Source organism: Miscanthus floridulus, chromosome 4, assembly GCF_019320115.1.
Source record: "Miscanthus floridulus cultivar M001 chromosome 4, ASM1932011v1, whole genome shotgun sequence".
Taxonomy (NCBI): Eukaryota; Viridiplantae; Streptophyta; class Magnoliopsida; order Poales; family Poaceae; genus Miscanthus; species Miscanthus floridulus.
Window position 1 is genome coordinate 42,494,307 of NC_089583.1, and position 71,590 is coordinate 42,565,896.

Genomic DNA, 71,590 nt, shown 5'->3' on the forward strand with positions numbered 1-71,590 from the left:
TTGGTCAAACTTGAAATGCTTTGACTCATCAAAATTCTTATAGCGACTTATAATTTGGAATAGAGAGAGTCAGTTGTCAGCGACTAACAATTAGCTGAGGATCCAAACAGAACTAGCCTAAATTTTAGCTAGCTAATTACTAGTCCTAGCTAATCGTTAGTTCTAGTCCATAAAAAAGGGGCTAACTACCTGATAAAAAGAACCGGTCCAGTTCTTGTGAGAAGATATTCGAATAGAGCTAATTTAGGCTAATTTTATTTTATCATCCGGCCATTCTAAGGCTCTATTTAGTTCTCAAAAATTTTCATCCCAAAGTGTCACATCGAATCTTACGGCATATGCATGAAGTACTAAATATAGATAAAAAAACTAATTACACAGTTGGGTGAGAAATCGCGAGACGAAACTTTCAAACATAATTAATCCATAATTAGACACTAATTGCCAAATACAAACAAAAGTGGTACCGTAGCCCAAGAAACGTGCCCTAAGATCTTTCCAAATTGGCATGCCACCTAGCTGTTGAGCTGTAGTACCGCCTGATGTTCGTTGTTGGGGAGCGGAGAATTTCAAACGGGAAAGCAAGGAGAGCATGCGAAGCACGCAAGGACTGCCCATCCGCGATCTGTGGAACGGATAGCCGCTCTTCGGCTGCGCGTGCAACACAACTGCCTGCCTGTTCCTTCGCCTCCTCTCCGCCTCCCATCGGCGCATCAGATATCCCGCACAAACCAAGCCATCAGCGCCATGGCGATCTCCACCTGGAGCGCGCGCCTTCTCCTCATCCCTGCTTCCTCCCGCGCCACCCTATGTCCCCCTCGCCCTCCTGCCGCAAACCCCCTCTCGTCGTCCTTCCCTCGCAACCGTCTCCACCTCGCGCGGCCGCGCCTGCGCCCGCCGCGCGCCTACATCTCCGCGCCGGCGCCGGGCCCCGAGGCCGCCTACGCGCCGCCCTCCCTCGACGCCGCGGCGGCAGCAGCCGATGTCGCCGCCGCGATCTCATCCTCCGACGCCGTCACCTGGGCCGGCGTCTGGGCGCTGCTCTCGCGCCACAGGGCCCGCATCGCGGTCTGCCTCGCCGCGCTCGTCGCCTGCACCGCCTGCACCCTCTCCATGCCGCTCTTCTCAGGTGAGGTACTGGGGGGACGTTGGTTGCGGCCTCTCTCGGGTGCGCCGCTGATGCTGCTTGTTTGGTTGTCTGAAATGTGCTGGCCGCGCCTTGTGTTTGTGTTGCACAGGGAGGTTCTTCGAGACCCTGATTGGGAGGGGGAATGAGCCACTGTGGAGGCTCTTGTACAAGATCGCGGTGCTGTACACGCTGGAGCCCATCTTCACCATCATATTCGTGATCAATATGACCATCATCTGGGAGCAGGTTATGGCAAGGCTGCGGAGCCAGATATTTCGAAGGATTCTGATCCAAAAGGTACTTTCAGCCGACATCTCCTGTTTTACAAATGGAATTTTTTTGATAATTCTGCATTCTGACAACATTGGATGTGCTTGTATGAATGATGAAATGACATTTGCTGATTACTTGCATGGCTTTGTTGCCTTGACCGCAGAGCTGTTTTAGATTCTCCAACACTTCTGCCAAATGTAGCTCAAACAAAGTTATCATCAATTAACTTTTTAATACACCTTCAGAGATTGAATTAGTCTTCGCGCCATGATGAAATGATTCACTTGTTTTGCCTCCTAGGTTGCAGAAGCACTTAATACAGTTCTACTAGGTAAATATACTAAGTACCTGGATGATACTAGCAGCAAGTTATGTAAATATTCATGTAGTATCAACACTCCAGTGCAGTAGGCATTGTATGCATCGGTGATGAAATCTTTAAAACAGGTTGTGCTTTAATGTTGCCTGTTTATGCACTAGTAATCCTTTAATGCATAGCCTATTAAAGCTCAATGTACTATGGGTCTATGGCTATTGCTTTCACAGTCATAGCGCATACGTTTCTTTATCTATAGAATATATTAGAGGCTGCATTTTCTCATTACATTTTCAATTTGGCACTCAGCAAAAGAGTGCATTTACTTCTTGTTAATAGCTCCTTGCTTGGAACTCCCTCTAAACTTTCTTATTTTTGCCTTTTACAGATGTTATTTTTCGATCGTCACAAGGTAATATATTTTCTAGCAATTACAGCACCATCTTCATACTTAATCATGATAGTTACCAAGAAGGAAGAAAACCTCATTCACAAAATACACATCCCCACTTGTGACTTAAAATGTATGTACTTTTTGAAATATCATCAATAGTACTGTAGATTGGAAATAAAGTATATGGTTCTTGTTTCCATTGTTACTGGTAACATGTGATACGTCTTCCATAATGGCATACATACCATTAACATTGGTCTGATCTGTATGATTATGAAGAATTTTACATGATTTATTCAAGATTAGATGAAAAACCAGCTTTCAGTAAAACAAAATGGTAGATGGTTTTAATCATCGTTGCAGTTTATGAAATTGTCATGTTTCCTTGTATTGACCAGTTCTAGTACAGTATCTATTTAGCTTACTTTGTCTACAATGCAATGAATAAGATGCATTTTATTATAAAAAAACATGTTTTAAAAAAAATAATTTGTAAATACAAAATTTGTTGATTAGAGCCTGATTGGTTGGCTTCCGAAATTTGCCAAATCAAAGATTTGGCAAGCCATGATTTTGGCTATTATTTGGTTGCCTATCAAAACTTACCAAGCTCTCACATTTGGCTTACCAAATCCATGGCAATTTTTTTTACCTAGCTTTGGCTTGCCAAATCTTTGGCACAACAAATTTTGGTCACAAACCAATTAGACCCTTAGTATGCCAAAATTCCATGTGTTCTAACAAAGTAGTATATGGCAATAGGCTATTTCAATTTGTGTGAAGTTATTACGACAAGAACAAAGCCATTTGGTTGCAAACAAGTTGGGCTAGGCTAGAGTTGTCCCAACATGGGCTACCAACAAAAAAGGAAAAGAAAGAGAAAAATAAAATAAATATATCTAAGGCATCCATAATAGTGATATTATTAGGGGATCTAAAGCCTGCTGATAGCTTGGGCACGTGAATAGCTGCTTTCTATGCACTCCTATCCAAGGGCAATTCTCTAAGTATGATTTTGTTTTTGTCTATGTCTGTCTCAAGTATGAATTCTTAGCTGTACGTATCATCCATGAAAACATATGAAAATGGTGCCCTCTAGACTCGATAAATTGGGAAGAAATTGTCTCTTCATATCTTGAGATAAATATCTTACTGTTTGATGGCAGGTTGGTGAGTTGACTGGTTTGTTGACATCTGATTTGGGTTCCTTGAAGAGTATTGTAAGTGATAACATATCCAGAGATCGTGGACTGAGGGCACTCTCTGAGGCAAGAAACTTTACACTATGAGAATGTAAGGTTGATACTGCTAAATGCTAAGAGTTTGATTAGTACAATCACAACATTTCAGAGGTGTACTAGTATGATATTAAAATGTTCACTTCAACCATATTTGACCTTCTGTTCTCTTGATCATAATACTGAATTAACTTAGTGGTTCATTTACTTACACCTTATTTCAGGTGAGGGTCTGCTAAAACATTTTTCTCATACTTTTACTTTTCAGATCATTGGTACACTTTGTATACTTTTCACACTATCAACTGAGCTAGCTCCAGTTCTTGGGCTCCTTATGGTCTCCGTCTCCGTGCTAGTTGGTAATCTTCTGAAAACTGGCTGCCATCAGCATGTCTCACTTACTGTTGGGACATAATGATATATGTGATGAATGTAAAATATGTAGCTATTTTAGGATATAATGATAGAATTAGATAGATAATGATGGAGTTAGATCAGATCCATCAAAACCTATACTTCTGTAATTTCTTGTATATACTATGAACTTAAAATGCAATATTTTCTGTGCCGGATTTCTGATTTTGCTTGAGAATGTATTGGATATGTTGACGAACACTAGAGGAAAAGCCCGAATTGAGATAATACAGACAGTTGTGCTGTTTGAGTTGTCTAAACACATCCCCACAAATCATGTTCATTTGTGAGTTTTAATTATGTAAATGTTCATAATGCAATCACTCTGTATAAAAAGTAACTCCCTCTTTCTGCTGATGTTTTTTTGGTTTTGTTTTAGGTTCTCAGTTTTTTTTTTTTTGGTACAAATTGATCTACTTGCTTCTTGTCTAGTGCTTGCCAAATTTACAAATATTTAATACCATTTCTAGGATAGCATAGGATTTATTTTTCATATTTAGCAATGTTATATCATTTGTAGGATAGCATAGGACTTATTCTGAAGTTTCCCTGTCCAACCCACCCGAATATACCTTTTAAGTTATTATGTATTTCATGAATGATTTTTCTTACATTTTGGTGACTGAGATTACTACATTCTTCTAAAGAAATATTTTGCTAAAGTACTATTGATAGTTTTAGTTGCATATCCTTTAACATGCTAGTTTTTGTTTTTTTAATCAGCTATTTTCAAGAGGTCAACTGTTCCCACTTTTAAATCTTATGGAATCTTGCAAGCACGCATATCAGATTGTGCATCAGAGACATTTTCAGCTATTCGTACTGTGAGTGCCATTGTTTCGTCTGAAACATGCACATTTAAACATTAATTCAATTTCAAGGTTCATTCTTTTGTGTTACTGATGAAATGGTTTGTCAGTGTTAACTCCTGTGGTTTATGTTATCCTTGATTCAAAAATTCATTTGCAGGTTCGGTCGTTTGGTGGTGAAAAACGACAAATTTCTTTGTTTGACAATTTGGTAAGGCATGAGATGCTTATTATTATTTTCTTATATTTGGCATTCATTGTGGTTTTAAGAAAATTCTTGTGACTAAGGACGATGCAGGTTGAAACAGAGTTGGGCTTAGGTACTTAGCCAATGAGCAAGTTAAAACAGACCCAATTCCCTTGTGAAGTGTGCTTCCATGGGCTTTTGGGCCTAGAAGGCTGGAGCACAGTAGCCCATGCCCTGTCTCTCCCACACACATATTAAAGTAGCGCAGTAGCCCATGTCCCTGTCTCTCCCACACACATATTAAAGTACATACTGTCTATCTATGTTCACAATAGAAACCCGAAACTTGAAGATTTTGCTTCTAAACTTTCACGAAATTCCACATTCCCTGTACCATAGTTTCAGGTCATCTACCATTATACTTAAAGTACTAGTAATCTCTAGTTATTTCAGAAGAGGTTTCCCTACGTGAAGTCGTAGAATCAAGTACCAGACTGATCAGAGTTGTCTTATCTCCCAAACATTTCAGAGTCTCCATGCATAACTTAGCATGTTTGGCCATGTGGCACCTCTGTAAAGATGAAATCTTGACCATGCCATGCATCATGCATGCCTTTGGGACTACCCCTAGGCAATTTAGTGCTCTAGTACATGAAGTTCATGACAGATAAGTTTAGTGCTCGGCCGCACTTGTATCTTACTTTTCTGCATTTTACTTTCTTTGGCTTCCAAGCCTTTGTAATAGGAATATGCTCAGCATTCACTTTAGTGGTTAGGAAATATGTTAGAGCAGGTAGAAAGTAGATGCTGCCCTCTGCCCATTAAAGTAGGGGCACACCCTTGTATCAGGACAAGCCATTGCGTTTCCATTCAATCCAAACAGCCAAGGGCCAAGTTGCCCTCTGGTAGTTCCCAAATATGAATCTGAGATTTATTTTGGGCCAACAACTGGTATCGGAGCCTTAGGTTCTTGAGCGAGCAGAGAGCTATGTCCACCGCTAGTCAGATCGCCAGAGCCCGCGCCGCTGCTGGCACCAGGGCCGGAGCAGGAGCCGACGACCGCGCGACCCGCCTTGCTGCCACAGAGTGGAGCCTGTTGATGAAGGTCAAGCTGTAGGCCCGGCGGCTATGGGAGGCGGTACATGTCAGCGACGTCAGCTACGATGATGATCGCCGGGCGCTGGAGGCCCTGTGCGTCGCCGTCCCCACCGAGCTCGGCGCCTCCCTCGCCAACAAGGCCACGGTGAAGCTGGTATGGGAATTGATCTCCGCGGCGCGCGTCGGCGGAGATCGTGTGCGCCGGTCGACGTTGCAGCGCCTCTGAGGGCAGCGGGAAGGCCACGCCTTTCAGCCAGGTGAGCAAGTCGAGGACTTTGCTCCTCGCCTGACCAACCTGATGGAGCAGATGGCACGCAACGGCGACACCGACCTCACGGAGCGCGCGGTGGAGAAATTCCTCCGCTGCATACCAAAGAAGTATGCGCAGATCGTCATGTCGATCGAGACGCTCCTCGACTTCGAGCAGCTCACCGTCGAGGACGTGACCGGGAGGCTCAAGGCGGTGCAGGACCGCGAAGAGGGGCCTCACGCCGAGCCGGGCGCCGTCGGAGGCAAGTTGCTGTACACGATGGAGCAGTGGCACGCCTTCGAAAAGAAAAAGAAGGGGAAGGATCCGGACCATCTGGTTCCTCCAAGGAGCGTCGCCGGCGACCACGCGGCGGCAAGAAGGAGCAGGTCGGGCCTCGAGGCCAGGCAGGCGCTGATGGCGGCGCCGCCGGCGAGCGCAAGGTGACCCGGGATGACACCTGCAACAACTGCGGCTGGTCGGGCCACTGGGCCAAGGACTGCCGCCTTCCTCCACGCCGCGGTGGGCAGGCTCATGTCGCGCAAGCAGGGGAGGAGGATGCTCTGTTCCTGGTGCACGGGTGTGTCGAGCCACAGCAAATAGCAGGGGAGGGGGTGAAAGGTCCAAGATTTCCCCTTTCTGCGTCGGCCGGCTCCGCACATCTCCACCTTGACGAACCGCGCGCCCACGCCTTCCTCGGCAAAGGCGCTGACGATGACAAGATCGACGCCGGTACCTCGACACCGGTGCCACGCACCACATGACTGGTCGGCGCGAGTTCTTCTCCGACCTGGACTCCGGCCTGAAGGGCTCCGTCAAGTTCGGTGACGCCTCCGCCGTCGAGCTCAAGGGAGTCGGCTCGATCATCTTCAAGGCCAAGACGGGGGAGCACCGCCTCCTCACCGGCGTGTACTCCATCCCAGCCTTGAGGAACTCCATCATCAGCGTCGGGCAGCTGGATGAGAACGGCTCGCGGGTGGTGATCGAGGACGGCGTGCTGCGCATCTGAGATAGAAGCCGCCGCCTTCTCGCCAAGGTGAACAGGGGAAGCAACCGCCTTTACGTGCTTCATGCGCAGGTGGCGCACCCCCTTTGCCTTGCCGCGCGCCAGGACGATGAGGCTTGGCGCTAGCGCGAGCGTTTCGGGCATCTTCACTTCGAGGCCCTGAAACAGCTCGGCAAGGAGGAGATGGTCCGCGGCATGCCCTATGTCGACCACGTCGAGCAGCTCTGCGACACCTGTGTGGTGACCAAGCTGAAGTGTCGGCCCTTCGCGCGTCAAGCCTCCTACCGCGCCACCGAGCAGCTCGAGCTGGTGCACGGCGACCTCTACGGTCCAATGTCACCGGCCACTCCTGGAGGTCGGCGCTACTTCCTACTGCTCGTCGACGATGCCACCCGCTACATGTGGGCCGTGCTGCTCGATTCCAAGGCAGCAGCTGCAGACGCCATCAAGCGCCATCAGGTAGCCGTGGAGGAGTGCGGCCACAAACTCCGGGTGCTCCGCACGGACAACGGCGGCGAGTTCACGGTGGCCGAGTTCGTGGCGTACTGCGCCGATGAGGGGATTCAACGCCACTACGCGTCCTACTCACCGCAGCAGAACGACGTGGTCCAACACCGCAATCAGACAGTGGTGGCAGCGGCACGTGCCCTCCTCAAGTAGCGCAGTATGCTGGCGGTCTATTGTGGGGATGCCATGATGACCGCCGTACACCTACTCAACCGCTCGCCGACCAGTGCTCTCGACGGCAAAGACGCCATATGAGGCCTGGCACGAGCGCAAGCCAGCTGTCAGCTACCTGCGCGTCTTCGGCTGCCTCGCCTTTGTCAAGGAGCGGAACCACATAGGCAAGCTTGACGATCGCAGCTCGCCAGGGGTCTTCATCGGCTACGCAGAGGGGGCTAAGGCCTACCGCGTGCTCGACCCAGTGACACGGCGCGTGCGCGTGGCGCGCGACGTCATGTTCGATGAAGGACGCGACTGGGCATGGGACAAGGCGGTGGACGACAGGTCGACGGCCGTGCTCCGCGACTTCACCGTTGAGTATGCGTGGGTGGGCGGTGCTGAGGGAGCACAAGGTGCATCCTCATCGACGTCTGGGTCTTCATCACCAGCGCCGACCACTTCATCAGCTCCGCCGCGCTCGCCATCACCACATCTGGGGGAGCTCGGCAGCCCATCAGCGGTGGTCGGCAACCCATCAGCGGTGGTCGGCAGCCCATCGGCGGCGATCGGGAGCTCATCGGCAGCAGCGCCTACCTCTCCAGCACCGCAGCCGACCTCTTCGGCGCACCAGACGACCACTCCGATATCTTCTACTTCGCCCGCTGCGACACCAATGCACGCAGGGCAGCCGGGGGTCGAGTACGTGACGCCATTGGAAGATGATGAAGATCGCCTGGATGCCTACTACGACCATGAGCCCCTTCGGTACCGCACGGTGGCAAACATCCTCGGAGAGCAGTCTCCACCAGCCCAGCCCGAGAGGCTCTTCGCTCAGCTACATTTGACACACGCCGGTGAGCCGACCACTTATGTTGAGGCGCAGGGTGATCCGGCGTGGCGGGCGACGATGGAGCAGAAGCTCAAGTCCGTCGAGCAAAACCGCACCTGGGAGTTGGTGCCACTGCCGGACGGCCACCGCCTCATCACCCTGAAGTGGGTGTTCAAGCTCAAGAAGGACGAGCTGGGAGCGGTGACCAAGCACAAGGCGCGGCTGGTAGCACGCGGCTTCGTCCAGTAGGAGGGGATCGACTACGATGACACCTTCGCCCCCGTGGCGCGCATGGAATCAGTCCGTGTCCTCCTCACGCTGGCGGCTCAAGAGGGGTGGCAAGTCCACCACATCGACGTGAAGTCTGCCTTCCTTAACGGTGACCTCAAGGAGGAGGTCTATGTGCGCCAGCCACCTGGCTACGCCGTCGCCGGAAAAGAGGGAAAGGTGTACCGCCTGCGCCAGGCACTCTATGGCCTGCGCCAGGCACCGCGCGCCTGGAACGCGAAGCTCGACGCCACACTCAAGAAGATGGGCTTCAAGCAGAGCGCTCATGAGGCGGCGGCGTACCAGCGGGGCAGCGGACGCAATGTTCTACTGGTCGGCGTCTACGTCGACGACCTCATCATCACCGGCGCTGAAGAGCAGAAGGTGGAGGTGTTCAAGGTGCAGATGAAGAAGGCGTTCGACATGAGTGACCTCGGCCTCCTCTGCTTCTACCTCGGCGTCAAAGTGCGCCAGGACGCCGTCGGGTACATGAGCCGGTTCATGGAGCGACCGATGATGGAGCATCTGCAGGCCGTCAAGCGAATCCTACGCTACGTGGCGGGCACCCTCGACTACGGTCTCCACTACGGAAGAGCCCCCAACATGCGCGGTTCGTCGGCTACTGCAACAGCGACCTTGCCGGCGATGTGGATACCAGCAAGGGCACGACCGGGATGATGTTCTTCCTCGGCGATTGCTTGTTCAGCTGGCAGTCCCTCAAACAGAAGGTGGTGGCCCTCTCAAGCTGTGAAGCGAAGTACATCGCCACCACCACTGTAGCAACTTAGGCCTATGGCTGTCAAGGATGCTGGCAGAGCTCCTTGGCAGGAAGGTGGATGTGGTTGAGCTGAAGGTGGACAATAAGTCTGCTCTAGCTCTGGCCAAGAACCCTGTCTTTCATGAGAGAAACAAGCACATCCGCATCAAATACCACTTCATCAGAGATTGCTTGGAGGACGGGAGCATCAAGGCTAGCCACATTGCCACTACTGATCAGCTGGAAGATATTCTCACCAAGTTGCTGGGGAAGTCTAAGTTCCAAGGGATGAGGGAGAGGATTGGGCTACAGCAGATCGCTTCCAGTGCTCGGCACAAGGCTTAGGAGGAGAATGACAGATAAGCCTAGTACTCGGCAACACTTGTATCTTACTTTTCTGTATTTTACTTTTCTTGGCTTCCAAGCCTTTGTAATAGGAATATGCTCAGCATCCACTTTAGTGGTTAGGAAATATGCTGGAGTAGGTAGAAAGTAGATGCTGCCCTCTGCCCATAAAAGCTAGGGCACACCCTTGTATCAGGACAAGCCATTGCATTTCCTTTCAATACAAGCGGCCAAGGGACAAGCTGTCCTCTGCTAGTTCCCAAATCTGAATCGGAGATCTATTTTGGGCCAACAGTTCAGGGAATTAGGTGGACCTTTTGTGAAAGCATGGAGTCAAATGTACTTATTCCCTTAGAAACAGTATGTAGGTTTGAGCATTTATTTTAATAAATTAGTTAAGAAAAGGAGCCAAATGTTATCCCATATATTTGATGCACCCATTTGGTTTGTAAGAGGCAGTACACCGGTACTACAGTCATACTTCATCTACTCACCAGTTCATTTTTTGGTTTTACAGGCACGTGCTTACCAAATTAGTGGCACAAAACTTGGAGTGCTGAAATCTGCTAATGAATCATTAACTCGAGTAGTCGTCTATGTATCCCTAATGGCGCTTTACATTCTTGGTGGCAGAAAAGTCAATGCGGTAAGCCACAGAATCGCTTGCATATATGTATTACTCTTTTTTTTACATTAATTTCTCTTTGGTAAAAGCGGTGCACTTGTTGCCTCTTTTAGCATATAAGCTGGTGGTGCAAAACGTTAAAACAAGTTGACAAGCACAGAAACCCTTCAGAAAGAGGTTCAACTCCTTGGTCATTCTAGTTGCCTGGGAAATTTGGAAAAACCTGCAACAATTGTCTTCAATGGAGCCAACTCGAATGTGGCTTCAGTGGTGAGGGCAGTGTCAGTTCAAGGCTCTTTCTGCTGTGCTACTCCAAAATGGAGCTCAGCTGTTTGGATGTTTGTGCTATGTGTCTAGTGAATTCCTAGTGTTTTAGATAACATCTGGCATATATGGTGATAAACATATTATCTTGCTAGACTCTGAAAATGCTTGAATCTTTGTTATAGATTACCATTAGTTTATATCTTTGTTTTCTGTGAGAACATCAATTTGCAACAATTGCATCATCAAAATGCTGATCTACTGTAGCAAATTCATTCGCTTGAGCGTGCTTGCAGCTTGTAGTGGAATGTACCTCTAGAAACAAAAAAAACTATATGTTTAAAGTGATTTGTTTGTCTTTTTTTATGGAGCACAATTTGTACCTATGTTAGGATTGTATGCATGGAGAAACTTTGTTGTAATAGTTATATAGTCATTTAGTACTCTATTTGTGTTTTGAAATTTCATTTGATTCTGTCAAGCTTGGATTGACTGGTCATGGAATAAAAAAGAATATGATGATTCACCATTTCAGGGCAAATTATCTGTTGGGACCATGGTGTCTTTTATTGGTTACACCTTCACATTAACCTTTGCTGTAAGTAGCAATTTTCAAGAACCTTTTGTAGTTTCATGTTATTTTATTGCATATTTAATTATGCTGATCATACATTTTAGGTTCAAGGAGCTGTTAATACCCTTAGTGATCTGCGTTCCACATTGGCTTCCGTAGAGAGAATAAATTCTGTTCTTTCAGCGAAGGACATTGATGATTCACTTGCGTATGGTTTAGCCAAAGAACTTGATGGCAAAGAGCTTGATGATTCCAATGGAATGTATGAAAATGGCTCTGTTAACAAACATTTCATGTCAGAGCTGAAATCATCCAGTAGCTGTAGTAATCTAGCCTGGTCTGGTGACATTCATCTGAAAGGTCTGTTTGTATTTATATCTAGGGCGCCCTTATATCTAAGCTTATACTATATTTCACCTTTCATCTCCCTTATATGTTATTATTATTATTATTATTATATAGCATATTGTTCCTTAGCTTATGTGTCATGATTGAATATCCTCGTAACTTAAAACTGTATCATTAGCTCATTTTTTTTAATTTGTTTTCACCTTTATTTTGTCTAAAAAACATACTTAAGATGAAATATGTTAACAGATCAAATTTGTGAATAGTCAGGGTAACTTAAAATTGTGAATAGTCAGGGTAACTTAAATTTGTGAATAGTCCTGGTAACTTAACATTGTGTCATTAGCTCATCTTTATTAAATTTGATGAGAGCGATTCAATTTATTATTTTTTATGATTGTTTCTTTAATGTCAATAGTACGTGCAGCATGCAACCTCTAATGCAACATAACATTCTTGGATGACTTCAGTTCTACTCGCTCATGTAGTCATGTGTTTCTAGCAGAAGTCCATTTCTCTTATCCACTGAGATCGGATGTGGAGATTTTAAATGGCCTTGACCTTACAATTGAGTGTGGAAAAGTCACAGCACTTGTCGGGCCTAGTGGTGCTGGGAAAAGCACAGTGGTGCAACTTCTAGCACGGTATTATGAGGTACTGTATCCTATATATAGTTATACTAATATTTTTTTCATTGTAGCAACATTTTGAGTGTTCTCCATTTTTGCAGCCAACTCAAGGTTCCATCACTGTCGCAGGAGAAGACATCCGTGTATTTGACAAAAGAGAATGGTCTCGAGTAGTATCTCTAGTGAATCAGGTATATCATTGCAATTTCCACACCATGTATTTTGTTGCTGTAACTATACATATTTCGAGGATATAAACTTCTTTGTCACTTGCTGTTATAAGATCGGCATAGGGTTGAACATGTTAGTCCATATCCATATGTAAAAGAATCTGAGTAACTAAAGCAATCAGACATTCGGCAGATTGACATAGGGCCTTCGAAGGTAGTTGCCACTCAAACTGGGTTGATTATGGCCTGATGGGCCCTTTTTTAGCTGACCTGATTGCCGCACATATATACCAGGCATTACGCCCCCCTCCCCCCCTGGGTCCTAGAGCCCCTGTGAGTTGCGTTTTCTGTACACATTGCCACTGGCTTTTAGGTGGTTTCTGGGAAACGGATAGGTTCAGCTGCTCTTTGTTCAGTTTGAAGTTTCATAGAGTGAAGAGTCCCAATACTTCAACTACAGTTCAGTCATGCTTGCGTTTAGGTTATTTCTAGAAAATTTTGCCAATAGAAGCCACTTTTTATTTTGTTCAAGGAGATTCTGGCATGGAGCATCCCACACCAGACAAAGGGGCCAGTTTCTTTTGTCCTGTTGATCCACTAGGTTTGGCTTTGGCTACTATGATTTGAGCAATTGTTTTTTGTCTGCAAGGATTCAAATATTGAGAATGAGAGCACAGAAAAAGTTTCAATGTACCATCAGTGTATGCAAAGGATCGTTCTTATCAATGTTTTTTTTACTAATGATATGTGCAAATATATCCTGATTGACTGTGAAACTGTTATGAGTTTGGGGTCAGTTCTTGACATTTCATGTCAACCTGGAACTGTGTGGAGAGGAGGGAACTCAAGACAACATAATAAAATAACTGCAGTTAGGATTTAACTTTCTTTTGCTAGCTACACTGTGGCTCCATGTGGTTAATTGTTCATATCCACCCTGACCCTACTGTTTTAGTGAGGACCCACCATAACAAAAAATAAAACCAATTGGTTTGTTATGAACTGCGCTCTCGTTGTATCATATTTTCACTATTTCAACCTACATCTATCATAGAAATTAGTAGGCATAGTTGTGTCTCATTGGCCATGCCATGTTTGAAACATGTTTTAATATGTAGAAGTAGCTATTTATTTTAAGTAGCTAGTGTTATGAGAAATTTATATTTTTCTTTCATGAAGGATCCGGTCCTATTCTCCGTGTCTGTTGGAGAAAATATTGCTTATGGTCTCCCAGATGATGTTGTCTCTAAGGATGAGATAATAAAAGCTGCTAAAGCTGCCAATGCTCATGAATTCATCATCTCTCTTCCACAGGTACGGAAATCTTTATCATTGGCTTTAGCCCAGCATTGATTGGCACTAGTTATCTTCAAGTCATATGCTAATATCATTGTTTGGTATTTTAGGGGTATGACACTCTTGTTGGAGAGCGAGGTGGTCTCCTAAGTGGGGGACAAAGGCAGGTAATCTGCTACAGTCACGTTTAAAGGAAGTTCATAATTATTCTGTAGCAAGGTTCATAATTCTGTTGTGAATGTACACTCTTATTTGTTGCTTTGCAGAGGATTGCAATTGCACGAGCCCTCTTGAAAAATGCTCCTATTCTAATACTTGATGAGGTATGCCATTCTTACATTTCAACTAGCTTTGTTATTCTTTATATTTTCCAAATATTGTATTAAGGATGCTAACTTAATTTTTTGTGGAGAAAAAAAAGTAAACTTAGGAAGGGAATTACGTGTGATTATCCACTTCTGTATTGTTCAGTTCATAAAATCGGTCATTCAGTTCATAAAATCGATCCATTGATGTGGCATAGGAGATAATAAAGATAAATTATAATTATGACCTGCCATTACCCATGCTTGGGTGGAATGTAGTCATTCAATGGGTAGAGCTTTAACAAATTGATCTTGAGGGAGATCAGTGTCGAAGGTCAGTAGTGGTGGAGCTTCAGCACAAATAACATAAATAAAGGAGGGGGCAGTAATGTGTAATCACTAGAATTAATGGTAGAAATGTATAATTAGCGACCAATAATTACTGTAACTCAGGGAGTCTGCAAATGGAGGGATTAATGGTAGAAATGTATAATTAGCTACCAATAATTACTGCACAAGCTAGATGGTTTGAGCTGACTGTATCAAATCATTGTTAAGTTGGGTCAAACATGTCTGCTGCAGTGGGTTTATTATGCAAATAGACGAGAAAAGGTAAGTAAATATGTCAAGAATGTTAAAGTGTCGGCACATGGATTCAGGTAACTCAAAACTATGAATACATTGATCCAGGGCAAAAAAGGACAAAAACTTGAGTACATACTCAAAGTTTTGCAGGTCAAGGTTGCCGGTTATCAAGTGTCAACTTGAGAGTTTCTTTGGATGCTAAAACCAAGTTATCAAAGTGTCGCGTTTTTAACCTTTTGCAGTACTATAGATGGATGTCTGCCAATACTCTATGCTAATTACATGATAGATAAGCTTTCAATAGACAAATGTGGTGTAGATCAGCCTTAATCTTTTAAAAAGTTTGAAAATAATGAATCTTTAATAAAATGGCACATATTGGTGGTAGTTCATGATGCTCCATTCCAAAATCTGAAACCTAGTTTTATCCTAAGCCAAACTTTTCAAACCTTAACCAGTAAATTTGTAGGAAAAATATTTGACAGTGGAGTAAATGCACTCTCAGGACATTTCATAGTGAATTTAATGAAACTGATCTGTGTAATATATGTTAGTATTTTTTTATAAACCATTTTATAAACTTGGTTAAAGTTAGAAAGCTTTAGCTTGTAACAAAACTAAAACGACATATATTTCAGAACGTGGTATTTCTCCTTCACTGCGAATACACCGAGCCTACCTATGAACTTATGTTATTTGCAGGCTACTAGTGCACTGGACGCGACAAGTGAGCGGTTTGTGCAGGAAGCTCTCAATCACTTGATGAAGGGAAGGACTTCTCTGGTCATTGCTCACAGGCTGAGTACCGTACAGAATGCACATCGAATTGCTGTTTGCTCGGAGGGCAGGATAACTGAGCTGGGGACGCACGGAGAACTGGTTGCTAAGGGAGGCAGTTACGCATCACTTGTCGGGACACAAAGACTTGCTTTCGAGTAATGACACGTCAACCACCGAGGCACGGTTCGACTGCACTGTAGGGGATTCTATATTACTCTATTTTTCTTCAAGGCCCTTTGGAGCATAGGAATTCTCATGGAAATCATAATGCATTTCACATGAATCAATTCATTTTCATAGGTAAAATAGAGAAAACAGAAAAATCCACATTCTGAATGTGGCCTTTGTTATAGTTGTATCTATAAAAAAATGGGGTTATAGTTTGTTTTTTATCCACAGAAACAATACGGGCCTGTTTGCTTTCCTGCGTTAGTTGAAGTCTGATTGGAGTCTGGTTAGACTAAGCCTGTCCCAGCAAACTAACATGGGTTTGTTTGGTTGGACTGCCCCTAACCTGGTTTCCATAAGAGTTTGTTTGCTCGCTTGCTTCATCTTGGAATCACTAGGTCTTGTGCCAGGTAAGGTTATCCTTTGAAGCATTCTATCAAAGGTTGGTAATCTCCGTCACGGTGACAAGAAGCAGCAGCAGGAAGATGAGGTGCCTTGCATCAGGAGGCCGCGACAGCAGCGCCGGCGGCGGCGTTCCCGGCGGCCTAGGCGCAGTCGAAGCCACACTGGCAGCGCGGGCTCTCGGCGAAGTTCTCCCATGGGAACGACGCGGCGAGCGGGCCAACGAGGAAGCTGAGCTGGTCCCCGGCGCGGTCCACCTTGGTGATGCCGAGCCACACGAACAGCCCACCTTCACGCTCATGCCCAGCAGCGCCTGGATGGAGCCTTCCCGCGCCGTCCCGGAGATGCGGCGGTCGTACCGGAGCAGGTACTGGTTGCCGACGCGGCACTTGCAGGTGCGGCCCAAGAGGAACACCTCGAAGGAGCCGTCGTCGGGGCGGAGCCTCCCGGAGGATGCCGCGCGGGAAATCCCGAGGCCAAGGCGCGGGCGAGGAGCAGGCCGCGGCTCGCATGGTGTCTGGCCGGTGGAGTGGTGGCCGGCGGGAGCTTCAGTGGAGTGGCGGCCAGTCGGAGTTCTGGTGGAGTGGCGGCGCCGTCAACGTCGACCTCCTCATGTCGTCACACACTCACGCACCGCACCAAGCGGAGGTGACTGCAACGCCATCCGGATGCTTGGCGGAGCCACGTTTTTTGGGATCCAGGCTAAGGGGGTACTTTGGCTAGCGGGAGCCAGGCTAATGTCCATCTACAGCCAACCAAACAAGCCCATCTTGGCTTCGGGGAACCAGGCCAGGAGTTAGCCACCCAACCAAACACACCTTACATGAATGAGAAAACACATGTATCGAAGTTGATAATAATAACCTAAATAAAGGACAACAAACTTCTTATCCTCCCTTGCATTTCTGATTTATTACTTTTCTATATCATGACAAGATATATCAACAATAATTGACAATACTCAACTCAATGTTTGAAGTTAAGGAGATGGAAGGTACTGTGAAAACATCACGTGTGGTTGGAGCCTTTCCTTATCACATTCTTCACAAATCACAAGCATAAGAACATAGTAGACAAAACATGTAGGTGGGGCTTTTATCTATTCCTCAAATTGATGTGTTACAACGGGTACTCCTCGTCTATAGTCCTGAACTAGGGATAAGGGATAAGTTTGGTAAGAGCCCACATCAACCAGATATGTGGTAAGAGCCCGCTATCCTGTTTCCTCAGTTGTAAGCACATCACTGAGTACCAGTAGATATGTCTTGTTCATTCCCGAAAATCCATACATAAATCCCGTTTGGTAATGGCTTCATTTCCACTTCCAAGTATTTTGGTTCATCTTTGATCTAAATCCTCAATAGGTTTGATGTAATTTTCATTTTCTAGATATTCTTCTGGAGGTTCTAATTCCTCTAATGTAGTGATAATATCCTCTTGAAGAACACCATCTTTAATCTACTCTTCAAATACCCGTTGTGGAGGATCCCTGCATGATTTAACAACAAAAAGCACTCTACTTATTACTAGGAGTGAGTGCTAAAGGTTGTCTTGAAGAGTGACTTTATGCTATGTTTGCATGAATAAAGGTTGTCTTATGAATTAATGATGATTATAAAGCTTAAATACTAATATTCTCTTGTGGTTAGCACTGCTACCTATATTAGATCTAACTTCAAGCTCTACGGGCTTCTCCAGTGGTCATCTGAAACCGACCCATCATCCTTGCTGGATCTTCGTGGGTCGACTCAAACGACTGGAGAAAGCCGAGTCAAGCAGGAGAGAGAAAGAATCGACTCAACATATAGAGTCGACTCGTCGCTGTTAAAATATCCATAGGTCCACTTCGTAGGAGAGAAAACAACTTGGGTTGTGAGTCCTACAATTGCATGCATGACGGATTAGAGGCTGCATTAACTGTGCGTTCGTTTTTTTCTATATTTTATGCGGGCCTGCAGTACAATTTTGCAAGAAATTGACTTAGTCTCTGTGATGAGGTGGCACTCTTTCTCCACGACCAGTCAGACCCACCACTGCGGGTGCCCTACCACCGATCTTGAGGGATATGGGTGTAGGGTTTAAATGACCATTTATGTTATCATAATACTTGAGGGAGCTGTCTACGATCTAAAATCCTCACTTTTAATAAAATACAAAATGAGAATTAATAAAAGTTACAATGAACACAAGACATTCAACTTGAAGATATTTTTTTTGTAGCAACTAATGAGATGAAAAAAAAATCTAGACCAACATCATCACAAGGCATGAGCTGAAACAACAATCACGATAAGTTTTTTTTTTTTGTTGAACTATCACTACTGAAAACCGGCACTTTGTCGAGTGCCGGAAGCTTTGCCGAGTATATTTTATCGGGCACTCGGCAAAGACGGCTTTGCCGAGTGTTTTTTTCGGCACTCGGCAAAGATGGCCTTGCCGAGTGTTTTTTTTCGGCACTCGACAAAGATGTATTTTGCCGAGTGCCTTTTTTCTAGCACTCGGTAAAGATGTATTTTGCTTAGTGCCATTTTTTGGCACTCGGCAAAATGCGTCTTTGCCGAGTGTCTTTTTTGGCACTCGGTAAAGAGGCATTTTGCCGTGTGCATTTTTTTTTGGCCCTTGGCAAATCATTTTTTCAAAGCAATTTTTGAGGCCCTAAATGAATTCAAATGAAAAACTTTTCAACTACAAAGTTGTATAACTTCTCAAGATCTACAAAGTTTATTTTGGTCATTTCTTTATTTGACAAAGCGACAATAACGTTGTTCATAAAATCTACATCTCTCGTATCTCTCATATTAGTTTCATGAAAGTCGAAGATATATAAGATTTGTGAATAATGTTACTACCACTATGTCGGATGATCAAATGACCAAAATAAACTTTGTAGATCTTGAGATGTTATGAAATTTTGTAGTTGGCAACATTTTGATTTGAAATCATCTTGTCATGTAAAAATGACGTTTGAATTTGAAAATTTGAAAATTTGAATTTTTCAAAATACCTCAGATGGAAAAACTTCCTAAATGAAAATTGTAGATCTCCAAAAGTTATGAAACTATGTAGTTGACAACTTTTTTATTTGAAATCATCTTGTCATGCAAAACTACGTTTGAATCTCTCAAATTTGAAATTCGATTTTTTCAAACGACCTCGGATGGAAAAACTTCCTAAATAAAAATTATAGATCTCCAAAAGTTATGAAACTATGTAGTTGACAACTTTTTGATTTGAAATCATCTTATAATCCAAAACTACGTTTGAATCTCTCAAATTTGAAATTCGAATTTTTCGAACGACCTCGGATGGAAAAACTTCCTAAATAAAATTGTAGATCTCAAAAAGTTATGAAACTTTGTAGTTGACCACTTTTTAATTTGAATTCGTTTAGTGCCTCAAACAAGCAATTTACTCTCGATTTAGTATAATATATGAGGATAGATAACGAAATCTAGACACAAGTGACAGTATAGTGGAGTGGTAGAGCAGCAAACACACGAGGGAGAGGTCGTGAGTTCGAATTCCGCCGGCCGCATTAGCTGTGAATTTTGCTAAAAAAATACAGCGACTTCGATGGCCAATGGCGCCCTTCCCTGAAAAAAAAAATTTGCTATTATTTTTGGGTTTTTTCGCATTTTCATTTTGCCGACTATAAATCTTTGCCGAGTGCATTTCTGGCACTCGGCAAAGGCTTCGCCGAGTGCCCAACAAAAAGCACTCGGCAAAGGCTTCTTTGCCGATTAATTCTTTATCGAGTGCGGCACTCGGCAAAGGCCGCAGGCACTCGGCAAAGTGCGGGTTTCAAGTAGTGTATGTGTGTGTTATTTCATTAAGATAGAAAAAGATACAAATGAGTCTAGTTTAGAAAGAACCCAGACTCGAGGTCCCAGCAAACACTTATGGCAGACTATGCCGGTGACTAAGAAAATGGAAAACACGACCACTCAACCGCATTGGTAATTAAAACCAGGGTCGGTGACCTTGCTAAGAGGTCATCGAGCTTTGAAGTGCCCACCATGCACCAGAGACTATGTCCATCCCCCAGGTTTGTAAAAGCTCTTGAATGTTGTTTGGCAATGCTCCCTCAAACACACAAGGGTTGGATAACTGGTGGTGATAATTAAGGTTATGATGCTAGTTTGAAATTGCAGGCGAAAAACAGAGGAGTGCCTCCGGTGACCGGCGATGACGTCTCCGGTGAGAATCCCCCGCACAAAAGTAGGAGATTCAATTCGGGGCTCGACGCCGCTTTGATCCATCGAGGTATTTTCTCGTTCCTCCTCCCTGGCGGGTGTTCTGACGAGGGGTAGGTGTGGCTCTGACCGGTGTAGAGGTGGTTGGGCTCTTAATCCGGTGGCGTGTTTTTCTTCGATAGAGGTGGTGTGGTATGGAGAGACGTCGATACACTCTCGCTTTCCCGGGTGGTGCGGACTCGTTGGCGAGTCAGAGATGGAGTCCATATGCGGAGGCGGGGCAGTTCAACCAACCTCGTCGTATGACCCAATGGGATCGTGGCAGGGAGCGAAAACATGTTGAGGATGAAATCAAGAGGTCCCTGTTCAAATCTTTGGAATTAGAGTGTATCGAAGAAGCAAAGCTTCGAGAATCGGCGGATGCTTTGGAAGCTGCCATAGCTAGGATGTCGTCCTTTCGGTGGGAAAGAGAGCGAGAGGTTGAAGACAAGTTCGAACAAGGAAATGGGCCATCTAGTGGGCTGGCCCAGTCAGGTCTTTCTATATCAGACTTTGTTCTCTCACTTGTACACTCCACCCCCATCAAGAACTAGGGTTCTGGAGGTGCCGACGGAAGGCTACCTGGCCAGCAAGGAAATATTAGAAGGTTTGGTGGAAAGGCTCGCAAGATCACGCCGGCCAAGGTAAAGCTCATCGATTCCCGTTCGTTTGCTGAGGTAGCTGGTATGGATCGCTGCTTCAATGGTAGAGGTGGTGGGAGAGGCATGGGATTTCAGAGGGATGAGGCAGGGAGAGGTGGTCGTGATGGAGGAGGGCGTGATGGCTGTGATGGATGGAGGGGTCGGGATGGATCATATAGAGAGGATGAGTGGAATAGGAATCAGAACCAGAGGCGTTTTGATGCTAGAGATGGTGGATACAGGGGTTGTGACAGAGGGGGAAACTACTATGAAGATGAGAGAGCTGGTGGCAGGGGTTACAAGAGAAGGAATGACGATGCTGATGGTTACGGAGACAGAAGATGATCTTAGATATAAGCTTGTCCAACATGAGGTGGTTTGACTATGTCCAAAGGAGATCTCCAGAGGCACCAGTGCATTGTGGAGTCCTAAGCCAAGTTGATAATACGAGGAGAGGTAGAGAAAGACCAAAATTGACATAGGGGAGGCAATAAAAAGAGATTGAAAGCTTTGGACATACCTAGAGATTTATGTTTGAATAGGAGTACTTGAAAAGCAGATATTGAAGTGACTGAACCGTGACTTGGGGCTCTTGGTGGGTTTCACCCTAGCCTACCCCAACTTGCTTGGGACTGAAAGGCTATGTCGTCGTCGTTGTTGTTGTTGTTGGGATCAAGATGAAAGAGGTGGTGGCAGATTGCCAGAAGAGAGGTGTTTTCGCTGTGGTGATAAAGGGCACCATAGATCTCACTGTCCTAATCCTCCCCTATGCTACAACTGCAAAACCTCGGGTCATATGGCACCAAATTGCCCCTTCAAGGATGATAAAAGATTGAAGTTGTGTAGTTATGGATTACCTGGACAGATGTTTTACAGCTTACATGTTCCAATTGGAGAAGAAGATGCTGCCGAGATGCCCATTACCGCTGTTATGAAAGTGTTGGAAGGAAAGGGCCCAGTGTATAGAATCACCATAGAACTCCAATATCTTCTCAATCCCTCTTGGGGCTAGCAGGTGAAGAGGATTGCTGCTAATGAATATATGTTCGTGGTGCCTTCAGCTAAAGATTTGGAGTTTCTCACCAGGTTTAGAGAGTTCAAGGGCAAGATCACTGATATGACAGTTTCTGTTGAGAAATCTGATTTCATGGTTGGTTGCTGTGACCTCCTCTCTCAGGTATGGGTTCAAGTGTGTGGGTTTCCATACTGGGCCAGGAACGAGGAGGCTGTTGAAGAGGTGTCGTATCTGGTTGGAGATTTTATAGAGGTGGATAAGAAATCTCTGCCAGGGATAGGTCCCATAAGATTGAAGGTAGCATGCAGAGACCCATCATCTATCAAAGGCTCATCTAGAGTGTACTTCAATGGAAGGGGTTTCCACATCAGTTGGAACCTAGAATCTGACAAGAATTCCAAGAGGCCAGTCCCTACTAATGACATTGGGAAGAAGAAGGATGATGACGAGTCATGAGAGGATGATGGCGATGAGGATTCTGATAGCTATGATCCCTGGGCAGATCTTAGGAAGAATTCACAAGAGCAACCCAAAGAGATCCCTGAGTCTAGCAAACAAGGTAAGTAGAGAGGTGCTAAGCAGGTTTATGGGGAAGTGACAGTTGATAAAGATGACACTGAAAAAGGAGAAGATGCTCCAGCAGGAATAGAGATCATCACTCAATCCTCTTTTCCTGAACAGGTTGCTGTTGCACAGACCTGTATGGAGAATGCAATTCCAGAGGTCATGGAGTCACAAATGATTACGGTTGAAGAAGTGTCCCAAAACATCAATGTTGAAAATGACACCCAAGGCTCCGAGCAAGCTGTTGCAGAGTTGAAGGAGGTGACTGATGATGGATTCAAGCAGAAGAAGCTGAAGACTTCACACAAGACGCTGGTGGCTAGGAGAGCCAGCTCAAGGGTGGCAGGGACAGGGACTCCAATCCCATTGCGAGCTAAAAGAAGGGCGGCATGCGCCGACAGTCAAGGTATGAACTATAATCCTTTTTCTGTTTTACAGAATATTGATAATGAGGTGTTAGCAAAGGTAGCTAGTGATTGTGGCATAGTGTCGAGAGAGGATACTGAAGAGGTGGATGCTAATATTGATTTAATAAAAGCTAAAGAGATGGCCGAAGCCACTTTGTTTGAAGCTGATAAGAGAAGGGAGGAAACTCAGAGCGTGGAAGAGGTGTTAATTGAGGAGACTAAAATTGAACATAATGAGACACATGCCAGAATTTTACAAAAACTAGAGGTTTCTAATTGTAACACCCCGGTGTTACAATCTTATTTAGCGCCGCGATTTAGGCCTAAGAAAAACTTTCGAAACGAGTTTCTTGAATTTCTGATTTAAAACATACATGAAATGATAAGGCGAATCTTACGGGGTTTGCTTTTGTGGTTGAAAGGAATCAAATGAATGTAGTGAGTTAGTTTACTTAATGTAAAAATATGCTAATAAGATCCTAATAAGGAAAATAGAATAAGTGGTGTTAACTGTTTGGCATGAAAAGCAATTTTTGATAAACAAAGATAATAAACTTGTGCATTTTACTTAAGTTGATGGGGAAGATATGTAGAGGAATAGGTCACTTTAATTTTGGGAGGATAAATGTTGTTAGTTAGTTTTCTTGGAAGCTCAAAAATCATAGTGGAAATTAAATCCACTCTTTTTGGCTAAGTCGGCAAACATCGAGTTGTTGTTGACAATGCTATCTTTGGTATTTAAATTCTAACAAAAATGATAAATACCCATGTCATGTTTTTGCACTATTGGTTGTCACTAAGTGAGCTCGTGAGCGTGGTGTAGATTGAGGTGGTGTGTGAGGTCGCGATGCACTCTCCAAATTTGCCCTAACCTCCGTAGGATGCACTGGGAAACAGATTTTGGAACCTAGTCCACGATTTGGCACCCAGGTGACGAACTCAAGTTGGTAGTTCCTTATCTCCCTCTCCAGTTGCTCTCTGGTCACGAAGTTTACTTCGCTAGTTAGCTGTTAGTGCCAACTTTTGGCTGATGGCTTCGGTTGAACTTCGATCGAGATACTAAGCGGCTTTTGCTTCACTTTAAAAAGCGTGCGTAGCACCGTTTCTTGCTGCTCGGGCTCGGGGCGTGGTCACCGCGCGCGCTCTACTGCCCTGGTTGGCAGTGTGGCCGCAGCCGCTGCCCCGTCGGTCGGCCCCGCGGCTGCCGGTTCCGTGCCCGGCTGGGTTGGCCAGCCCCTCTCTGCCGTGCTGCCAACCCTGTGAGCTCACGTGCGTGCGCTGACCGCCGTATCACGTGGGGTCGAGCCGGACACCGCAGTCGCTGGTGCTTGGCCGACATGGCGCTGGCCCTCGCCGTCCGCTTCACTGACCGCGCTCAGTCCTGGGGCATGTGCCAAGTCGTCGCAACTGTGTCATTGGCCCGGCCGCTGTTGCGACGGGACTACTCCCGGCTCTGCCCCACCTATCCACCTTGTCCCGCTAGCCGACGGCGGTGAGCTCTGTTCGAGCTTGGCCGTTTCGCTTCAAGTGGTCCCATCAAGTAGACGCCGTCACCGCTGTCCCGTAGCGCAGTCGCCCTATCGCCCTCACGCCACAGCATGTCAAATCGCCCGGTGACGTGCACAGCTGCCCGCTATGCTCTACCACGCCCTTGTGCTGCTGTCGGCGGGCATCGTTCAAATTCATGACGTAGGGGCCGTCTCAGGGCAATTGTTCACGTCAGTAGTTAGGTCGCGGAGTTGGCCAACCACCTGACCCACATTGAGCCACAGTCGTGCGTTAGCGATGACCTTTTCCGGTGTCCCGTCGTCGCCAATCAGTTCGTCGCTTGAGCTGAGCATGATTGGGGGTAGGGCCTTCACCGTCGGTAATGGTTCAATTGGTGGCATAAGTAGTTGTGATTTGACCTCCTCTATTTGGTGCTCGTCTCAGCTTGGTCAGGGCCTTCACCGGCGACGAGCTGACACGACCGTGCCATGCTCAGAGCGCCGTCGCCTTTCACCGTGCACGTGGCCATCATAGCACGGGCCGTTTCCGCTCTAGTCGATACTGTAGTCATGTCCGGGGTAAGGTCCTTCTACTCTACCATCCTTTCGTTTCAGTCTCCGAGGTCGCAGGACGCCGGAACAGTCGCACCGCTGTAGCTCGTAGTCCGTCGGCGTGGTCGGTACGTTAGAAGTCACCGTTCGGTCCCTAATGGGCACCTAGGGTCTCGTATTGGCTCTACGGTGCTCGTCGGCCTGCTCCTTTAGTCTGCGCCTCACTCTGTTGACCGATGCCGTGGGGCAGTGCCAGCGCCCAGGCACGATGGGGGGCTCATCTCTGCGAAGACGATGTTTTCGGGGTGGTCTGTGCAAAGACTGTCTCTGTTGTAATAGTGCGCGGAGTCGTCGTGTAATAACCACGTAGTACGGGGACCTTTCTGTGAAATCACTGGTGCTCACGCGGGCTCCACGTCGCGAGCCGCTCATTGGTTTGGCCTGCTACGCGCGTGTCCTTTTCCGTGCGGGCTGTGGGAGTTGCTGGGCCGCCTGCCGTGTTGGGCCGTCGCCTGCCCCGCTGGGCTGGCCGGTGGCCACCGCGCCTGGGCCACCCGCGCCTACGCGCGCTCGATGCCTCATTGCTGGGCTGGCCTTGTGCCGTCCGCTGCTGGGCTTCACCATGGGCTGGTCTGCCATGGCCGCCTAGGCGTCATGCGACTTGTGGGTTGTTTTCCTTTTCTGCTAAGTTTACTATTTTATTTAAAATAGCTGAAGTTTGTAAATCCATAATAAATCAAATAAAAATCATAAAAATGCCAAACTAGTTTTGTTAGGCTCCTAAAATCATGACCTACCTGCTAGTGTAATTTGTTCACATAGTGGGACAATAATCATAGGAGTATATAATTAATTTGGGATACTTAATGTTGTAAAAAGATAACTCGTAGGAATTGTTCTGATAAATTGGCAATAGTGTTGAATCTGAAATTTGTATAGTAGGCTCCTAGCAATATTAGTTACTCACTGTAATTGTTTTTGCTCCGGAATAACTAGTTACTAATTAGATAATGATGTCCTATTCGAATAAAGATTAAATTAATGGAATAGGATAAAGAAACAACTTAGGTTTATATAACTAAAATAATTGTTAGGAAACATGTTTTATCCGACAACGTGTATATATAGCATAAGTACGGTCGTCGTTAAAACGAGCTCGTTAGTTTGTGAGGCGTGATCGGATTTCTAAGCTTTTCAGCTGTCGTTGGTTATTTACATCTATGCATTTGCATTAATGCATATCATATACGTACGATGATGGATCAATAGAAATTGAAGGATGACTGGGAATCCGAAGATGGTGTAATGGTATTCTCTCCAGGAGATGATGCAATGGGTTTTCTATTCAGTTGATGGTGGATGATCTAAAGATGCAGATACTAACTTTTTAATATATCGTACCTAGGCAAGCCCCGGTGCATAACCCCTAATTTTTTGCAGTTTAAATTATATTTGTGCATTAAGTTTTAAGGAGTTGAATAAAACCCACTTGCATATATATATCTTGATCCTATGAGTCTTACTAGTATGATAGGATCGTATAGAATGCTATACTACAGGGCTCCGGTAGAAGTCGAGTGATTGCCTGTCACTCACGAGAGATAGAAAATATATTGCTGTATTATTATCACTTGGAAAATATAAATGGTGGAAAGGAAAAATGGTGACCAGGTAGGATATGGTTTGGGTATTGGTGGGTGTAAGAGGTTGTGTCGCCGTGGACTCGGGGCATAACTTGGTTACACGGTTTTCCCTGTCTGGCCGGTTAAGGACCAATCGTTGCATAAGGCTCTAGTCATGTCACAGACTTATTATCCTGAGCACATACTTGTGTATAGGCGCTTGGAAGACTTGTTGCTCTCTTGTCGCGGATCTGGCTCTTTCTCGACCGACTGTCAAGGTTCTTCTTGGTGGTGGAGGTCCTTGCACTGCACTGAGTCCGGGACTCAGGGACGGGGGCTTGGAGTCCCAGTTTGGATGGGGACCTGGACACCCGGGACAGGAGAGTGATGGGTTGGTCCTGCTTGTGCCTAGGGTACAAGCGGGGTGTGTGTTTTCAGGGTAGCCAGCTGGGGGCATTGATTCGTGAATCGCCGGGAAATCCGGTATGGCTTGTCTATGGTTTAACATCGTAGTAAGAACTTAAAGATGGAAGATGAAAAGGGAAATCTGATTGCTTACCACCTGCTTGAAAGTAGCACAGGTGCTTACATAGAAGGACTAGTTAATGAACCAATGCGGCTTTTAATAAAAATCGAATATAAGGACGCACTTTTAGTAATGCTTCCTGTTGATACAATAACCCATGAGCCAGATAGCCTTGCATATCCTTGGAGTCTTTTCTTTCCTCCTATTGGGTAAGTCTTGCTGAGTACAATTGAGTACTCAGGGTTTTATTCCCCCTGTTGCAGGTGATAGGTGGATGCTAGAGCTGACCCTTGTGTGTGGATACCTGCTGGTGGGCTCAGCGAGGATTCCTTACGCTGCGATTGTAGTTGTTATTTATAAATCTCACCAACTATTTTTGTAAATGAAAGTTTTGTAATCTGTTGTCGTAGTTTATATATCAATACTACATCATGCCATGAATAGATAATTATTTCTGCTGTAATTCTGATCACATGTTTATATTCCGGTGTTACAATAAATTATTCATAACCTTGGTAATATGATTATATTCTATTGTTATACTAATAAATATTATACTCTGATGTTGTACTACAAGTGGTGTAAGAAACGGTTAAGAATAATGTAAGCTTTATTCTCTCATTTGTGATCCCGATGATAAAAATGTGGATTTTCGGGTTCTCCCCTGGGGTGTGCCTGATGGAACCGAGTAATTTAGTGTTCTCCCTCGAGTGCTTAGTGTCTAATGGAAGACAAGCACTCCTATGAGGCATTAGATTAGGTGATTCTACCACAGGTGGTATCAGAGCGCAAATGAGGAAATAAGGCTTCGAAAACCTTTTCTAAACTAAAATTTGACAACCTACTTTTGCAAAAAAAAGTTAGGATGTTTGCATGCGAAGTTATATAAGTAGTCCTACTACTATGGTTATGTATCCAGGATAGATGACACTCTATTGACTTAGATAGGATTAATCAAGTTTCTACAGGTACACTAACTCGGGCATAGTTTTATAGTATCGACTAGTTACAAGGAGAGAACGCTTTGCCAAAAATTTGAGAACGGTTGCCCTATATGTTGGCAACAGTGAAAGGATGTATAGGATGTGCATTCATGCATATCCCGTTTGTGCATTATATCGCTCGTATTGCTTGTAGATACGCCCTCCATAGGTATCACGTGTGTCGTATTGTGCATGCCTGACTCGTTCCTGTTCTAGAGTTAGGTCTACACTATGGCTTCATGCTCCGCGTTCACCCATGGTTCATGCCTATCGTGACCCACGTCTCCCTGTACCCCTTTTCTATGCTCTTGTCAGACCCTTGCCCTGCAGTCATACTAGTCAGTAATGGCATCGCATGTCGCTCGCCTCTAACGTGAGGAAGTTGGTCGATTCGCTCGTAGTGGTTCTACGTGGGAACCCTGGTGGACCATGCCAGGACCACTGAATGCTCCGCCTTTATAAGTAGAGCCTGACTTAGCTATTGATATCACCACTCGACGCACTTTAGCTCGCTTAGTTTTTCCCTTTGCGCAAGGCTTTTCGCTCAGTCCTTCCTTGCAACCACCGCTAGAAATGGCAGGAGCCTGGGTTAGTACCTACTGCATGAACGTTGAGGGTTTTCCCAAAATCCTGCATGCCACCCTACAAAAGCTCAGAGTCAAAGATCGTCCTGAGTATGAGGGCCATGAGTATGAGGAGAATGGCACCGAGCGGTGTGAGGTTACCGTCTACATCAGAAAGAGTGAAGAGTTCCTCGACCTCACTGAAGCCTAGAGTGTGACCGCAACCGGGTTTTGCTTCATCGACACCTACCAGGTTGTGGCCCGTGAAGTCTTGCGGTACCTCTGCTAGATCTATGAGGAGCCCATTGCCCGTACCCCCATGCGGTTCTTTCCACCCTTGGACAAGAATCGGCGGGCATGGAGGGCTCGCATGGAGGCTTTGCAAGGGTGAGATGCATAAGAAGACAGTCCTACCGTGGTGCACTTGACCACATACCTGCTCGCTCTGGACGAGCAGTATGACCGACAAGCCTTGGAACTAAGGAGCTGCCTCCATCGAGCCGAGGAAGTCGTGATCTTCAACCAGATGCTCCAGGTGCAGCTTGCCGAAGCGCATGCCAGTGCTGCAGCTGCTGAGAGTCGGGAGGCTGCCATAGAGGAAGCTTTGAAGGAGGCTGAAGACCGGCATGTCCATCAGCTGGGTGAGGCCTATCTGTTCACTAGGGCTAGGCGGAGGACGCTGGCTGTTGATAGGCAGGATGCCCCGATCTTCGAGGGAATCCCTATCCACCCACCTGAAAGAAGGAGAACCGGTGATGTAGAACCGCCAGCACCTCCACCGTCAGAAGTGTTAGAAGAAGATCCCTTGGTTCCTCTCACTCGGCCATTGCCCCAAGAAGATGTAGATTAGTTGCCTTGGGATGTTGTACCCGTAGTTGTAGTGTTTTTCATTGCTGTCCTCCGGTATTGTATTCTTGCCTTGTCGTTCATCCATAGTCGTTGAGATCGCCCGCCAGTAGGGAAGGTAAATGTTGTATCATGAATAGGAGCTTGAATGCATGTATGATGTACCCATATCAGACCATTGGAACATGCATTTTATTTATTTCACGGTGTTTATTATGTTCATCTACCCTTAGTTCGTTAGACGTGCTTAAAGTTTTCCAGGGCGATATCAAGCGGGTTACAAAAGAAGTTGCCATTCAGATACCAGTAGATCAGCTGTGGTTGGATAATATAGGACACTATATCAACTAATTGTGGATGTCCCAGCAGAACACTTGAATCTCTTTAAAACAAATCCACCATTGGATTTGAATTCCTTGTCCCTTGTTGTGAAGGGAACCCTTGTTGTTTGAATTTTTCCCTTGTAATACTCCCCTTATTCTGTGGTCTATGACCCCACTGCCTTCATGGCGTGTAAGTTGGTAATAGTTGCCTGGTTAAAAGCTTATGGTGCCACGACAAAACTGAGGGCTCCCTGTGGAACAGCTGCCACATGCGACGCTGCTCGGCACGCGCTGGTATTGAGGTTGTTAACCAAGTACGTTTACCAAGTTACACCGCCATACCGTTTTGTTTAAAAAATTTTCTCCTTGGAAATGTATAGGTGTTTAGACGGGAAATCCACAACGGGTTGATGACATAGTGTTTTCTCTAAGTAAACAAAAAGGAGGTGGTTTTAGAGAAAGAAAGTATGGCATGATCTGAGTCTACATGAAAGACGGATGTGGTCGAGTAAAGGAAAGCAAAAGGAGACTAGTAAGGAAAGTTAGCAATGGATAGTCAGGAGTAATTAAGAAGTCTGAGTGGATGTCATGTCTCAAGCCTGTGTTTAGTTGACCACGCTACGCATGCAGGATCATTTCACCGTGTGCCCTACGAACGCTGTCTATATCGGGCTCCTAGCTCCCTATTTTCGCATGGCCACGGCATCGTGCTATGCTCGCCGTCTTTGTGCACAGTGTGTTTCTCCTTTTCCCAGCATCCAGTCGGCTCTCGACTCTCATGCCTCATCCCTCGTACTGGACCCCCCTTCCCCCTCCTTTCTTTCTTCTTTTGGTGACATGTCCGCCGTACGCTGGCCTCGTCGAGTGGACCTCCCCCGTTTCTCTCCTTTATTTTCCCCCTACCGTTCACGTCGAAAGCGCACCCTGTCTCCAACCTTATCTCCACAGCATGCACCGTCTGTGTATCCCATCCTCGCCGCATCTGCTTCTAGTGGTTGTGACCCACCTCTGTTCGCCTCTATAAAATCCCCTTGGTCCTTGCTCTTCTTCTTCATCCCCATTCCCCTCGCATTCGGAGCAGAGCTACGAGATCTAGTCGCCATTGTGAAGCGAGATTCGTCAGTCTAAGGTGATGTTGTAATCTGAGGAGAAGAAAGGATCCGATTCGTTGCAGGAGTTCAAGTTCCCTTTTGGGTAGTTAATCTTAGAGTTCATGATGTTTTACTTCTCAATCGATTGTTTTTGGATCTGTTGGGGCTACGCTATGTTTTGGATAATCATCCTCCTGCTGTTTCTCCATTGCCCTCATCTATCTCAAGTTCTGGAGTAAGTCTCGGTTGTATCTCAAGTTCCCTATGTGGTTTAGTATTCGAAGTCGTGTAACCTTTTGTGTAATTCCTGATCTACGAAGTGTAATCGCGTTTCCCCTTTTCTGGTTCTAGCTTCAAATCTCAGGATGAGATTCTTTTTAAGGGGTGTTGGTTGTAACACCCCAATGTTACAATCTTATTTAGCGCCGCAATTTAGACCTAAGAAAAACTTTTAAAACGAGTTTCTTGAATTTCTGATTTAAAACATACATGAAATGATAAGGCAAATCTTACGGGGTTCGCTTTTGTGGTTGAAAGGAATCAAATGAATGTAGTGAGTTAGTTTACTTAATGTAAAAATATGCTAATAAGATCCTAATAAGGAAAATAGAATAAGTGGTGTTAACTGTTTGGCACGAAAAACATTTTTTGATAAACAAAGATAATAAACTTGTGCATGTTACTTAAGTTAAGTTGATGGGGAAGATATGTAGAGGAATAGGTCACTTTAATTTTGGGAGGATAAATGTTGTTAGTTAGTTTTCTTGGAAGCTCAAAAATCATAGTGGAAATTAAATCCACTCTTTTCGGCTAAGTCGGCAAACGAGTTGTTGACAATGCTATCTTTGGTATTTAAATTCTAACAAAAATGATAAATACCCGCGTCATGTTTTTGCACTATTAGTTGTCACTAAGTGAGCTCGTGAGCGTGGTGTAGATTGAGGTGGTGTGTGAGGTCGCGATGCACTCTCCAAATTTGCCCTAACCTCCGTAGGATGCGCTGGGAAATAGATTTTGGAACCTAGTCCATGATTTGGCACCTAGGTGATGAACTCAAGTTGGCAGTTCCTTATCTCCCTCTCCAGTTGCTCTCTGGTCATGAAGTTTACTTCGCTAGTTAGCTGTTAGTGCCAACTTTAGGCTGATGGCTTCGGTTGAACCTCAATCGAGATACTAAGCGACTTTTGCTTCACTTTAAAAAGCGAGCATAGCATCATTTCTTGCTGCTCGGGCTCGGGGCGTGGTCACCGCGCGTGCTCTACTTCCCTGGTTGGCGCTATGGCCACAACCGCTGCCCCGTCGGTTGGCCTCGCGGCTGTCGGTTCCATGCCTGGTTGGGTTGGCTAGCCCCTCCCTGCCGTGCTGCCAACCCTGTGAGCTCACGTGCGTGCACTGACCGTCGTATCATGTGGGGTCGAACCCGACGCCACAGTCGCTGGTGCTTGGCTGACATGGCGCTGGCCCTCGTCATCTGCTTCACCGACCGCACTCAGTCCTGGGGCGTGTGCCAAGTCATCGCAACTGTGTTGTTGGCCCAGCCACTGTTGCGACGGGACTACTCCCGGCTCTGCCCCACTTGTCCAGCCCGTCCCGCTTGCCGACGGCGATGAGCTCTGTTCGAGCTTAGCCGTTTCGCTTCAAGTGGTCCCGTCGAGTAGACGTTGTCTCCGCTGTCCCATAGCATAGTCGCCCTATCGCCCTCATGCCATAGCATGTCAAATTGCTTGGTGACGTGCATAGCTACCCACTATGCTCTGCCACACCCTTGTGCTGCTGTCGACAGGCATCGTTCAAATTCACGACGTTGGGGCCATCTTAGGGCAATTGTTCGCATCAGTAGTTAGGTCATGGAGCTAGCCAACCGCCCGACCCACATTGAGCCACAGTCATGCGTTAGCAATGACCTTTTCCAGAGTCCTGTCATCGCCGGTCAGTTCGTCGCTTGAGCAGAGCATGATTGGGGGTAGGGCCTTCACCGTCGGTAATGGTTCAATTGGTGGCATCAGTAGTTGTGATTTGACCTCCTCTATCTAGTGCTCGTCTCAGCTTGGTCAGGGCCTTCACCAGCGACGAGCTGACATGGCCGTGCCATGCTCAGAGCGCCATCGCCCTTCACCGTGCACGTGGCCATCATAGCATGGGCCGTTTCCGCTCCAGTCGATATTGTAGCCATGTCCAGGGTAAGGTCCTTCTGCTCTACCATCCTTTCATTTTAGTCTCCGAGGTCGTAGGATGCCAGAACAGTTGTGCCGCTGTAGCTTGTAGTCCGTCGGCATGGTCGGTACGTTAGAAGTCACCGTTCGGCCCCTAATTGGCCCTAGGGTCTTGTATTGGCTCCATGGTGCTCATCGGCCTGCTCCTTTAGTTTGTGCCTCACTCTACTGACTGGCGTCGTGGGGCAGTGCCAGCTGGAGCTGCGCTGCTGCGCCCAGGCACGGCGGGGGGCTTGTCTTTGCGAAGACGATGTTTTCAGGGTGGTCTATGCGAAGACTGTCTCTGTTGTAATAGTGCGCGGAGTCATCGTGTAATAACCACATAGTATGGGGACCTTTCTACAAAATCACTGGTGCTCACACGGGCTCCACGTCGTGGGCTGCTCGTTGGTTCAGCCTGCTGCGCGCGTGTCCTTTTCTGCGTGGGTTGTGGGAGCTGCTAGGCCGCCTACCACGTTGGGTCATTGAAAGCTCTAGTTTGGTTTTGGCTAATTGATGAAACCCTAAGTGCTAACCTAGTTTATTAAGTGTTCATGAGATAGGTAGCACACTCCAAGTTGCGAAGCAAACAAAGATCATAGCATGATGAAGATGATGCCATGGTGATGATCAAGTGCTTGGACTTGGAAAGAAGAAAGAGAAAAACAAAAAGCTCAAGGCAAAGGTATAAACCATAGGAGCTATTTTGTTTTGGTGATCAAGACACTTAGAGAGTGTGATCACATTTAGGATTGATAGCCATACTATTAAGAGGAGTGAAACTCATATTGAAATGTGGTTATCAAAGTGCCACTAAATGCTCTAATTCATTGCATACGCATTTATGATCTAGTGGAGTGCTAACACCCTTGAAAATATTTGTGAAAATATGCTAACACATGTGCACAAGGTGATACACTTGGTGGTTGGCACATTTGAGCAAGGGTGGAGAAGTTAGAAGTGAAATGGAGTTGATCGCAAAGATGCTGGCGTTGATCAACTGACCGGACGTTGGATCACCCAGCGACCGGACGCTGAAGGCTACGTTCGGTCGAGTTGTCGAATGGCACAGTGACTAGGGTTAAGCACCGGATGCTAGGTCGCTCAGCGACCGGATGCTGAAGTGCTACGTTCGGTCGTGTTGTCGGTCAGCACAGTAAGTAGTCACAGCGTGAGCGGACGCTGGCAGGGTCCGGTTGGGCATGACCGGACGCATCCGGTTGGCAAAAGACGGTTTTGGGAGCTTACTGGAAATGACCGGACACTAGGGTCTGAGCGTCCGGTCACTTGTGCCAGAGCGTCCGGTCGCTTCATAGCCGTTGAAATATGGTGGCTCAGGTTTAACTCAGAATGACACGTGGCTTACATCGGGTGACCGGACGCTAGATCCAGCGTCCGGTCAACTAGACCAGAGCATCTGGTCACCCCGATCAGTACCCAGTGAAGGGGTACAATGGCTCTATTTCATGGGGGCTTCTATTTGAGCCCCATGGCCGGCTCTAGCTCACCCTCTTGCATATTTTCATTGACATAGCAACCTTGTGAGCTTAGCAAAAGCCCTCCCACTCATCTCCATCATTGATCCATCATCTTTGTGAGATTGGGAGAGAATCCAAGTGCATTGCTTGAGTGATTGCATTTAGTGGCACTTGGCATTCGTGTTTCACTGTGGGATTCACTTGTTACTCTTGGTGGTTGCCACTGCCTAGATGGCTCGGTGCAGCGGTGGAGGATCAGCATGAGTTGGTGATTGTTCGTGGCCGTCTTCGGTGATTGTGAGGGGAGTTGTACCTTCCCTGGCGGAGTGCCGAAAGGTAACTCTAGTAAATTGCTCATGTCATTGAGTTACCTCACTTGTGGGTAGGTTCTTGTGGTGTCCAATCGTGTGGACGAGGTTTGTGAAACACCTCTTAGTCGCCGAACCACCAAGTGTTGGTCGACACAACGGGGACTAGCGTGTTGGCAAGCACATGAACCTCAGGAGAAAAATCAGTTGTCTCTTGTCATTTGCATTCTCCCGGTGATTGGCTTAATCTTCATCTTGTGATTGGTTCATCCCTCTACACATTGGTATAATCATCTTACTCACTCTTTTATATTCTTGCAAACTAGTTGTGGCAAGCTCTTTAGTGTAACTAGAATTGAGAGCTTGATTTGTTATTTAAGTTCATCTAGTGGAGCTCTTTAGTGTAGCAAGATTGAGAGCTCTTAGTGAGTAGTATCATAGCAAGTTGTGTGTCTAGTAATCATTGCAACTAGAATTATTAGATAGGTGGCTTGCAACCCTTGTAGAGCTAGAGCAAGTTTGCATTTCGCCTTTTGTCATACTAATCAAATTGCTCTAGTTGATTTGTTGATTTTTAAATAGGCTATTCACCCCCCCTCTAGCCATACTAGGACCTTTCAAGTGGTATCAGAGCCATGGTCACCATTTGATTAAAGGCTTAACAACCTTGGTGTCAAATTATGGCTCAAGTTGTGTTCAACCATGTGGGGGGAAAACCACTGTTCTTTGATGGCACATGCTATGATTATTGGAAGAGAAAGATGAGGATGTATCTTGGTTCAATCAATGATCAAGTATGGGAAGTGACCAAGAATGATTATGCTATCATCGATCCCGATAATCCCACCAACCAAGACAAGACTAACAAGCAATGCAACACAATGGCTCTCAACACCATATACAATGCCATTGATTTCAAGGTGTTTGAGCAAATCAAGGATTGTGAAAGAGCAAATGAGGTGTGGACAAGATTGAAGGAAACATATGAGGGCACACCGGTGGTGAAGAGTGCCAAGTTGTACATTCTCAAGGACAAATTGACAAGCTTCAAGATGAAGGAAGATGAGAGCATTCCGGAGATGTTCCATCGATTGCAAGTAATTGTCAATGACTTGAAGGCTTTGGGAAGATCAAGGATGACGACGTCTCTCATCGGTTCTTGATGTGCCTACCTCCAAAATTTGAGATGTTAAGATTTCTAATCATAAGAGGAGGATTGAAGGATATTACCCCCAACCAATTACTAGGTGATGTCATGACACAAGAGACATACCGTGTGGAAAGGGAGGGGGATGACAAGGATGACAAGAAGGAAGAAGAAGACAAGAAGAAGAAAAGCATAGCATTCAAGGCTAGCTCATCATCATCAAATAACAAGGGAAAGTCCAAGAAAGAATCAAGTGATGATGATGATCTTAGTGATATTGATGATGAATCTATGTCCCTCTTTGTGCGCAAGATGGGAAAATTCATGAAGAAGAAGGGCTATGGTGCAAGAAAAAGAAGAGATCACACCAAGAAGAAAGAGTATGTGAGAAGATGCTATAATTGCAAGAGCCCCGATCATATAGTAGCAAATTGTCCATATAATAGTGACAATGATAAGGATGAGAAGAAGAAGCACAAGGAGAATAAGAAAGAAAAGAAGGAGAAGGAGAAGAGGATGACCTTCCAAAAGAAGAATAAGGGTGGAGGTTATGTGGTCACATGGGATAGTGATGACTCTTCGGATAGTGATAGCTCTAATGATGATGACAAGAAATCTATCAAGAGAGCACTAGCAAGCATCGCCATCAACAACAAGCCATCCATCTTCGACACTCCATCGACATGCCTTATGGCAAAACCTACCAAGGTAAAATATGATGTGAGTGATGATGATGAATGTGAAAGTGATGCTTGTAGGAGTGATGATGATGATGATGAGGAGTACTCCAAGGAGGAGCTCATGGACATATGTGAGCAAGTGCATACTTGCTTTGAGATGAAGAGAAAGGAGTGCAAGGAATTGAACAAGAAAGTCAAATCTCTTGAGCAATCCCTTGATGAGCTCAATGCCACTCATGAGAGGCTAATGGAAGCCCATGAGAAGCTTGGCAAAGCTCACTCTAAGCTTGAAAAGGCTCACTCCTCTCTCATTGAGCAAGTCAAAGTGGATGAAGCCAAGAAGGAGCAAGTGATCATATTATGTGATATGGTACTAACATGTGATCTTATTGATGAATCTATTTTTGTTGCTCCCACTAACACTTCTTGTAGCACTACCACTTCCACTTCACCTTTGAGCAATGGTCTCACTTGTGAAAACTCACTAAAAATGGAAAATAAGACCCTCAAGAAGGAGGTGAATGAGCTCACTCGTGCCTTAGGCAATGCCTATGGTGGAGATGCCCGCTTGCTAAAGTGCTTGGGTAGCCAAAGGTTTTCTCTCAACAAAGAGGGATTAGGCTATACCCCCAAGAAAGGCAAGGCGGCCTTTGTCACTCCCAAAGTTAGCTTTGTGAAGGGCAATGGTAGGTTTTGCAATAGATGCAAGCAAGTTGGGCATATAGAGCAAAATTGCAAGACTAACAAGAACAAGCTACCTAATGTATCCTCAATAAAATTTGATTCTTGTTACATGCTTTATAAGGGTGACAATGGTGTGAAGGCTAAGTTCATTGGTACACCAATTGTGGGCCCAAAGAAGAAGGCCATTTGGGTACCAAAGATCTTGGTGACTAACCTACAAGGACCCAAGCAAGTTTGGGTACCTAAAAAGAATTGATCTTCTTTTGTAAGTAAATTATAAAGCCAGAGGAAGGCATTGGGTGCTTGATAGTGGGTGCACACAACATATGACTGGTGATTCAAGAATGTTCAATTCACTCAATGAAAACAAGAGCAATGGGTTTGACAGTATCACATTTGGTGACAATGGCAAAGGCAAGGTCAAAGGGCTTGGTAAGATTGCAATATCCAATGACTTGAGCATTTCCAATGTGCTACTAGTAGAGAGCTTGAACTTCAACCTATTATCGGTAGCTCAATTGTGTGATCTTGGTTTTAAGTGCATATTTGGTGTGGATGATGTAAAGATCATAAGTGTAGATGGCTCTAACTTGATATTCAAAGGATTTAGATATGAGAATCTATACTTAGTGGATTTCAATGCTAGAGAAGCTCAATTGTCAACATGTTTGATTACTAAGTTTAGCATGGGATGGTTATGTCATAGAAGGCTTGGTCATGTTGGAATGAAACAATTGAACAAGTTGATTAAGCATGACTTAGTTAGAGGCTTGAAAGATGTCACATTTGAGAAGGATAAGCTATGTAGTGCATGTCAAGCTGGAAAGCAAGTTGGTAACACACATCCTAAGAAGAGCATGATGAGCATATCTAAGGCATTTGAGTTAATGCACATGGACTTGTTTGGACCAATCACATACACTAGCATTGGTGAAAACAAATATGGATTGGTGATTGTGGATGATTTCACTAGATACACATGGGTGTTCTTTCTTGTTGATAAGAGTGATGTGTTTGCAACATTCAAATCATTTGTCAAGGGCATTCACAATGAGTTTGAAACAACCATCAAGAAAGTGAGAAGTGACAATGGAAGTGAGTTCAAGAACACAAGAATTGATGAGTTATGTGATGAATTTGGAACTAGACATCAATTCTCGGCCAAGTATACTCCTCAATCAAATGGGCTAGTTGAAAGAAAGAATAGAACCTTAATTGATATGGCAAGATCAATGTTGAGTGAGTACAATGTGAGTCATTCATTTTGGGCCGAAGCAATCAACATGGCTTGCTACTATAGCAACTGACTCTATTGTCACCCCATGATGGAAAAGACACCTTATGAGCTATTGAATGGAAGAAAGCCCAACATAGCATACTTCTGGGTTTTTGGTTGTAAATGCTATATATTGAAGAAAGGCACTAGATTGAGCAAGTTTGAAAAGAAATGTGATGAAGGTTTCTTGCTTGGTTACTCCACTACTAGCAAGGCTTATAGAGTTTGGAATTTGGCTAGTGGTACTCTTGAGGAGGTTCATGATGTGGAATTTGATGAAACAAATGGTTCCCAAGAGGAAGATGAGAATCTAGATGATGTAGGAGGCACTCAATTGGTCAATGCAATGAAGAACATGGATATTGGTGATATAAGGCCTAGAGAGGTGATTGATGTTGAAGATGACAAGAATCAAGTGCTCTCTAACTCAAATGTGCAAGCTAGTGGTTGTCATGATCAAATCCAAGCAAGCACTAGTAATGGCAATATGCAAGATCAACAAATGGCTAGTTCATCATCTCAACCAAGTGATCAATCAAATGCTAGCAATCAAGTGCAAGTGCTTCAACCAACCAATGTTGCAAGAGATCATCCATTGGACATTATCATTGGTGATATTTCAAGAGGTGTGCAAATAAGATCAAGATTGGCTTCATTTTGTGAGCATTTCTCATTTGTGTCATCTATTGAACCTAAGAAGATAGATGAAGCTTTGAAGGATGTTGATTGGATCAATGCTATGCATGAAGAGCTAAACAACTTCACAAGAAACCAAGTATGGGATTTAGTTGAGAGGCCTAAGGATCATAATGTGATTAGAACTAAGTGGGTCTTTCGAAACAAGCAAGATCAAGATGGGATAGTAATAAGGAACAAAGCAAGATTAGTGGCTCAAGGTTACACTCAAGTTGAAGGTCTTGACTTTGGAGAAACATATGCCCCGGCTGCAAGATTGGAAGCAATTAGGATCTTGCTAGCTTATGCTTGTGCCAACAACATCAAGTTGTACCAAATGGATGTGAAAAGTGCATTTCTCAATGGGTACATCAATGAGCTTGTGTATGTTGAGCAACCTCCTGGTTTTGAAGATGAAAAGAAACCCAACCATGTTTACAAGTTGAGAAAGGCTTTGTATGGATTGAAAGAGAGCATGGTATGAGAGATTGAGGGATTTCCTACTCTCTAAAGGATTCAAGATGGGAAAGGTTGACACCACTCTCTTCACTAAGAAGCTTGGAAATGACTTGTTTGTAATGCAAATCTATGTTGATGATATCATCTTTGGATCAATAAATCAAGAATTTTGTGAGGAGTTTGGCAAGATGATAGCAAGTGAGTTTGAGATGTCTATAATTGGAGAGCTTAGTTACTTCCTTGGTCTTCAAATCAAGCAAATGAAGAATGACACATTTGTGAGTCAAGGCAAGTATATCAAGGACATGCTCAAGAAAATTGGAATGGATGATGCTAAAGCTATTAATACACCAATGGGGACAAGTGGAAGCTTGGATAGTGATGCTAGTGACAACATGGTGGGCCAAAAGATGTATCGGTCTATGATTGGAAGCCTACTCTATGTGACCGCATCAAGGCCGGATGTGATGTTTGGTGTATGCATATGTGCTAGATTTCAAGCCTCACCAAGAGAAAGTTACTTGAAAGCAATAAAAAGAATATTGAGGTACTTGAAGCATACACAAAATGTTGGATTATGGTATCCCAAAGGAGCAAGATTTGAGTTGATTGGATATTCGGATTTCGATTATGCGGGATGCAAAGTTGAGAGAAAGAGCACATATGGCACATGTCAACTATTGGGAAGATCACTTGTGTCTTGGTCATCAAAGAAGCAAAATAGTGTAGCACTTTCAACCACCGAAGCGGAGTACATTTCGGCCGGTAGTTGTTGTGCTCAATTACTTTGGATGAAGGCTACCTTGAGTGACTTTGGGATCAAATTCAAGAAAGTGCCATTGCTATGTGACAATGAAAGTGCCATAAAGCTCACCAACAACCCGGTTCAACACTCAAGAACAAAGCATATTGATGTCTGCCATCATTTCATAAGAGATCACCAACAAAAAGGGGACATTTGCATTGAGAGTGTGGGCACTGAAGATCAACTTTCCGATATCTTCACCAAGCAACTTGATGAGAAGAGGTTTTGTAAGCTAAGGAATGAATTAAACATACTTGACTTCTCCAATATGTGTTGATGCACCCCCATTATATGACATGCCTCTCCTTCGAGCAATCTAAGGTAAAGGTTGATTAGCATGGCATACATCCTTGCTAAGGACATGATTAGTGCATCTAGACATGTTTCACATTTGAATAGGCTCATTCATGAAAATCAAATGAATTTGATGCTTGTATGGTACCACTATTGCTTGTATGATTGAAATGATCTAGTGGTAGCATATGACATGTTTGTGGACTTGCAAACCTAGTGTTTGATTTAGAAAATGAGCTATAAGTGTTTAACTCAACATGGTACAAGATAACTCTTACTTAGAGGTGTGAAGAAGCTTGTCCTTGGATCAAACCGAGTTAAATATCTTTTGCAAGTAATCTAGATTGAACCAAATTGGGAAAATGATCCTCATTTCACATGATTTCACCCCAACCTATCTATAATTTGAGCTCACCTTTTGTGCTAATTGTTGACAAAGGGGGAGAGAAACAAAGATATGAGTGATTGGGGAGTATTTGACAAAGGGGGAGAGATATGATAAAGGAAAGGGACCAATTAAAATTTTGAGCACACAAGTAGGGGGAGCAAGCTTATAAACTTGTATGTTGCATTTTGATGTGCATTTCATATGTTTGCTTGCATAGCACAAGTTTTAAATTTCAATATCCATGCTTGTATGGTGTATGCTAGCTATAGGTTTGAGTGATAAAATGAAAAACTAGCATGCATAGGTTAAGTAACTAGACTCATGCTCACATTATAAAAACTAGACCCTTACTTTTAATGTTGATCTCATGGTAATGGAGACGGGGATCCCGATCTTCCTTCAGGTGATGGTAACTATCGTTATGGCGGAGAATGACACACCGATCCGGCTTCAGATCGAAAGATCGAACCCTGCAATCTTAGCACCACAACTCCTCTGGTTATCAACCAAGTCACAGACCAGGTTGACCTCGCCGAGAAGGCTAATCCCTGCCTGTGCAATGAAGAACACAAGCAAGAACAAAAAAAACGCAACCAAATTGCAGATGAATGATTATCTCACGAAGTTGGGGTCTCACAAACCGATGAACGGCAAAACTGTTCTTGACAGATTAATCTAAGCAAAACCCAAACCCTAATGGAGGGGTGGCAGCTGTTTATGAAGACTCTAGGGTCATGCAAGACCCCTAGACGCGTCCCTAATGGGCCCAAACTCGATACATGGTCCAACGGACCAAAAGACGGTGTCGCAGCACCCCGGTAGATTCTGGATGCTGCCTTGTTTTGATGATTCCTGTTGATTCCAAATAGCTTTTGACATGAAACCACTTGGATTGGCTTCCTTATTAAATTAGCTTTCCATCCATATGTGGATCATTGAAAACAGAGCCCGGATGCATCCTGGGTGACCAATTTAAGGCAGACTGGTCCTAGAGGCCGAGACAGACTCGAATTCTTGTTCGACTGGGCCTCCGGCTTGTGTTGGACGTCCTTGCTGGTCATCATCACCTCCTCCACTTCCTCTAAGTCCTTCATGACCCCCTCCAATGTTCCTAAGCAAGATAACATCATTAGGTAGTAGTCTATTCTCAAAAGTATGAAAAGTATCGCTTATGAACGAGCTCACCTCTAAATTGAGTTGTCGCTTTCGAGCCCAGGTCATTGGACCATGCATGACAGTTGGAGGAGGATCAGCGGGTACCTCTGAAGAAGTGATGTCCTCATCATCCTCCCCCTCTTGAATTGGAGTTGTCCTCGACTCAAGCTTATCTTCTTCTCCCAAATAAGGTTTCAAATCTGCAATGTTAAAAGTGGGACTAACCCCGAACTCGGGTGGCAATTCAAGTTTGTAGGCATTATCATTTATTTTCTCAATGATCTTATAAGGACCAGCTGCTCTTGGCATTAATTTAGGCTTACGTAGCTCAGGAAATCTATCTTTTCTTAAATGTAACCAAACCAAATCACCTGGTTCAAGTTTAATCTCTTTTCTACCTTTACTACCAACAATTCTATACTTTTCATTCATGCTTTCAATATTTGCTTTAGTTGTTTCATGCAACTTACGAATAAAATCAGCACGCTCTCTAGCATCACTATGTATTCTCTCAGTGGTAGGTAAAGGCAAAAGATCAATATGATCACGGGGGTTAAAACCATACACTACTTGAAAAGGACTTACCTTGGTGGTGGAATGTTCTGCCCTGTTATATGCAAACTCTACATGTGGCAAACACTCTTCCCACATCTTCAAATTACGCTTCAAAATAGTTCTCAACATGGTGGACAATGTTCGGTTCACAACCTTAGTTTGCCCATCAGTTTGGGGATGACATGTTGTAGAAAACAGCAGCTTGGTCCCCAATTTAATCCACAACGTGCGCCAAAAATGACTCAAGAATTTTGCATCGCGATCTAATACAATAGTAGAAGGCATACCATGCAAGCAAACAATTTCTTGAAAGAAAAGGTCAGCAATATGAACAACATCGTCGCTCTTATGACAAGGAATAAAATGTGCCATCTTAGAAAAACAATCAACCACCACAAAAATACTATCCCTCCCCCTCTTAGTCCTTGGCAATCCCAACACAAAATCCATAGATATATCTGCCCAAGGAGTAGAAGGAACAGGAAGAGGCATATACAAACCATGTGGGTTCAACCATGACTTAGCTTTTTAACATGTGGCACACCGAGCCACATACCGCTCTACATCTCGCCTCATCCTTGGCCAAAAGAAGTGTGTGGACAGCACCTCCTCCGTCTTCTTGGCACCAAAATGTCCCATCAATCCGCCTCCATGTGCCTCCTACAACAACAAAAGATGAACGAAACCAACTGGAATGCATAGGCGGTTAGCTCTAAATAAAAACCCATCACTGATCATAAACTTATTCCATGTGCATCCCTCTCTATAATTAAGCAACACATCCTTAAAATCATAATCAAGCGCATATTGTTCTTTAATGGATTGAAGACCAAAAATCCGGCAATCAAGTTGGGACAGCAATGTATATTTTCTAGACAAAGCATCAACAATCACATTATCCTTCCCTTTCTTGTGTTTGATAATATAAGGAAAAGATTCAATAAATTCAACCCATTTAGCATGCCTACGATTCATATTATTTTGAGAGCGAAGATACTTAAGCGATTCATGATCAGAATGAATAACAAATTCTTTAGGCCACAAATAATGACGCCATGTCTCCAAAGAACGAACAAGTGCATATAATTCTTTATCGTACGTGGAATAATTAAGAACAGGACCATGCAAATTTTTGCTAAAGTAAGCAACTAGTTTACCATCTTGCATCAAAATACCACCAATGCCAACTCCACTAGCATCACATTCTAGCTCAAAAGTCTTACCAAAATTTGGAAGTTGCAGCAATGGTGCATGTGTAAGCTTGTCCTTCAAAGTGTCAAAGGACTCCTCTTGTGCCTCTCCCTAATGAAACACCACTCCTTTCTTCGTCAACTCATGCAATGGGGCAGCAATGGTGCTGAAATATTTGATGAAGCGGCGGTAGAATCCTATAAGACCAAGAAAACTCCTCACCTGTGTGACGGTTCGGGGAATGGGCTAGCTCTTTATGGCTTCAATTTTCATCTCATCCACCTCAATTCCCTGTGGAGTTACAACATAGCCAAGAAAAGAAACTCGATCCATGCAAAAGATGCACTTCCCAAGGTTACCAAATAAACGTGCATCACGTAAAGCATTAAAAACAGCACGTAAGTGATCCATATGTTCATCAAAAGACTTGTTGTAAATCAATATATTATCAAAGTAAACTACCACAAAATGTCCAATAAAAGCTCTTAAAACCTTATTCATTACGCGCATAAAAGTGCTAGGTGCATTTGTTAAACCAAAAGGCATTACTAACCACTCATACAACCCGAATTTGGTTTTAAACGCGGTTTTCCATTCATCTCTAAGTTTCATTCTAATTTGGTGGTAGCCACTTCATAAGTCAATCTTAGTGAAAATTATAGAACCACACAACTCATCAAGCATGTCGTCTAGCCTAGGAATAGGATGACGATACTGAATAGTAATATTATTGATGGCTCTACAATCAACACACATACGCCAACTTCCATCTTTCTTAGGAACCAAAAGTATAGGAACGGCACAAGGACTAAGGCTTTCACGTACATACCCACGGTCCAAAATATCTTGGACTTGCCACTGAATTTCCTTAGTCTCCTCAGGATTGGTTCGATAGGTAGCTCGGTTGGACAAAGTCGCTCCTGGAATCAAATCGATTTGATGCTCTATTTCTCTCATAGGTGGCAGCCCTGGGGGTATCTCAGCTGGAAAATGTCCTCATACTCCTGCAAAAGGTTAGTGACAGCAGGAGGTACCGAGCTAACAATATCATCAAGCGAAAACATAGCTCATTTGCATACCAAAGCATAGCAAATATCATCATCAGAAATTTCAGCAAAGTCACATTTTGTTGTAAGCATAACACCACCCTTCAATTTAATCCCCTCAGGCTTAGAAATAGATGTAGACTTATCTTTTTTAGGTGGGAAAATAGAATTAGCAACTTGCTAATTTTCAGATTGAACATCATTGAAACTAGCAGCGCGTTCTCTATTAGCTTGTACAATTTGAGCAGGGGTCAAAGGTACCAAAGTAATTTTCTTTCCTTTATGCACAAAAGTGTATTTATTACTTGTACCATGGTGTGTAGCATCATTATCATGTTCCCAAGGATGACCCAATAAAAGTGAACAAGCTTGCATAGGTACCACATCACAATCAACCGAATCAGCATAAAAACCAATGGAAAATGAAACTCTGCAAGTTTATGTTACCTTTGCTTTACTAGAATCATTTAGCCACTGAATATGGTATGGACGTGAGTGTGGGCGTGTGGTCAAGCCAAGCTTCTTGACCAAATCAGAACTCACCAAATTGTTGCAGCTACCTCCATCAATAATGACACGTGCTCGACGGTCGTTGATAACGAAGAAAATCTAGAACAAGTTATGGCGTTGTAGCTTCTCAGGTTGCTGGACTTGTGAGCTGAGCACCCGCTGTACAATGATGCTCCTATAGGACGCTGTGGCCTCATCACCAAGGACTTCGCCATCCTCCTCATCTGCATCTTGGTCTTCTTCATCCTCAATGTCAGAGGTGCTGATGTAACCATCTTCTGTAGCAATATATGCTCGCTGACTTAGGCAATCCTTCTGCACATGGCCAATGCCATGGCAGTGGTGGCACTGAATACCCAAAGTGCGTCCCGTCGATACAACGGATGAGGAACTCTTGGTAGGCACCTGCAAAGAATTTTTACCTAAATCTGAAGGTCTTGCGGGGGTGCCTTAGGTGTAGCGGAAACTCCAGAGGTTGCTAGTCGTTTGCTCGCTGGTGGAGGCGTCCAAAAAGTGGTTGGCTTGGTCAGCCCCAAAGATGCTGCTGAGCGTGGCGTGTATGTGCTGGTGCTAACCTTGCTCTTGCCCTGCTGTTCATGCCCCTGCAATTCCTTTTCTGCAAGCATAGCAAACTGAAACAACTGGTTGACAGTGTTAAATTCTTTATAATTAACAATGTCCTGAATCTCATGCCTCAAATCCGAATAAAAACGATAAATGGCATCTTCGTTTCCCTCCACAACAGTACAGCGTATCAATCCCTTTTGGAGCTGACCATAGTAATCCTGTACAGATTTATCTCCTTGTTCTAAACGCATCAATTTCTTACGCAAGTCTCTATGATAAGAAGGAGGAACAAAATGATCACACATAGCTACCTTAAGTTCTTCCCACGTACCAGGTAAAGCATCCTGTGCAGCTAGCCCATTCCACCAAATAATAGCAAAATCCTTAAACTCACTAGTAGCTTGTCTAACTCTATGCTGCTCAGGTACAAGGTGGGCACTAAACTTTTGTTCTACCGTCATCTCCCAATCAAGATATCCCTCAGCATCATAATGACCCGAAAAAGATGGTATTGTGAACTTAATTTTAGCATAAGGATCATTGGACACACGGTGATTATTACCTTGACGGTGGTGGTGGTGGACACCACCCATACCTGTCGTGTTGCGGCGAAGACGTTGTCGTAATCTCTCTTGTCGGATAGCTGCTCGACCTATGTTCCCGTTGGCATCATACACCGTGTCTTGACCATCGGTGTTGCTGCTGGAGACGTCGTTGTTACCCGCCACAAAGGTTTCCAACTCAGTAACCTTGTCAGTTAGCGTGGAAATTCGCTTGTCCAATCTATCCATGCAATTGCCAATGTTGAGCTCAATGAGTGCGTAAGTGACGGCCTTCCTGATGGCCTCATTCATCCTTTTTTGGTCATCCTCTACAACAACTTATAGTTGCTCTTGACTAACACACTCGCTGAAACCCTTAGGATTGTTATCTTTAGTCTGTTCACCTCCTACCATTGAAAACACAAAAACAGGAACAAACAGGTGAAAGTTATCCCTACCAAATGACTACGTGGTTGCAGTGGTGTCACTTTTCACAGCAAGTGGAAGCGTCTTACCAAGCTCTTACAAAGTTCTTACCAACACAAGCAGTGGGCGGTACAACCGGTGGCTGGTTCGTGATACCTATGAGGCAGTGGTACCGAAATTGTAAGGCTCTTTGTCTGTACTGATCTGAAGAGTTTATGGAGCTTGGAAGGCAAACAAAGAGTAATATGTATATCTGGCACATAAGTCAGTAATAGAAAGTAATGTTGAATTATAGTCCAAAGTACTAGTTCTCGTTGCTGGTCTAAAGTGTTGCAAGTACCAGGTGTATGACAAAAGTATGGTGGATAGCAAGGTGATAGGTGTGAGAAAAACAAGTATGGTGGATGGAGACAGCAACACAAACAAGGAACCAGACAACACACGCTAACACAGCTCACTTTGGTCTTCTCTATGTGCTCCTATAAATATTGTTCCTCTTTTGCCCCTCTCTTTTTTTTCTATTTTTTGGGCTATCGTTGTTTTTTAGGAAATTTTGACTTTTTTATTTTATTTTTTTTGATATTTTTCCTTCACTTAGGGGCACAAAATAAGTAACCACAGAAAATATGAGCTCAAACAAGTGAAAGACGTGGCCTGTGGAATTTTCAGAAAATTGGATCAAAATCGACAAAAACCTTGTGACCACGAAACGAGGATCTTGTGACCACTTTTGACCAATCTAAAAATTTCAAACCACGACAAAGCTGGGGATGGAAAGCGGAGTTCGTATGTGAAAACTAGACTAGTTTTAAGAATTAGCTCTGAATTAGAGGACAAAACGGGAACAATGTGTGTAAAATTGGTCACAACAGCCAAGATTTGATGGAAACGATGGGGAAAAACACACGAACTGGACTCTAACATGACCTAACCAGCAACAAGACCTCGACCAGGACACAAACTCAACACGATGGACTCTGAAACTAAAATATGCAAAGGCTATGGCGTGGAAGGTTCTAGGACAGGAAAAACGAGTATGGCACTGGACTATGGGGCGAATGCGAAACACTCAAACTAGGGAATAAAAGTGAACCTGATGGTATACATTAGCTCTGATTAACACTTAATGGATACGGGGATCCTAATCTTCCGTCAGGTGATGGTAACTATCGTTATGGCGGAGAATGACACACCAATCCGGCTTCAGATCGAAAGATCGAACCCTGCAATCTTAGCACCACAGCTCCTCTGGTTATCAACCAAGTCACAGACCAGGTTGACCTCACCGAGAAGGCTAATCCCTGCCTATGCAACGAAGAACACAAGCAAGAACAAGAAAAAATGCAACCAAATTGCAGATGAATGATTATCTCACAAAGTTGGGGTCTCACAAACCGATGAATGGCGAAACTGTTCTTGACAGATTAATTTAAGCAAAAACCGAACCCTAATGGAGGCACGGCGGCTGTTTATGAAGACTCTAGGGTCGTGCAAGACCCCTGGACGCGTCCCTAATGGGCCCAAACTCGATACATGGTCCAACGGACCAAAAGACGGTGTCGCAGCACCCTGGCAGATTCTGGACGCTGACTTGTTTCGATGATTCCTATTGATTCCGAATAGTTTTTGACGTGAAACCACTTGGATTGGCTTCCTTATCAAATTAGCTTTCCATCCATATATGGATTATTGAAACGGAGTTTGGATGCATCCTAGGCGACCAGTTTAAGGCAGACTAGTCCTAGAGGCCAAGACAGACTCAAATTCTTGTTGGACTAGGCCTCCGGCTTGTGTTGGACGTCCTTGCTGGTCATCATCACCTCCTCCACTTCCTCTAAGTCCTTCATGACCCTCTCCAATGTTCCCAAGCAAGATAACATCATTAGGTAGTAGTCTATTCTTAAAAGTATGAACAGTATCGCTTAAGAACGAGTTCACCTCTAAATTGAGTTGTCGCTTTCGAGCCTAGGTCATTGGACCTTGCATGACGGTTGGAGGAGGATCAGCGGGTATCTCTGAAGAAGTGATGTCCTCATCACATGGGGTATTCTAGTTTTTGTGTATATATCTAGTTACTTATGGTGCTAAGGATGGTATATTGGTGCACTCCGATTGGTATCACGCTTCAAAGGTCCATCTCTTATACCTTAGCATCATTTAGTAGAAATTGACTAATATATTTCCTATCTAAGCATATGTGCAAGCTATAATCCAAACTCTTGGCACATATGTAGGGGGAGCAATTGCTACCATATGGAATTCATGAAACTTGTCCATATTCCTTTACACATGGTAAATATGCTTAGACAAGCAACATGGATTCAATTGAACTTTAATTCATATCTTTGTGTAAGGGTTGTCATCAATTACCAAAAAGGGGGAGATTGAAAGCTCTAGTTTGGTTTTGGTTAATTGATGAAACCCTAAGTGCTAACCTTGTTTATTAAGTGTTCATGAGATAGGTAGCACACTCCAAGTTGCGAAGCAAACAAAGATCATAGCATGATAAAGATGATGCCATGGTGATGATCAAGTGCTTGGACTTGGAAAGAAGAAAGAGAAAAACAAAAAGCTCAAGGCAAAGGTATAAACCATAGGATCTATTTTGTTTTGGAGATCAAGACACTTAGAGAGTGTGATCACATTTAGGATTGATAGCCATACTATTAAGAGGAGTGAAACTTGTATTGAAATGCGGTTATCAAAGTGCCACCAGATGCTCTAATTCATTGCATACGCATTTATGATCTAGTGGAGTGCTAACACCCTTGAAAATGTTTGTGAAAATATGCTAACACATGTGCACAAGGTGATACACTTGGTGGTTGGCACATTTGAGCAAGGGTGGAGAAGTTAGAAGTGAAATAGAGTTGATCACAAAGATGCTGGCGTCGGTCAACTGACCGGACGCTGGATCACCCAGCGACCGGATGCTGAAGGGCTATGTTCGGTTGAGTTGTCGGATGGCACAGTGACTAGGGTTAAGCACCGGACGCTGGGTCGCTCAGCGACCGGACGCTAAAGTGCTACATCCGGTCATGTTATCGGTCAGCATAGTAAGTAGTCACAGCGTGACCGGACGCTGGCAAGGTCTGGTCGGTCATGACCGGATGCGTCCAGTCGGCAAAAGATGGTTTTGGGAGCTTATGGATACGACCGGACACTGGGGTCTGAGCGTCCGGTCACTTGTGCCAGAGCGTCCGGTCACTTCATAGCCATTGAAATCTGGCGGCTCAGGTTTAACTCAGAATGACACGTGGCTTACATCGGGCGACCGGACGCTGGATCCAGCGTCCAGTCAACTGGACCGAAGCATCCGGTCACCCTGATCAGTACCCAGTGAAGGGGTACAACGGCTCTATTTCATGGGGGCTTCTATTTAAGCCCCATGGCCGGCTCTAGCTAACCCTCTTGCACATTTTCATTGATATAGCAACCTTGTGAGCTTAGCAAAAGCTCTCCCACTCATCTCCATCATTGATCCATCATCTTTGTGAGATTGGGAGAGAATCCAAGTGCATTGCTTGAGTGATTGCATTTAGTGGCACTTGGCATTCATGTTTCGCTGTGGGATTCACTTGTTACTCTTGGTGGTTGCCACCACCTAGATGGCTCGGTGTAGCGGTGGAGGATCAGCATGAGTTGGTGATTGTTCGTGGCCGTCTCCGGTGATTGTGAGGGGAGTTGTACCTTCCCCGGTGGAGTGCCGAAAGGTAACTCTAGTAAATTGCTCGTGTCATTGAGTTACCTCACCTGTGGGTAGGTTCTTGCGGTGTCCAATCGTGTGGACGAGGTTTGTGAAACACCTCTTAGCCGCCGAACCACCAAGTGTTGGTCGACACAACATGGACTAGCGTGTTGGCAAGCACGTGAACCTCGGGAGAAAAATCGGTTGTCTCTTGTTATTTGCATTCTCCCGGTGATTGGCTTAATCTTTATCTTGTGATTGGTTCATCCCTCTACACGTTGGTATAATCATCTTACTCACTCTTTTATATTCTTGCAAACTAGTTGTGGCAAGCTCTTTAGTGTAACTAGAATTGAGAGCTTGATTTGTTATTTAAGTTCATCTAGTGGAGCTCTTTAGTGTAACAAGATTGAGAGCTCTTAGTGAGTAGTATCATAGCAAGTTGTGTGTCTAGTAATCGTTGCAACTAGAATTGTTGTATAGGTGACTTGCAACCCTTGTAGAGCTAGAGCAAGTTTGCATTTCGCCTTTTGTCATACTAATCAAATTACTCTAGTTGATTTGTAGATTTTTAAATAGGCTATTCACCCCCCTCTAGCCATACTAGGACCTTTCAGTCGTCGCCCGCCCCGCTGGGCTGGCCGGTGGCCACCGCGCCTAGGCCACACGTGCCTGCGCGTGCCCGATGCCTCGTTGCTGGGCCGACCTTGTGCTGTCCACTGCTGGGCTTCACCGTGGGCTGGTCTGCCATGGCCGCCTGGGCCTCGTGCCACCTGTGGGTTGTTTTCCTTTTTTGCTGAGTTTACTATTTTTTTAAAATGGTTGAAGTTTGTAAATCCGTAATAAATCAAATAAAAATCATAAAAATGCCAAACCAGTTTTGTTAGGCTCCTAAAATCATGACCTACCTGCTAGTGTAATTTGTTCACATGGTGGGATAATAATCTAAGGAGCTATATAATTAATTTGGGATACTTAATATTATAGAAAGATAACTTGTAGGAATTGTTCTGATAAATTGGCAATAGTGTTGAATCTGAAATTTATATAGTAGGCTCCAAGCAATATTAGTTATTCACTGTAATTGTTGTAGCTCTGGAATAACTAGTTGCTAATTAGATAATGATGTCCTATTGCGAATAAAGATTAAATTAATGGAATAGGATAAAGAAACAACTTAGGTTTATATAACTAAAATAATTGTTGGGAAATACGCCTTATCCGACAACATGTATATATAGCATAAGTACGGTCGTCGTTAGAGCGAGCTTGTTAGTTTGTGAGGCATGATCGGATTTCTAAGCATTTTGGCTGTCGTTGGTTGCTTATATCTATGCATTTGCATCAATGCATATCATATAGGTACGATGATGGATCAACATAAATTGAAGGATGATTGGGAATCTGAAGATGGTGTAATGGTATTCTCTCTAGGAGATGATGCAATGGGTTTTCTATTCAGTTGATGGTGGATGATCTGAAGATGCAGATACTAACTTTTTAATATATTGTACCCAAGCAAGCCCCAGTGCATAATCCCTACTTTTCTGTAGTTTAAATTATATTTGTGCATTAAGTTTTAAGGAGTTGAATGAAACCCACTTGCATATATATATGTATATATATATATATATATATATCTTGATCATATGGTCTTACTAGTATGACAGGATCGTGTAGAATGCTATGCTATAGGACTCCGGTAGAAGCCGAGTCATTGCCTGTCACTCGTGAGAGATAGAAAATATATTACTGTATTTTTATCACTTGGAAAATATAAATGGTGGAAAGGAAAAATGGTGACCAAGCAGGGATATGGTTTGGGTATTGGTGGGTGTAAGAGGTTGTGTCACCGTGGACTCGGGGCATAGCTTGGTTACACGGTTTTCCCTATCTGGTCGGTTAAGGACCAATCGTTGCATAAGGCTCTAGACAGGTCATAAACTTATTATCCCGAGCACATACTTGTGTATGGGTGCTTGGAAGACTTGTTGCTCTCTTGTCGTGGATCCGGCTCTTTTCGGACCGACTGTCAGGGTTTTTTTTGGTGGAGGAGGTCCTTGCACCGCACTGAGTTCGGGACTCAGGGATGGGGGCTTGGAGTCCTAGTTTGGACGGGGACCTGGACACCCGGGACAGGAGAGTGATGGGTTGGTCCTAGTTGTGCCTAGGGTACAAGCGGGGCATGTGTTTTCGGGGTACCCAGCTGGGAGCATTGATTTGTGAATCGCCAGGAAATCTGGTATGGCTTGTCTACGGTTTAGCATCGTAGTAAGAATTGAAAGATGAAAGATGGAAGATGAAAAGGGAAGTCTGATTGCTTACCACCTGCTTGAAAGTAGCACAGGTGCTTACATAGAAGGGCTAGTTAATGAACCAATGCGGCTTTTAATAAAAATTGAATATAAGGACGCACTCTTAGTAATGATTCCTGCTGATACAATAACCCACGAGCCAGATAGCCTTACATATCCTTAGAGTCTTTTTTTTTCCTCCTGTCGGGTAAGTCTTGCTGAGTACAATTGAGTACTCAGGGTTTTATTCCCCTGTTGCAGGTGATAGGTGGATGCTAGAGCTGACCCTTGTGTGTGGATACATGCTGGTGGGCTCAGCGAGGATTCCTTATGCTGCGATCGTAGTTGTTATTTATAAATTTCACCAAATGTTTTTGTAAATGAAAGTTTTGTAATCTGTTGTCATAATTTATATATCAATATTACATCATGCCATGAATAGATAATTATTTCCGTTGTAATTCTGATCACATGTTTATATTCCGCTGTTACAATAAATTATTCATAACCTTGGTAATATGATTACATTCTGTTGTTATACTAATAAATATTATACTTTGATGTTGTACTACAAGTGGTGTAAGAAATGGTTAAGAATGATGTAAGCTTTATTCTCTCATTTGTGATCCCGATGGCAAACATGTGGATTTTTAGCTTCTCCCCTGGGGTGTGCCCGACGGAACCGAGTAATTTAGTGTTCTCCCTCAAGTGCTTAGTGTCTAATGGGAGACAAGTACTCCTGTGAGGCATTAGATTAGGCGGTTCTGCCACACTAATCCTTTAGAAGAGGTGTCTAAGGAATTAGAGGTGATAAATCAGGGGCTAAATGTTCAAAATACCTGATAAATCAAAATGAATATTTTGTTATGGAACATTAGGGGTTTGGGAAGTAAAGGTAGGAGGGCTCAATTGAAGAAGATTATTAATGATTTTTGAATTAGCTGTGTGTGTATAAGTGAAACTATCAAGGAATCTTTTACTAATAGAGAGGTGACTGCTCTTGGTGGTGGCTCCAATTTTGTTTGGAAGTGGGTGCCTTCTCAAGGTCATTCAGGTGGTCTGTTGGTAGGGGTGGATGATGATATCTGTGAAATTTCAGACTATGAGGAGAGCAATCATTTTCAGAGTATAGTGTTGACTAATAGAGAGGATAATTTTAAGTGGAGGTATTCAATGTGTATGGTCCTGTGCAAGATAACAAGAAGCAAGAGTTCTTATCTGAACTAGAGGTGTCAATTAATGAATCAGAGGTGCCATTACTTGCTAGAGGTGATTTCAACCTAGTAAGAAGAGTTGAGGAGAAATCATCAGGAAATGTCAATACTTTCTGGATGGATGCTTTTAATGAGTTTGTAGCTAATACTGAATTGAGGGAATTACACAGATCAGGAGGTCAGTATACCTGGACCAATAAGCATATCAATCCCATTATGGTGATGATGGATAGAGTGTTTATGTCTGCCACTTGGGAAAGCCATTTTCCTTTGGTTTATGCCCATTCTGCCACCAGGATTGGTTCTGATCACAATCCTTTGGTGGTTGAGACCTGCCCTGAAAGAAGCGTAAGGTCAAAAATCTTCAGGTTTGAGGCAGCTTGGACCAAACAGGAAGGATTTATGGAGTGGGTGTTTTCCAAATGGCCAGACAGACTGGGTAAGAGTAGTATAGATGCTTGGCAGGTCATCTCTAGAAGGCTTAGGAAATATTTGAGAGGTTGGAATGGGAACTGGGGTGGTGACATGAAGGAAAGGAAGCAAGATCTGCTACTTTTAATACAGGATTCGGACAAGGAAGCTGAGAGGAGATCTTTTGAGGATAGAGAATGGGAACGCAGATATAGCTTAGAAGAGGAGCTTGTTGATATTTACAATAAAGAAGAGGTGATGTGGCAGACTAGAGATGGAGAAAGATGGCTACTGGAGGGTGATGCTAATACAACGTACTTCCATGGTATTGCTAATGGGAGGAAAAGAAAATGTATGATAAGATCTCTAGAAGAGGATGAAGAGGTGCTTACAGAAACTGAGAGCTTGAAGATCCATATCACCAATTATTATAAGAAACTGTTTGGGAGTGAACCTCAATCAAATATCAGGCTAGATCCAAATCTTTGGAGTGAAGATTTCAGAATCACTATGGAGGAGAATGAGGAGCTAACTAAACCATTTACTCTTAAAGAATTAGAAGAGGTGGTGAAGAGTATTAGAGATAGTTCAGCCCCTGGACCAGATGGTTTTCCTGCAGTTTTCTTTAAAGTCTTTTGGGATCAGGTTAAGGATATCTTGTTGGAAATGCTTCAAGATCTAAGATCTGGTTGGCTAGACTTATTTAGACTTGACTATGGCATCTTAACTTTTATTCCAACTAATTGTGCAGTTGAGCGCCTCTTTCTCAAGCTACAACGCCTTAGCAGAGGTCTTCAAAAGTGGGGTCAAAGGAAGGTTGGGAACATTAAGTTGCAGATAGAGATGGCCAAGGAGATTATTCATCGACTTGAGATTGCAAGGGACTCCCGTGAGCTATCTGCTAGTGAGGAATGGTTGCGCAAGAAGCTCAAGCTCCATTGCCTTGGTTTGGCCTCCCTTGAACGAACCATCGCCCATCTGTGTTCAAGGATCCTTTACTTTCGAGAAGGTGATGCAAACACATCGTTTTTCCACCAGCAAGCTCGCTTCAGAAAGAAGAAGAATTTTATTGCAAAGTTGCAAGTAGAGGACCGGCTGGTTACTTCCCAAGAAGACAAACAGGAAGCAGTCCTAAATTTTTATGACAAATTGCTTGGTACGGCGGAAGAGCAGAATTTCTCAATTAATCTTGATGAGATTGGCGTACAGCCTATGGACCTATCCTCCCTGGAGGACCCGTTCATAGAAGAGGATGTATGGGCAACCATCAGCGATTTGTCCCTTGATAAAGCATCGGGACCAGATGGTTTTACAGGTCATTTCTATAAGTCTTGCTGGAATATTATCAAAAGTGACTTGCTGGCTGCTTTTCATTCTATACATCGAGGGCATGTGTTCAAATTTAGACTACTTAACTCTGCTTTCATCACCCTGTTGCCCAAAAAGATGGACGCTCTGCATGTCAAGGATTATCGGCCTATAAGTTTGATTCATAGTTTTGCCAAATTAGTAACAAAAGTTTTGGCCAACCGGCTTGCTCCGCTGCTGCCTTCTATGGTTTCAAATAATCAGAGCGCATTTGTCAGGGGAAGAAATATTCATGATAACTTCCTGTTTGTCCAACAAATGGTGAAATCTTTGCACAAGAAGAAAGAGGCCCATATTCTACTAAAGTTGGATATTTCCAAGGCATTCGATTCAGTTTCATGGTCCTTTCTCTTGGAGGTAATGAGACAGTTGGGTTTTGGGCAAAAATGGCGGGACATGATTAGTTTAATTCTGTCAACTTCGTCCACTCAAGTGTTGGTGAACGGGGAGCCTGGAGATTCTATTCTTCATAGTCGAGGCCTCTGGCAGGGTGATCCACTCTCCCCCATGCTCTTCATTCTAGTCATGGATGTGCTTGACTCTCTAGTGGAGTATGCGGCGAGAGAGGATTTGCTTCAGCCACTTGCTGTCCAACATGCTCGGCATAGGGTATCCTGTTTTGCTGATGATGCTGTCATTTTCCTTAGGACGGGGAGAACTGATATGCTGGTGATCAGAAGCATCATGGACCTGTTTGGTCATGCGTCTAGACTCCATACCAATCTGGTGAAAAGCTCCGTCTCTCCCATTCATTGCTCCGAGAATGAATTAAGTATCACTGCTGAACTTCTATCTTGTTCAGTTAAGGAATTCCCTTGCACTTACCTTGGGTTGCCTCTGTCCATCAACAAACCCACCAAGGAAGTGCTATTGCCCTTGATTGACAAAGTGGCTGATCACTTGCCTAGTTGGAAGGCATCCCTAATGAACAGAGCAGGTCAGTTGGTAATGGTTAAGGCAGTTCTATCGGCCACTCCCATCTAAGTCCATGATGGCTCTCGATCTGCCAAAGTGGGTGTTAAAAGCCATTGACAAGAGGAGAAGGGGATTTCTTTGGAAGGACCAGGAACAAGCCAATGGGGGCAATTGTTTGGTGTCCTGGGAAAGAGTACAACGGCCTCTAGAGTATGGAGGATTGGGGATTGCTAATCTAGAAACCCTTGGCTAGGCACTACAGGTTAGATGGTCGTGGGCTCAAAAAATGGATCTTTCTCAGCCTTGGGCTGGATTCCAAATTCAGGTTCCTCATAATGCCGAGGCATTGTTCAAGATGGTAGTCGACCATATTGTGGGAAGTGGTGCTTCCACCCTCTTTTGGAAAGACAGGTGGATTGATGGACAAACTATAGAGGAAGTGGCTCCCAACCTGTTCAAGGCCATCCCTAAAAGGATAACTAGAAGACGGACAGTTGCACAAGCTCTTGTCAATCGATGTTGGGTTGCAGACATCAAGGGTGCTCTCTCAGTTCAGGTTCTATTGGAATATCTTCAGATTTGGGATCATGTTGAGGGAGTTGTCTTGCAGCAAGAAGTTCCAGAGCAAATAAGATGGAAACTCTCACAGAATGGAGTATATAGCGGCAAGTCGGCCTATGCTGCATTTTTTGTAGGAACTATTAAATTTGCTCCCTGGAGGAGGATATGGAAGAGTTGGGCGCCTCTCCGTTGCAAATTCTTCATTTGGCTAGCCATCAACAATAGATGTTGGACTGCGGACCGCCTTGCCAAAAGAGGCTTTCCTCATCATGAAGTCTGCCCTCTTTGTGATCAGGAGGAGGAAAACATTTAACATATATTGGTTGGCTGTGTTTTTACAAGACAGATTTGGTCCCTGATCCTCCAACCTCTTCATCTGTCAGACCTGACTCCCTTAGCTTCTGAGACTCGTTTTCCTTATGGTGGAAGAGGGCTCTGAGTGCAGCCGCGAAGGGGATAAGGAAAGGACTTAACTCACTAATTATTTTGGTTTCCTAGGAAGTATGGAAGCACATAAATTCTTGTGTTTTTGAGAATGCTAGACCCAACATCTCCTTGTTGCTTCAGTCAGTGTCTGATGAGATCAACATTTGGGGGATGGCTGCAGCATTTAAGCTCCAGGAACTCCTGGTGAGGTCGTAGGCCCCAACAGCCTAGGTCTAGGGGTATTTGGTCGAGGTCGTGTTTGTGTCTGTGGCGCGTATATAGGCCTCTTTTTGTAGAAGTGTGGGGGTGTGTTCTTGGCTGGGGTTTTAGTCCTTAACCGGACTTTTGTACTATCTTTTCTCTCTTAATGAAATGACACGCAGCTCTCATGCGTTGTTTGAGAAAAAATTAACTCTTATTCCCAAAGTCAAAGGGGCAAATAACATCAAACAGAATAGGTCCATCTGTCTTCTAAATGTTGTCTATAAAATAATCACTAAAACATTAACTTGTAGACTTAATAGGGTTGCTGATAAGGTCATTAGTCATACTCAATCTGCTTTTGTTCCTGGTAGATATATTCTTGATGGTGTAGTAGTTATCCATGAGGTGTTGCATGAGTTACCTAGCACAAAGCAGAGTGGAATTATCCTAAAGCTTGATTTCGAGAAAGCATATGACAAGATGAGCTGGAGATTTTTGGAAGAGGCGATGCAAAAGAAGGGCTTCAATGAGCAATGTATTGAATGGGTATTGAAAGCAGTAAGAGGTGGAAGAATAGCTGTAAACCTTAATGGGGAATTGGGGAACTATTTCAGAAGCTACAAAGGCCTAAAGCAGGGAGACCATTATACCCTCTCCTTTTTAATCTGGTAGCAAATGGTTTGGCTGCAATTTTGCAAAGAGCTGTTGAAAGAGGTGTTGTTAGAGTACGTCAGGGGCCTATTGGGCCTAGGTTGGCTGTATAGCCCATTAGTGTTAGGGTTAATTAGAGATAAGGGTCACTTACTTAAGGGTCAAGTAAGCCTTGCTTGGGAGTCAAGTAAACCTCTCTATATAAGGAGAGGAGATGTATCGATCTAATCAAGCAAGAATTAAGAAGCAAATCCCTTCTCTCTTGCTCGGCCAGGGGCCTTGCCCCCGGCCGGCCTCTAGCCTCCCTCACAGCCCCAGCCGCAACAAGTATGGTCGTGAACAGTACCACTTCACTGTAGCGTCGTGGGTACTGTAGCCCACCCATCGCCGCCTCTCCCTCAACTCTTTCCCTCTCAATCCTCCAGCCACATAATAATCTGGTATCAGAGATCTCTGGTTCGATCATGTCCAGCCCTCTACCAAGTTCTTCCCAACCACCGCCGCCTGCGTCTTCGTCGGCGCTGCTGCCCCACACAGCAGGCACGCCGGCATTGGGCACGCTGGCATCCTCAGGGGCGATTGCGCCCTCTGCCCCGACGCCGTCCGCCCTCGTCCTCACCCCGGAGTAGATGACGGCCGCAATCCTAGAATTAGGGCAGGCCATGGCGGGCATCAGGGCCTTCCTCGCCTTGCACTATGGCTGGCCAGGCTATGGGACGACAGTCGTCTCCATAACCGGCGCCCAATAGATCCTAGTCACGGGCGAGAAGTTGCAGCAGATTGAGCAGCCGATGGACATCACGATGATGTCGGCGGGGAAGATGCTTACCCGCCAGGTGTTGGCTGTGGTGCGGCTGCAGGCTGCTACGCGTGGCCTCCTAGCACGTCGGCGGCTGCGGGAGATGCGTGATCTGCAGCTGATTCAGCCCTGCACTCCTTCACAGCTCCTCCAAGTTGCGCTTCGCTGCGCGGAGGACCTTGATCTCATCCGCTGCGTCGGGGATCTCGGGCATGCGGTTTCCCCCACGGGCGGCGGGCATGCTTTTTTCTCTGCGGGCGGCGGTTAGGGAGGCGCATCCCTCCACCTCATTCTCCATCGAAAGCCCTCTGCTCTGCTCTGTGCCGTGCAGACCAGCAGCCGTCTGGCAGGGAGAAGGCGTGGGGTCACCAGCGAGAGCGCACCGCGTAGCGCCGTCGCATGGTCGCTGTTGCGACCATTTCCAGGTGGCCATACACATGTACCCCTTTTGTCTAGATGGTGTCCATGGGATCTAGGAGGCTGTACACATGCAAGTTTGGCGTGCAGATGGTGTCCACCTTATGTCCAGGAGTCAAAAATAAAGAGTCCCAGTCCATTTCAGGTTGAGAATAATAAAATAAACCAAGATGTAAAATGCTTGTTTTTAGGTGTTAGGAGTCGAGTCAGCGTTATAAGTTCGTTAGGTTGCAGCTCGAGGACGAGTTGCGTGTCCAGGTGGGGTGTAGTGTTAGAGTACGTCAGGGGCCTATTGGGCCTGGGTTGGCTGTATAGCACATTAGTGTTATGGTTAATTAGAGATAAGGGTCGCTTACTTAAGGGTCAAGTAAGCCTTGCTTAGGAGTCAAGTAAACCTCTCTATATAAGGAGAGGAGATGTATCGATCTAATCAAGCAAGAATTAAGAAGAAAATCCCTTCCCTCGTGCTCGGCCGTGGGCAAGGCCCCCGGCCGGCCTCCAAGCTCCCTCGCAGCCCCAGCCGCCACAGTTATGGCTGTGAACAGTACCCACTTCACTGTAACATCACGGGTACTGTAGCCCGTCCGTCGCCGCCTCTCCCTCAACTCTCTCCCTCTCAATCCTCCAGCCACACATAACAGGTGTGTTAGAGGGGGTAACTCCTAACCTGGTAGATGGAGGACTTGCCCATCTACAGTATGCAGACGACACTGTCTTGTTCATCAAGAACACTGAATGCAATATAATCAACCTGAAGTTCTTGCTTTTTTGCTTTGAGGAGATGTCTGGGATGAAAATAAATTATCACAAGTCAGAGGTGTTCACAATTGAGATTGAAGAGGGGGAAACTGCAAGAATAGCAAATATCCTGAATTGCAAAGTGGGGAAATTTCCAATGAAATACTTAGGCCTGCCTATAAGCTATAAGAGGTTGAAGAAAGATGAATTGAATGAGTCTGCTGGTAGAGTGGAGAAAAGGCTTGAGACTTGGAAATGTAATCAACTCTCTCATGGGGGCAGAGCTATTTTGATTGATTCAAGCCTCCCAAGTATACCCATGTACACAATGGGGTTTTACTGGTTACATGAAGGGACACAGAAGAGGTTTGATACTGCAAGAGGGAGATTCTTCTGGGAAGGAGTGGGTAATAAGAAGTACCATATGATCAAGTGGTAAGCTCTTGCTACCCCCAAAGATTTTGGTGGCCTAGGCTTTGTTGATACCAGAGCAATGAACATAGTTCTGTTGGCAAAATGGTGTTGTAAGCTAGATAGAGGTGATTGCAGTATGGCCTTGGAGGTATTGAGGAAAAAGTATCTACAAGGAAAGAGTGTGTGTCAGACCAAGATAAGAGGTGGTTCCCAATTTTGGCAAGGGCTGATGAATGAAGGAATGGTATGAAAGAGGAACAACATGGAGAGTTGGGAAAGGTAATAGAGTTAGGTTTTGGCAGGATGTATGGCTGGATAAGTGTCCCTTGAAAATCAGATTTGCTAGGATGTACAGAATTAGCAGACAGCAAGACTGGTCTGTGGCACAAATGAATGAGGTTCAGTGGGATATGGATTTCAAGAGGATCTTAGGAGAGGAGGAGAGAGCAGAACTAGATGATTTACTGGATGCATTAGAGATGGTTGAGATAAATGATAACGATGATTGCTTAATCTGGGACCTTGAACCATCAGGGAAATTCTCGAGCAGATCTTTATATAGGTTGATGACTAGTCCAGGTGAGGTGGACGTTAGAATGAAAAGCATCTGGGGAGAGAAACTGCCTTTGAAGATTAAGATCTTTATGTGGATGATGTGGCATGACAGAGTTCAGACTGGAGAGCAACTTGGGGCCGTTTGGTATGGTTCCATGAGCAGCTTCGGGAGCTGTTTACTCGGCGCAACAACCAAACGGTCCTTCAGCGATCAGCTCCGGCACCGAAGTCACGGGAAACGCGCTGAGAGAAGCGAGGAGAGAGAGTGAGAGCCGAAAATTGTAGCTTCCTCCGGCTCCGTGGCAGAGAGTGGGCCCAGGACCCGGCCGTGGACTGATTTGCCCACGAGGCGCGTCGATGCGGGCGGCGGCGGCGCGGAGCTCGTCCGGCGTCGAGGTGCGCCTGTGCTGGGGCGGAGCTCATGCGGAGGCGTTGGGGCAGTGCTCGCGCGGAGTCGACGCGACGCAGGGGCGTTGCGGAATATTGTAGAAAACTATAAATATTATATCATCTTTTCTTTAACTGCCCTATTTCTCAACTCCTCTGGGTGTGGGTTAGGATTAGTTTGAGGTGGGGGCAGAGACCCATTTCTCTAACTAACTATCAGGACATGATGGATGCTGGGGAAGTGGATAGGTCTTAGAGCGTGAATCTTATCATTGCTAGTATATCTTGGAGTGTGTGGAAGACCAGGAATGACTGGGTCTTCAATAACAAACTGATCAAAACCCGTAAGTCTATCGCTTACATGGCTTTGGGTTTCATGAAACAGTGGAAGAATCTGCTCAAGACGAAGGAGCAACAGCTGATGGAGGACGCTATCCACAAGCTCCAGGAGGGACTCAGAGCATGGTGATCAAGGGATGTTGAAGGAAGCACAGGACCTGAACGCTTTGGAACTTAGTGCTTTTCTTTTTAGTCGCGTCGTTAAGTAGTTTGAGAGGTGGGGAGGTTTTATGTTGTCGTTGGAACTTTTATTTTGCTGTCACTGTATGGCTGGTAACCCCAGCAAAAACTGGCTGCTTTCAATATAAGCAGGGGAAACCTTTGGTCTAAAAACACACACAAGTGTTTGTATGCTTCTATATATATTTCCTAGGAAACTAGAATGGTGAATTCAACCCCTTCTTCAGCTATTTTGGCACCCTTCTGTTAGCCAACCTCCACCATCCAGAGATATTAGATGCCGTTGGTGAGGTCAAAATAAGTTAAGCTAAGGTTTCAATTAAATGAGGCCCCGTTTAGATCCAATTTTTTTTGGATTTTAGCTACTGTAGCACTTTCGTTTGTATTTGGCAATTAGTGTCTAATTATGGACTAATTAGGTTCAAAAGTTTCGTCTCGCGATTTCTTACCTAACTGTACACTTAGTTTTTTTCGTCTACATTTATTACTCCATACATGTGCCGCAAGATTCGATGTGATGGGTACTGCGCAAAATTTTTTTGAATCTAAACAGGCCCTGAGTACCGAGGCTACACAGGTGCCATCCTTTATGGCATGACTAGTGCATCTGGATGCTACCCCGTCAGGACGCCCGCGCCACTGCCCCCGTCCCATGCCCCGCATGCCTGCCCACATCTCGTCTATTGCGCCTGCCCACAAGCACGTAGGTCCCACCCACGCTAGTGGGGCCTGCCTCCGCCTTTCTGCGCTTGACACCGAGGCAAGACAGCAGAAAGGCGAGGAGGAAGATGCAACACTTGATATAGTTTTAAAACATCCAGATGCAATAAATGCAACATGTGTCTGAAAACAAATAAAACATTTAAAACATACATCTGAAACACTTAGAAAAACACTTAAAAAACACTTGAAAACCTTTGCAACACGTACGTAATTTTCAACATATACATGAAATATATACAACTTCTAGATAAACACACTTGCAAAATATGTCCGAAAAAACAGATGAAACATTGGGGACAGACGTTTGCAACATAAACGTACAACCATTACAACATATGCAATATCTCAATCTAGTTTTGCAACATCCATATGAAACCCTAGCAACATACCTCTAAACCAACTGAAACACTCGAAATATACGCTTGCAACACGTGCTTTCTACGCAATGTCACATTGCTGCTTGGACGAATGGAGCTCGTCCTTGTGGAGCTCGACACCGGTGCGGAGCTTGATGCTACGGGAGTGCTCAGAGGTTGCTAGTGCAGAGCTCGTCGGTGGCATGGACCTTGGCAGTGGCCGCGGCAGGTGGATGGAGTGCAGCTGCAACGGGAGGCACGAGTCCGAACGGCGGGAGGGCAGCGCCGACGAGCAGCACGGGTAGAGTCCGTCCCGCGAGCAGGGGCGGCGGGGGCGAGAGGAGTCCGTCCCGCGATGACCAGCGGCACAGGCAGAGTCCGGCTGCTGCATCCATTCTGTCGCTGATATATAGCTATCATTTGACCTGTAGCATCGCTCCCCGCACGCAACCAAAAGAGGTGCTAGGACAATTAATGTGCATGATAGAGGACTTTCACTCACGGCCAGGGAGGAGCTAGGATGCCACTGAGCATGCTGGTAAGAGGAGGAACATGTGTCATTGAAGATGGGCACGATATGGATTTCAAAACAACAGAAGGAAAGCAGATAAAGACGCCTTAGGACAGTGCTCGGCGTCGGCGTCGTCATAGTAAAAAGTGACGACGCAACACCAGCCACACCTGTGCATTTTTTGTTGCCCACGAAGACCCATTTGCTTCTTTACCAAGTCATCAAATTTGATGGGTTTTATCGTCAACCATCTGTAGTGATCCGTCACTTTTTATACCCATGAAAAATGATGGGCCGTCCTTGTGAACTGATTTAATTTCTTTGCATAAATGTGCTGTTTTTTATTTCCAGCCATCACTAAGGGCACGACCAACGCACCACGCTGCTGGTTTGAAATTTTGTCAGTTGTTAGGACACGTAGGCTCAGATGCCACGTGGGTGCTAGTGTAGCTTGCAAAATTTACAGATGCCTCATATCGCTTTTTGCCGAAGCATATCGCTATCATAATCCCGAATTGCCTTGAGTGCCAAAAACAGCCAAGGAAAAGGGTTAAACCGCTAAGGAAATGATCCTTAACCACAAACCGTCAAGCAAATTCACTCAAGGATAGAAGACAAGAAAAATTAGTTTCCTTCGCGGTTTTGGCACTCAAGGATGATTTCCTTGGAGGCTGGCCACCAAGAAAACTAGGGCCAAACTTAATTTGCCCAAGGGCCAAGGAAACTGAGTGCTCACAACTAGGGTTTTGTAATGGGCTTGTCGTATCTCAGCCATCCAAGATCGATCCAATGGCGACGAGCAAAATATGCCTCAAGAGGGACTGAAGTGGGCTGCATCCATGATATGGGCTTCATTTTTAAACCGAATATTGTGATATTGTCGATTATAGTTAATTGTTTTGTCTAATTTTTAAATAAGTAGGAAATCCTTCTAAAGTACCATGAAAAAAGTATATGCTATACCCAAATATATTTTTCAAATGTAATATACTATATATAAGTTGTTGTGGAGGAGTTTTAAAATTTTTTGAATATATTTTCTATTTACTATGGTTTAAATAAATTTCTGCGTGTTTATTTAAAGTAAATCTAGATTGAATTCTCCGTACCTCCAAAAAGATTAAAAAAAATCATGAAAATATACTTTGGCTCGTACATTTCACTTTAGCCCATATCTTGGAGTTAGACAAAAAATCATTTGTTTGCTATGGATAATTCATAGTTCTATCTCCAAATTACCATAAGATAATAACAATAATACCTAAACTTTGTTGGCAAATTCTACAAAATTGCATGACAACATTGTTTTGGTGTATAATCTTTGCATAAGAAAATCAAATGATTTAAACAAAGTGGTACCATACATTGTTCACACATGGACACATCTCTCACATAGTTACATAACTATGTGAGAGATTTATCCATTTATGAACAATGTATAGTCCAACTTTGTTAATATGATTTGACAGTTTTATGGCAAGATAATACAACCATGTTATGCTCTCATGCCAAATTTTAGGATTTTCAGACACCTTAAAGATATTATTGTTTTTTATTGGAGTCACCAAAATACTTATAAGCATTTCCTTGGCTGCTAGCCTCCAAGAAAATTCAATAACCCCAAGAAAATGATAATTTACTTGACGGTTTAGAATAACACCCAAGGAAATGGGTATTTTTCTTGGCGGTTAAGAATAACACTCAAGCAAATAGTAGTTTACTTGACTGTTTACAACTACACTCAAGAAAATGAGTAATTTCCTTGGAGGTGATTAGAAACGGCCAAGGAAACACCCATATTCCTTGACGGTAACGTCAACCTCCAAGGAATATATATTTCATTGAGAGTTTAGTAACACTGCCAAGAAAAAAATATTTTTCTTAGCGGTTTTGTTTTGGCACTCAGGGAAAATCTGAGCCCTCAAGGTAATTCTAGATTCTGGTAGTGTATAGACATGGAAGAATGCACTGTGAAAAATGAGTAGCTCTGAAACACATTATCTGTGCACATGTGTGATGCTTATAGTACAACACGGCAAATTGCTATTGGACCTGTAGCTACTAGCAACAGAGACGACACAAATGGGAGCAGGAAGAAAATTTATACTACTTCACCTGCGTTGGGAAATGCAGTAGCCTCATGCGTCGCTTCCAACGTGGAAGATTAGTTTCTTTTCCTAAGGCAGTCAATCACATGTGCCGTGCTAGTCTTGATCTAAGAGCAGGAACAATGATGGGCGAATCGACTGCCACATCAGCTGCATGCATGCGGCTGGTCATGGCAACCGACGGTCTTCTTCTACTTTTGAATAGCACGGTGACCAAGGCATGACCCTAATATGTGGCCTTATATAAATTAAAAATATATGGTGTAAAAGAAGAGACTAGTTGTACAAATTAGACTATAAACTTATCTATTGATGACTTAGTTTGGTTTATAGCTAGGTTTTATTGGTCTTGCTCTAATGAGGCATAATGATGTCACACAGGTGGAAGGATGCCCCGCCTCCATTGTTAACGATTAACACAGCTATAGCAGTTTTGGCAGCCTCTAAACACCTACTATGTGATAATAGTTAGCCTGCTAGAGATGCTTCTGGTGAGAGTAAGGCCCTGTTTAGTTTCCTCCCAAAACGCTAATTTTTTCAAGATTTCTCGTCACATCGAATACGAAAACGCATGCATGGAGCATTAAATATAAATAAAAAATAAAACTAATTACATAGTTTAGACGAAATCCACGAGACGAATCTTTTAAGCCTAATTAGACTATGATTGGACACTAATTGCCAAATAACAACAAAAATACTACAGTGCTTATTTTGCAAAAAAATTTGCATCTAAACTGGGCCTAATTGTACCAAACCACGCTCAAGTAGAACTCAAAGAAAATGGATTTATCCCAATGGAAAAATATTTCAACGACGTGGGTTTTGCAGTTTACCCTAAGGGCTTGTTTGAATGTATATATATCCACTTCAATCCACATGTGTTGAAGTAGAATGGAATGTAATTTAGTTTAATTTTACTCCAATCCATTTCAATACATGTTAATTAAGATAAATACATGCGCATCCAAACAAGACCTAAAATGGACTATGGTCCACCACCTGTGTGTCGTCATATATCTATATCTATATTGCTAGAAATCTACGGAATATTTAGTTTTTTTTATTCACGGAGTGAATTCAATTACATAAAAAAATCCTCATGATATATAATTATCACATAGGAAGGACACAAAATTAGAGAAAACAAGCCACATTTTTTAGACACGGGAAAAATAATTGCGTCCTTCCGAAGACCGCACCGCGAGTACAACAAAGCGATTGAAGTGCCAGTGCGACCACCTCAATAATTTGTCGGTTGAGGCAACGAAAGGTCTGAAACCCACATGAATGAATCTAGGACGGAATCTGCTGATTATTCACCTCCAAAAATTCTTGAATGACCATGTCAAGGGCCTTGTTTAGATGCTATCCAAATTCCAAGTTTTTTCACTTTCTCTCCATCACATCAATTTTTAGCCGCTTGCATGGAGTATTAAATGTAGGTAAAAAAAATAACTAATTACACAGTTTAGTTGGAAATCACGAGATAAATCTTTTGAGCCTAGTTGGTCCACGATTGGATAATATTTGCCAAATAAGATAAAAGTGGTATTATTTAATCATCCGTGACAATCGTAGAATGCTGGGCCTTATTGATCTTGATGGATCTGAACTGCTTCCTCTGTCCTGGCTGCTGACCCATCTCTTTCTCAAACGCCAAGACGCTGATCAAATTGATCTTGCCATCTCCATCCCCATACACTGCTGCCTCCTGTGACGCATCGAAGTCGTCGTCCCAGAAGGCCACTGCAGCGGCGTCCTGGTGCCGACTCGGTTGATGTACGTCATGGGCACCATCGGCGCGACGAAGTTGTCCATATTCGGGACGGCTCGTCTCCTGAATGGCTCGACGACGGCCTCGCCGAAGCCGACGACGGCGGCGAGGAAACGTTCCATGTCGTGCGCGGAGTAGTTTCTCTCCCTGGTGACCACGAGCTAGCGGCGGCCCGCTGCGCCCGCCGAACACGGCCGGCGACGGGAAGTTCATGATGGCGCTCTCGAAGCTCCTCCACATGGCTCTCGTGGACAGCGGCTTCGTCGTTGGCACGAAGAGGATGTCCGTTCCGGACGCGAAGTTGCTCACCGGCTCCATGAACCCGGTGGAGAGCGTCGGCGCGACCAGGATGAGGTGCTCGATGTACTCGTTTCGCCACGACAGGGGAGCGTTCCGGACGAACTCCAGGGCGACCATTCTGCCAAAGCTGTGCCCCAAGATGACGGCTTTCTTGTGTTTCCTCTCTCTCGCGGTCTCCACGAGCTCCATGAACTCCTTGAAGTAGCGGGAGTACACCTCGGATGTCTGGCCGGGGGATGGCGGCGCGTAGCGAAAATCGAGCTAGGTCGTATTTAGCTTATAAGTCACGGCTTATTAGCCAATAAATAGTATTTTTCTCTTATATCAAATCAGCCAACAGTACTTTCAGCCATAGCTTATAAACCAAAGCATCCCAAACGAACGGGCCGACTAAGGGGCTCCGAACATGGTGTCTCCATCACGGTATCCCATGCTTTCCAGTGCGGGTCTCTGTAGAGAACACGTAAAGAAAGGTACAAACATGCAAGCAGTTAGTTTAAAAAATAGGAGATTATCAGTCTGTTCGGGAGGCCGTATCGCATCATAGATTATTTACTGCTGGCTGGTTTGGTGTGAGAGAAAAACACTGTTCCCGGCTGAAAATTTACGATCGTTTACGAGCAAGCGAACAGGCTGTATATATTGATCTCTCTAGTGCAGATTCGAAGGACGACGACTCACGAGTCACGACTTGAGAAGGTTCTTGTGGCTGAAGGATCCTGTGGAGCCGAAGCTGGGCACTCGCGTCTCGACGCCGGGCAGGTTCCGGTAGTCGTTGATGGCAGGGGTCGTAGACGCGGCTCATCTGCTCCAGTCCAGGAAGGAATCCACGTATTCATGGACCACCAGGTCTGAAACGTCCTTCCCCTTCATTGCGCCGCAGTGTGGCGCCGACGGCCGGTACGCCTCGGTGAGCCGTGCCTCCAGGTCGCTGCAGCTCACCCCAGGTATACCAGAAAGATCGGATGGAAGTCGTTGACGCCGACATGTTTGTTTCTTGAGAGATGCTCCCGGAGAGGAGAGGGCAGCAGGAGTAGCACCAGAGAGACAGCAGCAGCTGAAGTGGAGAGCTAGCCACAGCTGATCTTTGGTATAACACGGCTTGGCGCGCGCAACTTCTCACTCGATCTTCTCTAGCCGACCCCAATCCAAATGTCAGCGATTGAAATAACCGAGTTTTTGAGCTGGGTAGTGATATATAGATAAAGAGAGGAGACAGGGCCAAAGGGACACTATCGGTATTAGTCAGGACGGGGATTTTGATAAATCCGTACCTTCTCAATACATATGGATGGACGGACTTACTCGCACCTGGACGTTTGATCCGGGACGCTAACTTCGGACGGTGCTCCGGCGCCCGCGTCTCATACAAACAGCTCCCGCGCACCCGCACCTATCCTGCTTCGGAGGCCACATGGGCCCACGCATGCGGGGGACAGCCGAGCCCACTCCGTTTCGCGCGCCCAAATGCACACAGCAGCAGCAGCACTAGCAGGCGTGTGCGGTGACCCACGACAGCACAGTGACCTACGGCGGTGCACTAGCAGGAGCAGCATGTGCTTCTCCGAGATATACTTTTGAAATATCCAAATAAAACACTTGCAGCGTACGTGTGAAACAGATTAAACACTTGAAACATGCGCTTGAAACATGCATCTATAGCCATAGATGTGCAACACCAAATCTAGTTTTAAAACATTCAAATGAAACGTTTACAACATACGTCTGAAATAGATGAAACACTTGAAACATGAGTGTATAGCCATTGCAACATATGCAACACTAAGATCTACATTTGAAACATCTATATAAAAACATTTGCAACATACGCCCGAAACACATGAAATAATTGAAACATACATTTGCAACATGCGTCTATAGCTATTGCAACATAGTAGGCAACATTAAGATGAAACACTTGAAAACATATGTCTAAAACACCTAAAACACTTGAAACGCGACGTCGCCGGCGACCACGGCCTACCTTGTGGGGAACTGCGGTAGCCCCCACCTTGATGGAGGCCGGGGACTCGGCGACGATGGACTTGGCGTTGGGTGCCGTGAGCGTCTGCACAAGGCGGCGTACCACAGGGTCGTGCATGCGCTGCGACAGTCGCCGGGGCGGCATCGGCAAATCCCTCAGGGCTCGCAGGCTGGCTGGCCTTGGTGGCGGCCCTGGCTGCGACCTGCGGGGGAGAGGGCCAGAGTGGGCCACGTGTGAGTCAAGTGAAGCTAGGTGCCGAACATTCTGGAGTGTACTTTTTTTTACAACCGTTTGGGCTGTCGCGGCCCACGACAACGGGAGCGTTCGGACGCCCTAAGCGAAGCATTTCCCACGGATTATTGGCGATGAAAATAAACTATTGGTCATTCAACCTCACTAAATCCACTCTACTTCACATGGAAAACAAGAAACAAGCCTTTAATTACCACAGCTAGCGTACCACCATCAGATATAATTGTTGTATATTTTTTCTAGACTTCATAGTACTACTACAAACATGTTTTTCAGAGGTGGATAAAATATCTTTCTAGAGGTGAGGGTGTTCACCCGCCTCTGTAAAGGTCTTTGTTAACGACGAATAATAGAGGTGGTTTTACTACCACTGCCAGTCTTTTTAGAGGCGGTTCTAAATGTTCTATAGAGGAAATAAGCCATTTATAGAGGCGGATGCTGAATCGCCCCTAGAAATGAGATTTGTATAGACCGATTGTTTTTTTAGAAATTATCCAAAAATCATAAACCAGACCAAAAGAATTGTAAAAAAATCCGGGGGAAAACCCACCAAGTAGTCACAAGTCACACAATTCTTCGCGTGAAAATATAAATGCTGATGGCCTCACATGTAGCTCCTCTAACACTCCACCTCAAAGATATATGGCATATTCATTCTCTGAAATGAGTA

At 44.7% G+C, this 71,590-nt stretch overlaps 3 protein-coding genes and 2 pseudogenes across 3 annotated transcripts; 3 read left to right on the plus strand and 2 right to left on the minus strand.

Moving 5' to 3' along the window:
- Positions 1-588: 588 nt before the first annotated feature.
- LOC136549642 (ABC transporter B family member 28-like) lies at positions 589-15,953 on the plus strand. The gene is made up of 16 exons (XM_066541005.1): positions 589-1,129; positions 1,239-1,426; positions 2,107-2,130; positions 3,279-3,380; positions 3,619-3,709; positions 4,488-4,588; positions 4,734-4,784; positions 10,490-10,618; positions 11,397-11,459; positions 11,540-11,795; positions 12,289-12,437; positions 12,514-12,603; positions 13,762-13,896; positions 13,989-14,045; positions 14,145-14,201; positions 15,471-15,953. The coding sequence occupies exons 1-16, from the start codon at positions 748-750 to the stop codon at positions 15,705-15,707; spliced, it is 2,112 nt and encodes a 703-aa protein (XP_066397102.1). The 5' UTR covers positions 589-747; the 3' UTR covers positions 15,708-15,953.
- A 263-nt stretch (positions 15,954-16,216) lies between these two features.
- Positions 16,217-16,782, minus strand: LOC136548438 (uncharacterized; annotated as a pseudogene).
- Positions 16,783-21,036: 4,254 nt separating this feature from the next.
- On the plus strand, positions 21,037-21,336 carry LOC136548439 (uncharacterized). The gene has a single exon (XM_066539968.1). The coding sequence runs from the start codon at positions 21,037-21,039 to the stop codon at positions 21,334-21,336; it is 300 nt and encodes a 99-aa protein (XP_066396065.1).
- Positions 21,337-22,469: 1,133 nt separating this feature from the next.
- LOC136548440 (uncharacterized) lies at positions 22,470-59,101 on the plus strand. The gene is made up of 8 exons (XM_066539969.1): positions 22,470-22,565; positions 22,688-22,885; positions 23,009-23,255; positions 54,525-56,270; positions 57,126-57,268; positions 57,564-57,893; positions 58,367-58,434; positions 58,741-59,101. Exons 1-8 carry the CDS (start codon positions 22,470-22,472, stop codon positions 59,099-59,101), a joined length of 3,189 nt encoding a protein of 1,062 aa, XP_066396066.1.
- An 8,802-nt stretch (positions 59,102-67,903) lies between these two features.
- LOC136548441 (lecithin-cholesterol acyltransferase-like 1) lies at positions 67,904-70,812 on the minus strand (annotated as a pseudogene).
- Positions 70,813-71,590: the final 778 nt, after the last annotated feature.

Bases quoted from the DNA above. Each gene is read 5' to 3' on its own strand.
- LOC136549642 (XM_066541005.1), top strand. From the start codon at position 748: ATGGCGATCTCCACCTGGAGCGCGCGCCTTCTCCTCATCCCTGCTTCC. The intron at 4,785-10,489 runs GTAAGGCATGAG...TTGGTTTTACAG, and splicing joins TTTCTTTGTTTGACAATTTG to GCACGTGCTTACCAAATTAG. The intron at 13,897-13,988 runs GTACGGAAATCT...TTGGTATTTTAG, and splicing joins TCATCATCTCTCTTCCACAG to GGGTATGACACTCTTGTTGG.
- LOC136548439 (XM_066539968.1), top strand. From the start codon at position 21,037: ATGGATCGCTGCTTCAATGGTAGAGGTGGTGGGAGAGGCATGGGATTT.
- LOC136548440 (XM_066539969.1), top strand. From the start codon at position 22,470: ATGGCGATGAGGATTCTGATAGCTATGATCCCTGGGCAGATCTTAGGA. The intron at 22,566-22,687 runs GTAAGTAGAGAG...TTTCCTGAACAG, and splicing joins CCCTGAGTCTAGCAAACAAG to GTTGCTGTTGCACAGACCTG. The intron at 58,435-58,740 runs GTCGTAGGCCCC...ATTAACTTGTAG, and splicing joins CTCCAGGAACTCCTGGTGAG to ACTTAATAGGGTTGCTGATA.